This window comes from Tuber melanosporum, assembly GCF_000151645.1.
Source record: "Tuber melanosporum whole genome shotgun sequence assembly, scaffold_263, strain Mel28".
NCBI classification, from domain to species: Eukaryota; Fungi; Ascomycota; class Pezizomycetes; order Pezizales; family Tuberaceae; genus Tuber; species Tuber melanosporum.
This window is the reverse complement of record NW_003298934.1, coordinates 3,375-73,697: the sequence shown is the minus strand read 5'-3', so window position 1 is coordinate 73,697 and position 70,323 is coordinate 3,375. Positions and strand designations below refer to the sequence as shown.

Sequence of the window (70,323 nt, the reverse complement as noted above, 5' to 3'; positions counted from 1 at the left end):
AGTGGTATCCAGCTGCCGACAAAATACTGCCATTGAAATTAGGCTCACTATTGTCATCAAAGTCCATAAATTGAGGTAGTATTAGAAACCTTTCCCAAATACTCTTCCAGACTCCATTACCCTGTAATGAATGGTACCACATGTTGAAAAAATATCCAGCAAGAGTTAGAGTGTGACTATTTTGTCGAGGCTACAGTAGGCTCGAATAAGCAGGTGGATTTTCTTTAATCAATAATATACTTCGTGTGTATGTAATGAAGTATAATGGCTGCTGGCTTCTAATTGTCCAGATCTGAGCAAAGCAAAGTCTGCGCAGATCCCAGTATCTTCATTGTGAGATGAAGGCTATAACAGAACACAATGAACTTGATATAGAGAATCATTTACCCTCAATCCAAAGGGTAGAGTACTTACTCAAAGTTGTCCAGTTTAATTGTACATCCAGTGGGTCGGAGGTATACTGGTTGATCTTTATTGGGACCATTTCAGACTACGGAAACCTTGAATCTGACTAATAATATTGGCAGGCACACTCTTCCATATTCTGAACCTCACATATTCCAGGTATTGCATATGTACAATTTGATGCAGGAAAGAGAATGAGAGGTACGATGAATAATGCATTCATTGGAAAGTTTAACAGCATATTTCTGTGTCTCACTGTAGCCATATTATGTGATGTTCTACGGGATTGGCAAACTGGGAACTTCATTAATAATGTATTTTGAAGTGTTCCAGTTCACAAGATAGAGATAAAAAATATCTGGTAGAGTTTAACGATAGTCAGGCTAATAGAAGGTCAGTGCTACAGGAGCATTAGTTAGCAATATGAAACAACATGTCAGCATCATTGCAGACCAAAGTTATTCGGCAGATAACCAGTAGATTAAAGAATAGAATTGAGAAAGATTGCAGAACATTTATAGACAAAACCAAAGCAAATTCAGATAAACTCAATAACATAGGCTAGTAGTTTGGAATTTACCCTGCACAGGTGGGAGGGCAAGGAGGTAGTGTTGGCCCCAGGTAGTATAACCTGTGAGGCTATAGGCAGAGATAGCCAAAACCAGTAGAAATGCAAAGACAGCCCATGAGTTCAACTAACCAAGGTCTGTTTGGAGCAGCTGAAGATCTCCAGTACTATTAAAATAAAGTCAGGTCAGAGAATAAGAAGGAAAATGAAGTTATTGGTTTATAATTTGTAGGTATTTGCACCTTTGAAGGATACGAAACCTTGCAAGTTAGAACCAGAAAGGTACAGAATTTGTATAAGAGATAGATGTAGTCGGTGAATACTCAGATACGGAATATAAATATTGAAGTGCCTCCCCAGCTTTAGACATAATCAAGCAACAGAGAAGGGACCTCAACCATATAATATTGTTTTTACAATCATATTCTACTTTACCTTCCTCTTTGTATTTATAAATGAAACAATTACCCCTTTGAGTATTCTTTGATAAATCTCTATCTACAAAATAAATTTCAATTGGCCTAGACTTTTATAAGTTTATACAGATAGTCTCCATCTAAATGGTTATCAGTAATGGTCTCTAGTTACTATCTGATACACCTGGGCCCACAAGGGCCAGATCCAGACGCATAATATTCCACTGAATTTATCCAGATTTTGAGCTTATATTTAGCGCTTCCTGATTATCAGATGTACAGGAAGTACAGGATGTAAGTTAAATGTTTTGCTGATAAGAACCACAAGTAATCTGAGAAAGCTCAAAGGTAATGGGATACAATCATGAAGAAAAGCCCCGATCTGAGGCAGGTTTAAGAAGTATAAGGAAGAGAGACTTTGGTGGTCGTATGAAGATCAATTTTAAAGGCAAAATCCATCACCTTCTATAGACTTTCCCATACTCTACTTACAAATCCAACTATCATATGAATTAAAGCTATATCCCATATGGCTACATGATACTTTATCCTTATTACCTCTTTCTAGATCATGCACATAGTTTCTATAACCACTAAACAGATTACATTAGCAAAATCTAAGTAAGTCTTATGAGGCTTACTCCTATTCAACTTAAAATCCCAAACTAATGTAATGATCTTGATTTAAAATCTAAGTCTTATGTAAAACCAACATGACCCCTAAACAGGTCATATGTATTACTTATAATTTTAACATCATGCAACTTAAATCGGTCATTAATCAGAACCTGAACTTGAAGTGCTATGAAAGCTACAGCCTGTTTGTAACTAAAAGTATGAATCTCATAACTTATTTTACATATAGCAAGATTTAAAAACTCCGAAAACTTTGAATTGTAAATGTTTATAAATACTTGATTCTGTCTAATCTAACTCTTGATTGCGATTATAGGAATATAAGCAGATATTTTAAAGCAAAACCTACAGGTTATTTGAATTGTATCTTACCTGTAAGTGACTTTTCAAAAGGATTAAAATCAAGATTATAGGAAGGCAAAAACTCTAACAGTATTCACCTATCAAGACAGATGTCACACAGCACAAGATGATGATAGATCACAGCATTGTGCAGTACAATTAATAATAGTAGACTGAGAAATAGTAAGTATTATAACGGAAGCTGCTGTAGGGAAGATGGATCCTGTGGTTCCAAGTACATTAAGATGAATTCTTCAGCGAATGGGAATAAATATAATCAATGTCAAAGTCTCAACAGTAGTATTTGAAGAAACAAAATTGTAAAACTTCATATCATTAAGCTACAGGTTTACTCAATTAAGTCCTGATCTCAAGAGGTAATTGATTGCTAGAGTAAAGCATAACTCTCATATACTTAAGTAGATTTCAAATACTACCAGTTGCTTCCTATCACTACTCTGCATTCATGAGCATCTAATTTCATTGGGCTGTCTAGCAAACTTCTACAGGTCAGACTAATAATCTTCTGTCATGTATTAGAATACTCTGTGGTTTGCTAACATCTACCTGACCGAAGTGTTTTAGCTGCTGCTTCTACAATCACACTACAGGAGTAAAAGCGCTTCTTATCTCAGCCATGTCAGTGGAGAGCTGTTATGTCCAAGCAAATGCAATATCAACTATGAAACTCTGTACGCATATACTCTTAGTCATCCATGAGTATCCGGAGCCCCTGAATCGATCCAGTTCGACTCTCATCTATATAATTCTAGATGATAGCCCTGTAGCTTCTGCAATTGACCTCTTCAGAGGTTGACTACCAATGGACACTACTCCTGGTCAATGCTCCTAGAAGAAAGTCTCATTGGAACCTCAGACGAGTGTCTCAGAGTCTTTAATGATACTCTAATACTATTACACTTTTGGGGCAACAGACTTCAGTTAACTCAGTTATAGGCTTCCTGTAACCTCATATACTACTGCATACTTCAAAAGGGTATTACACAGTTAGTTCTGATCTGTTTTGCATGAAGCCACCTGTAGACAAATCTCCAAGTTCACCTCTATCGCCTCATATATCCTGTAGACAGTTTCTAGTTGGAAGGACGGCATGAGCGTATACAGTATTACTGATGTGTCTCTATTTATAGACTTTTACTATGCTTACAGCAACTCACTAGACTGTAGACTAGGATACTAGGAACATATAATGGAATTGAGGGGGATGATGTTAGCAACCACACCTCCAAGTTACAGCTTGATCAGAGCTCAACTAGTGGTGTAGAAATGATCTGCACAACCTGAGATTTGAACATCCCATGTATTCTCATGTAATAAACAATCTAGTAACTTTTTGTGAAGTTCTGCATAATAAGTTACATTCAAGGTAGGGTAGCTTGGCTGTATAGCAGGATATCCCATAGCCTAAAGAAGAGTTACTCTGCCGTGAAGCTAGGATAACTCTACCCAGACCCCTCATTCAGCAATTGAGAGTAACTTCCAAATTGTCTACTTGGATTACCCTATCCAATAGGGTAACCACCGCTTCTTACTAGTACTTATGTACTTCATAGTATGGCATAGCATGTTCAACTGAAGTACCTACCTGGCAGGACCTCTACTTGGTAGACTCTGGTCTACCACTGTTCCTACTGTAGTAGTCTCTTGATACCAGTATAGTCATAGGTTTTTGTTAACTGTAATCGTACTCTGTGGAGTATCCTTACATCACTCTTTTCTTCCATAAGGCTTAACCTGAGCTGGTCTAATGATATCTCTTATTCCTGCTACTCAGTACATCTACAACCCTATGGTCCCTAGGTTTAGATATGTACCTTTTGTAAAAATCACTTAAGGCCTACATGCTAGTTCATGCTAACATCTCAAACGGTTTCCACGAGTGCTCTTCAGGTCTATAGTCTTCACAAGATAGGTAGTACTGGACAAACTTATGTGGAAACCTCTGCTTAGCTCCACCATACCACCGGCTATCCAACACTTCTGAGATAACATAGCTGACCTCATCTTCCACTATGTCAGGAATGGGGACATCTTTTGCCCTTCTCCCAGTCTGATCCTCATAGTATTGTTCCTACAGTCCAACATTCAATACAGGATGGATTGACCAACAGGCAGGAGACTGGAGTTGATATGCTCTAGTGCCCACACATCTCTTGACTACAAATAGGCCAACTATTCTGTAGTCTAGTTTCTCTATCGGCCTCTTGGTACAGATATTGTTGTGATTCTGCATTACTCAATCTGCCTTAATAGCTCTCCCTTATTCAATATCTTCTAAGATGGTATACTCCGGAGATGGCAGTCTTTTCTTGTCATGCCATTTCCATTGCCTTTCATGTGCTTTCTCTAATGTTTCTCGTATGTCTTGCCATATACCTTCCCAATACACGACTAACTGTTCCATACTCAGATAAATCTATTAGTGATCAGGAACAATTCCCAACCACTTCATCCTCTGATTGAATCCACAGTTTATCTTAAAAGCTGATATCCTAGTAGATTCTGAGGTAGATATTTTATAAGCATACTGTGCTAAGGGTTGTAACAACATCCTGTCATCTAGCTGGTATGTACAATAACCTCTCAGATATCGCTCTAATGTCTGATTGACCCTTTCAGTCTAATCATCAGTTTCTGGATAGAACATACATGCAGTTGAGATGTTGAGCGTTACATCAGGTAGTCTCATTAAGCTAACCCAAAACTTTGATGTGAACCAACTATCTCAGTCTGAGATAATTGATTCTGGGAGTTCATACAGTCTTCAGATCTACTTGTGAACAATAAGAGCAAGTTCCTTGATTGGTCCCTTTGTAGTAAGTAGGATACAACATGCCATTTTTGAAAACGTATCAACAATGACCTAGATCTTTGTAAAGCCATCAGATTCTGGTAACACCACAATGAAGTCTATTGATATTGCATTCCATTGCCTCTTAGGAATATCTATTGGTTCTAAGAGCCCAAACCCCTTATATCTGACTGTTTTTACAGTTTGGCAGATATTACAAAACTGAACATAGTCTTCGATATAGGTCCCCATCTTTGGCTAGTAGAAATTGAATTTAACCATGCTGGTAGTCTTATAAGTGGCAAAGTGTCCAACGAGGAGGCAGTTATGTTCTACCAGTATGATCTATTCTTTAAGCCCTTGATTCTCTGGTATGTACTACGACTTCTTATACAAGAGGAGGTCCTTCTCTATTGAGTAATTATGGTCTACATTTTTGTTTCCTGGAGCGACAGATTTGTAAATACTTAGATAAGTATTGTCTTTAGCAATAGCGAGCCTCTTGTCATCCAGTATTTCTGATTTCAAGGGGAAGACTAGGCTCAGTTGTAACAACTATGGTTGTAAGTTGTCTCGCTCTTCACTATCCAAATACTGTCTAGGATGGAAAAACATCTGTTCCTAACCCAATTTCGCAGAATCACTCTGTACTTCAGGGTGGTACTCAGAACACCTCTATAATGCATCAGCATTCTCACTATGGCATCCCTCATGATAGACAACCTTAAAATTAAATGGTTAATAGAATTATATCTATTGATGCTGCCTCCTATTCAGTATCTTAGTACTATTCAAGTACTCCAAATTCTTATAATCTGTCACGAATATGGCTTAGCGAGGAAAGGGTTTTCACGTGACGCATAGTTATGAGTCACAGGTATGTTATTGTTTCACACATATGACTCATTAGGGTCATATGATTTGTTATGTGTGGGATTTATGATGCTTTCGCACATGGCTCAAGTATGAGTCATGGGACGTGCACCTGACAAGTATGCCTTGCGAGTATGCCTTGCGGGTAAGCCTTGCGCATATAATTTATGATTTCCACATGACCTCATTATGAGGTCATGGGTTTCGAGCATATGACTCAGTCGAGTCATATGACTTGTTTAGTTTGTTATGATTTGGTTTCGCACATGTGACCACTTTAGGTCACATGACTACGGGTGGGAAGAATACTATATAAGGAGGCCGATGCGGCCGAGGAAGATTGGTTCTTCATGCTTTGTTCTAAGTACTTTTCCTCGTCCTTGCCGTCGCTTCGCCCCGAGCGTTTCTTTCGCCATCATGGCGGGCCTTGATGCCTTTCATTCTGGTGGAGATATCTGAGTTCGCTCAGTAGTTCCTGGGGTCTTTGGTGTTGAGGTCTGTTAGGTGTTGCGTGGAAGATAACTTGTTTGCGTCTTGTTTCGTTGGACTGGTTATCTCACGATACTAGCACTTCGAGCACTCATCACGGTCGCAGACGAGCCCCTTTCGGTAAAATGTCTACGGCTTGCTGTCTATCTTTTACTCGCAGGTTTCGCGTTCGATTGGGGGGATTGAACATTGTGTTTGGGGGGATCACCCGTGTCGTTCTTTGGGCCAGCTCATGTCTTTTGTTGGGTTTTAACGGAGTCCTTAGTGAACGCGATACAAAACGCCCTTGGGTTAGACTGATGACCTTCCCAAGTATCAACTCGTCGTACCGGCCACATCATTTCCTCAAGGGAGGGGGCCTCACCGGCCCCTCCCTGCCTCGTTACTTGATGTTTCTATGGTCGGAATCCTACAATGTTGTTTATCACCGTTCCCTTGGAAGTTTTGTCCTTGCGGCATATCCGGTGGTTCAGTCAGGTGTCACCTCCTAGCTACGGTGGGGATGGCTTTGACCCTGAAAAACCTTACCCCCTGGAGTGGTTTTTCTTTGCTGCCTGGGGTGGTATGGGACGATTGGCTGCCAGGCACTCGCGTTGTCTGTGCGTCTGGGTGGTTCAGTCGTAGTGTGTGGTTGGTGGCTTGCACCCATTGCAAGTGGGGCCTACCTTCCATTTGTCTGCTTCTGTTCGTTCGCCCTTCCCTTTCTGGTCGTGTCAGTTGGGGATGCCTCTTGCCCGTTGTTCGGTCCGTGCCTGTTGCCGGACCTGTGGGGCTGGCTTTGGCTGGCTCTGCTTACTCTTTCCCGACTCGGTTGGATTTCGGTTCAGCTGGGTTGGATGGTATGGCTGGTGCCTGTGCCTTTGGGTGTTGGTACTGCCTCCTTTGTGGCTCCCGGCTGTGGCTGGTGGGCTCCCCTCGGCTATATGGTGCTGGGGGTTGGGGCTCTGTTCGTGTGGCCAAGATCAATAGCTGCCTGGCAGGGCTGGGTATAAGCTGTCCTATGGCCGTTGGATGGTTCATCTGTCTGAGGGGCTGGAGGGGCTGGATGGGCTCTGTGGCGTCTGGTGTGTGGGGCTTGGGGGGGGCTGATTGGGGGAGGAGAGGCACCTGCGAGCACCGGTCGGGCATGCGTCAGGTTGGGCGATGTCTAATTAAGAGCTTCCGGACCGGTTTGGGCTGCTGGGCGAAGCTACTGAGTGCTGTAAAGCTCCCCGGTGGACCGCTGGACCGATAGCCACCTGTGCGGATAGTGGGTTGCGACCACCTGGTTGGACTTGTTTGGGTTCTGCGTGCTGGGTGTTGTGGAAGTTTGTTTGGCTTCTTTGGTTTGGCAATGGGCATGGCTGGCAGGGGTAAGGCACCACGGGTGGGAGATAGGCCCCACTGACTATTTCGGTCTGTCACCACCTCTATGTATTTCTTTTGTTTATGAGTTTGTTTTTGGGGGACAGGCAGCGGGTACAGGTCCTCCTCACCATTATGCTCCTCGGAGGCACTTGGCAAAGAGGGTTTATAGGGTCGACGGCCTGGCATGCGGATGCGAGAGGTGGACATGTTGGTCACCTCCTCTCTGCCATTGTGTCGCCTGTAGTTTATATTTATTTTGGTTTGTTGTTGGTTTTCTACTGTAGTGGAGGTGTTGCGGGACGGTATTTAGACCGGGTGGTAGTGGTCTTAATTTTGTTGGACGAAGAACCTGGTTGGGTCGGTCTCTTGCTTGGCTTCGACTACGCTTGGTGCTGGTTGGCTTCATACCAGAGGGGCTACGGACTTGGACCGGGGAGGGCGCTGGGTTGTTTGATTGTTTTGTAATTAGTTTTCGTGCGGGCATGACTCGGAGATGGCAGGTGCGGGACCGTAGACTTAGTTAGCCTAGGATTAGTGGTATACCGGTTAGCGGTATCCCTATGCCGGCGGGGACTCGTCATATGCCAGTGTTGGCGGTACGAGTTTAAATAAAATTAGATTGACTTCTAAGTACTTTTCCTACTTATTACTTTAACGAATATAAAACACCTTTACGATCTTTATCGTTATTGCAATGTTATCATTACGCCGAGAAGTGCTCATCACGAACACGAGTTAGACAAAGCTTACGATAGGTGTTTCTGATAGAAAACAAAGGTCTTGTACTATCGATATCATAGGCAGAGGCCTAGAGCTATCGTAAGACAAACAAAGAAGGAGACAGAAGAGATAAGTATCGTTCCCCGTCGCCAAGAACTAACTAAATAAAAGGGGATCGTTACATAATCACTATAAATAGTAATCTGATCAGATACTGAATGGAAGAGATAATTCCATTCTTTGAATGTGGTAACAATTGCAGACATCCCTTTATTATACATATTATAATTTATCTCTCTTAGCAAAAACTTCTGACTATCATAGACTACCCCATGCCATCTATTATCTGCACATAATTGTGATAGTATGGCTCCTAATGCAAAATCACTATAATTGGTTTCCCATTTGGTTAACTGTTCAGGATCAAAATAGGCTAGAATGTGGCTTGCTATAAATCTTGCTTTAAGGCACCTAAAGGCTTCATCCTGCCTTAGACCCTATTTCTATTTGGCAATCTTCTTTGTTAAGTCTGTCAATGGCTTTATTATCTTGCTAAAGCCTTAAAGAAACTGACAATAGCAGTTTGCCAAACCCAGAAAGCTTTATATATCAACAACTGTTTTTGGTGGAGTGAAAATCTTAATTTACTTTACCTTCCCCTGGGTCATCATGATACCACAGTCGGATATATAGTATCCTAGAAATTTCACCTCTCTTTAATAGAATGTAGATTTCTGAATGCTCATACAAAGCCTAGCTGTATGTGGACTTTCGATAACTTGTCAATCAAGAGAGATATGTTCTTCTATAGTCCCTGAGTATAGTAGGATATCATCCATATAGGCAATAACTCCTTCATCTATCAAGTCTCGGAACGCATTATTTATCATACTCTGAAATGTAGACAGAGCAGTACACAACCCAAAAGGAATTGCTGTATAGTTATACAATCTATATTGACAGCGAGATGCTGTCTTCCATTCTTCTCCTTCTGCCATTTAATGGAGATAGTAGTCATTCTTCAAATCAAACTTAGTAAATACAGTGGCCTTTCCAAGTCTATCCAGCAGCTCTTTCATCAAACATAAAGAATCTTTACTCATTACTGTAATCTTCTTCAGCCTTGTATAATTAATACATAATTTCCATGAACTATGAAGTTTGATTACAAAGAGGATTAGGGCTGTAGCAGAGCAATTAGATCTTCTTATCTTTTCCGTTACCAGTATCTCATTGAGATACTATCTTAAAGCCTTGAGCTTATTATCAGACAATGTATATATAGGACCAAAAGAAGGAGATGTCTCCAGCATTAATTCAATCTTATGATCGTTCTCTGCATGCTACAGTAATACATTTATTCTTTGCTGGCTAAATATATCACCATAGTCCTGATACTCAGGAAGAAGGCTAAAAGCAATATCTTTACTGTCTTCTCTGGTAAACTGGATATGTTCAAGAAGATATACTTAATCTTAGAACTCTGTCAATAACTCTTTTTCAGTTCTGAAAACTAACCATCACTGTCCTACTAGGCCCTTGGCGTGACACAGAATTGATCTACAAGTGCAACTCCTAGACTCTGAGTCTCTATCGGGATTATGTTTATAGAGCCATGCCATAGGAAGATAATCTTTAATATTCTTATCAGACATATCCGCTAGTTCAATCACATACTATTGACATGTAAATTCATATGCATCTTCAGGGTCTTAGTATAGTGATGTCCTGAGTTGGGAATATCATTCCTGCCTGTATCCTTAATAGGAGCCGCAACCTTACTCCTGACACAAGAGCCTTATATCTCCTTTACCTACTAAGTGCTTAGCAATACCCCCTCAGCACCACTCTCTAATAACAACACAGCCACAGCTGCACTATCCATTGCACAATAGCTTCATTCTAGTCTAATACAAACTTGAATAGACTTAATAGGTTTTGGGAGACCCGAATGCCTCAGCTTCTTCTTGGAGTTTTCTTTTGTAAACATTGTAAGTCTCTTGCCATTCGATATAAGAGTAGCCACAATGGGTCAAAGATGTAAGGATTTAAAATCACTTGGTATCAATAGCTAGAGTGTTTACTATTACGCCAGCATGATTTTGGGTACTTAACCCTCCTCAAGTAAACTTGATATCAAAATTCCATTACTATAATCAAGACCGGCCTGATGTGAAAATGAACTAAAATCAATTAAATAAAAGAAAACAATCTGCTTCCAATACTGAGGAAATTTTCCATTGAAGTAAGGAAACAACATATTAGCATCAATAAACTAGAATACAAAAGAGAAATAAATCAAGACAATGCCAAAGAGAATCTCATGCCTTTCTTAAAATCCTCTACTTCTCTGGTTCCTGCGCAGACCACTACAGCCCAGAACATCGAGGAGGCCTTATTAGTCTATATTGACTGTAGAATTTCTTGGATAATGCTTACTCTAGAATTCCTCCACATCACTTGCTAAAGCTCTATTAATGTCTTGTTATTTTGTCAGCAGGAAAGGGACTTACATATTTTGCAGCATCCGTATCGACTTCCATGATCTTAGAAGATAATCTTCGGACTTCTAACAGCTTCTTTGAAGGTGGTGTTTCGATACGACAAAACTTTATTGTTAGATGCTTTGTTGACTTCAGCATTTTAGCGATTCACTATATAGTTATTGACTTAAACCCTTTATCTGAACTAACAACTGGATTGGCAGAGAAACATTTGTGGTAAAAATATTATAGACTTTGGTATCATGTGGACTGCAACTCTATTTTTCACTTATCAATAAGCGTAGACAGGATATCCCTATACAGGTTAGCATGCTCATAATTCTCCTGCTTCTGTGATATACAAGTAGAAAATAAGGAGCGCTTAAGGCTGGTCTTCCTCATATGCTTTTCCTTCCTTTTTGGTTGTTTCCTTGAGGTTGACAACCTCTCCTCTGTCATGCCCTGTGGTTCACTTCGGCTCTTGGTAACTGTTACGACAAAAGTAATCTTGTCTTGAAAGGCATTACCCCTCTTCCATAAAAGGTCTATCTATTCAGACACATCAGTAGAATAGTGTCTTCTATGCCGGAATGTTCTGCAATTGAGATGTCATTGTTATCTAGATCTTGTCCTTGATTATCATAGACTCTATATAACACAGTTGCGTAATAAGATCTATTGCTGTGTCTAAGTAGTGGTCAACTTGCTCAGCCTTCATTGGCAGTTTCGTCCACTTACTGTGAGTGCCATCCTGCTCAACATGGGTAATAAAACTTGCCACTAATGGTTTCCTCAATTCTTCCCATGTATGAAACACATGGTTGGAATCAAATGGCATACCTACCTGGTGAGTACCATCTACACTGATATACCAGTGTAGCCCCATGTACCAAGTTTTCATAAAGCCTTAAAAAGAGGGATAACTAAGCTGATTTTGTCCATATCTTCCGTAACCAATTCTCGGATGTACTTGAACTTGATTTCTATATCACTAATGAACAATAAGTGTCAGTATTATCTCTCTTGAAAGGGGATACAATACCTAATTACTCCAGCTGTTTAGCCTTATTATTGGGAGAGCTTGTATTACGACTCTACCTAACAGCTACTTGTGTCCCACTCAGTGCTAACAAACCCCGTAATAACCTACAGGCTCTTCGGTCATAGCTTCTCTTCTTCTTCTCAGACCAAGTTAGCTTTCCCTATCCCAGAAATTCTAAGAAATCAGGTATCAACTCAGTATATCCATTATCTCTGCTACTAGAAAAACTGTAATCATTATAGTCGCCACCAGCGCCAAGGCCTCTGCCAGGTGGGAGTTGATTTCTGCCACCACTGGTGTTTCTACCAAGGCCTCCAAAAGGTCTATCATAACTATCAAAGGAGATCTCCCTATCCTCTCGTCTGTCCCCTTAGGGAACCATCCCCAGATGAGACAAAGGTATTAGTGGTAGATCAGGTAAAGGAGCACCTGCCGAAGAACTTGGCAACACTCCATACTGCCCTTCAACTAACTGCTGGAGTTCCAAACAGCTTTGCGGCAGTCCCAGAGGTCCTAAATGCAATGTTGAAGCACAATCACAACATTTAGGCTTTTTGTCTTCGAACCTTACACCTCAATCTTCTGGTACACCTGACTCAAACCACTATTAGGACAGTTGAGTGCATGTGTAGTACTTGCAAAGTAAGGCTTTCCCATGACCGTACAATAAGTGTAATAGAAGGCCCTCTCCCCTAGGGACGAAGGCCTTCAGACCAGTTCTTCCCCCAGCGTATTGCTTTCTCTTGCCTACTATCCTTGTCTAAAGTGTAATGGAGATGGCAGGGACAAGGAGTAGCTAAAGGGTATCTGTGTGACAGGGTAAGAGCTGGAGAGAGAGGTGAGGTTGAGGTAGAAGTAGAGGAAGGGGCAGAGATGAGAGTAGAGGAAGGGGCAGAGACAGGATCAGAGGTAGGAGTAGAGACAGGAGTAGGAGCAGGGGTAGAGTCAGGAGCAAGAATGGAGAGGAGATATCTTTGTATTGCTAGAATACAAAAGATATAGACTAAGGAGAGAAAAGGGAAAATACAAGGAGAGGTGCCTCAGCACCCTTTTAAGTAAAAACAGAACTTCCCAAGAGCACAAATGTGGTGACAAAGAAAAACATGTCACAACTTCTGAAACCCTATTTTTTAGCTCATCACTATTTTGTCCTAACCTAATCCCAATATTTTTCAATCTACTAAGAACGCCACAAAACCTAAGACCTCTCTATTTATCTCAGGCTATATAGATGCTAAACCGTAACATAAAGCCCCTTATAGAAAGTCTTTATATTTGTAGATTTCCTGGGGGTACCAGGAATGGTAGGCATCAGAGGGAGAGGGGCAGGTTCAACATTAACAGGATAATGCTCAGGCCTTATCAGGGACGTACTCCTGGCTGGTTGGTAAGGGCAATCGGGCACAGGAAGATTCACCAACAGAGTTGTAGTATCTATAATATCGTTCAGCTCTACACAATCATTTGCCAGTTGCATACGTGGAGGTAGAACTGTAGACCTGTCCACTCTGTGACTACTATCTAGGAAACAAGTCCCTGTAGCTTCCATTATGAGTTTGTAGATTTCTCCATTAAGATATTGGAGTAAGTGGTACTTAGAGTAGGGTGTGAAAGGAGAAACAGCAAGGAGAGACTAATGCTGGTAGTTGTTGATCTGTAATCTGAACACCTAATTCAGTCAAGTATGCCTGATATTGAAAATTAATCAACATAGCAGTTAAGGGCTTCACAAAGTTGACCTAGTGGTTCTTCTCCATTGGAGGTGATACAGCCATTATCGTATCATTGTCTTGATTGATCTGGTACCAGGTAAAGGTAGCCTATGCCAATAGTAATAACCTTTTTATACGGGCTCCGGTATTACTGATCTGCTGTATAAACATCTCATATTGTATAAGCATCCACTCCACAGCCACTATAGCTATCCCCATTCTAAACCTTATCTGCACTTGCTCATTTCAATACTACATCTCGTTTTGAGCTTTCTTTATCCATTTCGTAACTTCGAAATGCATATGGGGTTCCTTGACTTTCAGAGCAAAATACGCATAATGAAAACCTTCACCTTACGATCCTGGTGCTACAAGCATCTCTTACTTCTGTGAGGTAATTGATTCGAATAAGACAGCAAGATCTTGCACACTAATATTCTTGCTGTCATCGGAAAGATCAATATTAGTATCTTCTAGACCAAGGTCTATGGGTTCCCAACCAAGGTCATGGGCATCTACAAATACTTCATGTGGTAAGCAGTATTGGTGGGTGTCAGCCGTGGCATGATTGAAGTGACCGGCTTGGTTTAACATAGTAATTTTGATAACATGCTTCTGGTACAAGACCAGTGACTTGGATTCAAACTGTGTCAATTGATGGAAGTCAAGAAGAATAATTCTCAAAAGTAGGAAGAGTTAAGTGAGGTCTTAGCTTAATAATATACTTTAACGTGAGCTCCTTCAGAGAAGATGGATCCTGAGATTCCGACCACATGGTGATAAATTCTTCAGTGAATAGGAACAAATTAAATAATTGTTAAATTGTTAACAGTAGAGTTTGTAGAAACAAGACGGTAAAAAACTTAATATCGTTAAGTCAAAGCTTTACTCAATTCAGTCCTGATCTTGAGAGATAGTTGATTTCCAGAGTAGAAGAGAATTGGCATATACTTAAGTAAATTTCATATACTGCCAGTTGCTTCCCATCACTACTCTGCGTTCAGAAGCACTCAATTCGCTTGTGCTGTCTAGCAAACCTCTCCAGGTTGAACCCAAGATTCTCCATAGTGAAATAGACTACTCTGTAGTTTGCTAACATCTACCTGACAGAAGTCTTTTATCCATGCATCTACAATGCCACTGCAGAAGTAAAAATTCTTCTTGTTGTGAACATGTCAGTGGTGAGCTGACATGCTCGAGTAGATGCAATACCAACTATGAAACTCTCTACCTATATACACTTAATCTTCTACAAGCACTAGCAGACCCTAAACATCGATCTAGTTCAACTCTGTTCCATATCATTCCAGATGATCCCCACCAAGCTCCCCCAATTGACCACATTAGAGGTTGACAATCAACAGGTGCTACTCACAGTCAACCCTCCTAATAGCAGGTCTCATGGTGATCTCATAGTAGTGTCTCAGAGTCCTTAATGATTCTCTAATACTATTACACTTTGGGGATAATGGACTTCTGTTACCTGGCCTAAAGGCTTCCGGTAACCTCACATAGTTTTTCCTACTTCAAAGTGGTATTACTCCATTACTTCAGGTCCATTTTACACAAAGCTATCATGAGACCATTCTCTAGGATCATGTCTAGGCTGTCATATATCGCACAGCAAATCTCCAGTTGGACAGATAACATAAGCATCTACTGTGTTATAGGAGCATCTTTAATTGTTGACATTTACTAGGTTTTCAGCAGCTCTTGTGGCAGTAGCCCATGATACTAGGAACTTATAATGGGGCCAGAGGGCAGTATTATCTACCTACCTCCAAGTTACAACTTATTCCATGCTCAACTGATGGTGGTGGAGTGATCCGCACAACCTGAGATTTGAACAACCCATGAAGTCTTGTATAACAAGCAATCTCACAACTTCTCCTGAAGACCTGCATAACAAGTTACTTCAAGGTAGGATAGCTTAGCTCCATAGCAGGGTAATCCATGGCACAAGGCAGGGTAACTCTTGTCTGAACATAGGATAATAGTATCCTGGGTAACTCTATCTAGACCCACCATCATGCAATTCAAGGTAACTCCCAGATTGACTACTTGTGTTATCCTACCCAGTAGGATAACCACCTCTTCTTACTAGTACTTATCAACTTCTTAATATAGAATACCATGTCCAACTGAGGTACCTAACTAATAGTACCTCTACTTGGTAGATTCTGGTCTACAATCATTCCTACCGTGGCAGTCTCTTGACACCGGCATTGGCACAGGGTTGGCTAACTGTAATAGTACTCTGTAGAATCTCGTTATAAGTATGGAGGAAGCAGTATTTCTGATCCAACTTATTGAAAGTTCATTTTATATACAGTGCCTTGTCAGAAGTGGTCGTGATCTGAGACATGTTTAATTGCAGTTACGCCATGAGACCGTGGGGTGGGATTGTCAATAGTGCTTGCGCGACATGAGTGTATGATCAACCCTCAACTACCACCTCTCAATGATCAACGGTTAATGATCAATTATCTGCTATATATATTTTAGAGTAAAATAATAATAAATACGGCTAGCTAATACTTTGTATAACCTCCTCTTGCTTCTAATACTGCAGCTACTCTACCAGGCATTGATTTCCACAACTTTTCAAAAAACTCCTCAGGAATTATCTCCCAAACCAAAGGTAATACTTGTGCAAGCCTCTTCTTAACAGCTTCTTTTCCTCCTGGGGTATCTCCAATTCTTGGATATTGCTGATGTAATCGCTTTTTAAGCTCAACCTATACATGCTTAATAGGATTCAAATCAGGGGAATATGGAGGGTGCTCCTCAACCTGAATACAATTTCTCTCAAGCCAATCCATGACACTATATGCCTTATAAACAGGAGCATTATCCTGCTGAAAAAGAATATCTTCAAGTTACATACTCAAGGAAATCATTTGATGAATTACAGGAAAAATATGTTTTCTTAAGAGTCTAACATACCTGGTCTTGTTGATATTTTGGGTAATAGGAACCAAAGGACCTTTTCTCTTACTCCAAAAGCACCCCCATACCATAAGCGAAATACCCTTATTCTTTTCCTTTGGGTAAATACAGTCTACAAGCCACTGCTCCCCAGGTTCTCTGAAAACCCATTGCTGCCTTCGATCCCTGGATTTCTCCACACTGCACTCATCACTCCAGATGGCTCTCTCAAAATCCTCAGCTGTCCAATTCCTATGAGCAGTAGCCCATCTTAGTCTCTTAGCTATATGGACAGCTTTGAGCTTGGGTCTTGACTTGGCTAGCCATTTCTTAATATTGGCATCTCGGAGTACTCTATCCACTATAAATTTGTTAGAGAATCATGTTCTATCACTCAGGCTCAGATGGGTACCAACCAGTAGGAAGAGAAACACCCAGTGCGTATTTATCCCTAAAATCTTATCTGGTCATTTTCCTGTTGAATTTGGCAGCCCGGATGATTGTACAATGCTGTTGCTGGCTGAGAACAGGTGTGCAACCAGGATGAGGAATATTATCCAAGGACAAACACTCACATGCCCGAGTGAGAAAGCTTTTAATAGTTAACCATGGCTGGCCAATAATTTGAGCAACCAGAGCAATATTCCAGAGGCAGTAGAAAAATCCAAGGATTATGCCTTTTTCCACATTGGTCATTTCAGTTCGAGTGATCTTTGGATTTTGCTTTTTTGGTTTTGATTTATATCTGGATTGGTTAACCATTGGAAATTCAGAGGAAATTAAAATTAAAGAATTATTCGAATAGAGGATCACCGTATCGTGGTGTGTAATATTGTATGGGGCAGGTATTATACGGTCGCATAATCAGCGAGCTGGCATTTGGCGAGGTGGCATTTGGCAAGGTAGCATTTTTGATGAGGTTGCTTAGTAAGACGATCAGGAACACTTCTGATGAAGTACTGTAGAAATAGTAAACTATCTGCAATAAAATATATCCCTCACAATTATATGCAGATATGATTTACCATAATTCACACCTTTTAACAGGAAGATACTCTATCTGGTTTGTTTCAATTAGTCCAGATCCCTACTTTCTGTATATATTTCTTTTGTTTATTAGAGACTTAGCAATGAAAACTTATTAGCTTGATTTCCACTTTAACCACTTGAGATGCTAGAAGTCTCCAAGCAATTGATCTTTCTCCTTTGCTCAACCTTGAATACCTTTCTTGGAGTAGTTTTCTTCAGGTAATTACAGCTAAATAGTCCTCTTACTCATCATATGATCAAACTCGTCAAGCTGAAACCAAATCATTTCATCCATGAACATACTTCGTCTTCTAAGTAGTATTTATTTCAATACTTTGCCATTACTGTATTGGTATTCCTAGCCTGTCCGTGCATTACTATTTTTAGATATTAAGGCGTGTTTCATGATTAGTGATTTTTTTATACTTTATAGACAAGAGAATGACTAACAGGTATTCAATCAAGAAGGCCAATTAGTTTGGCTGAATGTTACGCAGAGACAACCTGTAAAGACTCAAAGTTATCTAGGCCAACCAAGATTTCTTTTTGTAGATGGAGACTGTCTAGGTAGGCTTGAAATGTATACATATTGTGTTTATGACTCCTAAGAGTATGTTGAAGTCAGTAAAGTAGAATAGAATCATAAGAACTACCTTAAATTATTAAGGTCTTATCTCTATTACTTGATCATGTCTAAAAGCTGGGGAGTCACTTCAATATTTATATTCCCCATCTGAATATTTGCAGACTGCATCTACATATTGTATAAACTATGTACCTGTCTGCTTCTAACTCCTAACATTCGGTATTCTTCAAAGATGTGAACATCTGAAGACTCAGAAAATCACCACACCCTGCTCGGTAATTACAATATTATTAACTAGAGACTATACCATTCCTAATAGTAATTATCCAAACTTGTTAGGAATACCGAGATCCGATACCTAGGAACCACCCTAGGTAGGGTAACCTCTCCCGAAATCGAAATCTCAGGTCTCCAACACCCCCCTCCGGCCCCCTTACGGGGCCCGCGCGTCATCATACATATCAATCTAAGTTGCGTCCTGTGAGTATTATACCACAGAATCGAAGGTGTTAAAGTAACACTGTATACATCGCCGCCGTCTGTCCGACCGGATTCTATTCACAGGATATATAAGAGGGGACCTTCGGCTAGGTCTGAGAAGTATAACAGAGTGAATCTGTCAACTACCCAGAAAGTTACTAGGCTTCAAGAACGAGATATCTTTGGCATATGCCGCAAGTAACGGGACGTTTTCGCGCAAAGAGATGATGATGAATAGTAAAGGATCTTAATGAAAGACCAATACATTCACATCCACCCTACGATAACCAGAAGAGTCTGGAACTCCTGAGAATACTACCATCGAACCCAATGGAGTTCGAGGAGTGCTACAACTAGGTTCCGGTACATACTGCAACCGAGGGGGTGACTCCCAAACCGGTGACAGTAGCCAGAATCCTATTACCCACGGTAACCAAGGGTTACCGACCGAGCGATTATCTACCAACTCTATGGAAAGGCTTCCTGCAGGTAAGTAGGAAGTCCTCCGGAAAAGATCTATCGGTTGGGTATGGAGTTATGAAGAGTTGAAGTTAGACGACCTAGAAAGTCGGTAATAACAACTATCTTCGCAGATGCAACCCGCAGACGAAACTGATCATTTCATCGACAAGGGAGACGATTGGAGCCAACACAGTTCGACTTGAGAATTGGGCCAATTGTCTAAAAAGACTCTCACCATCGGATAATTACTATTGGAAACAGCATGACTTCCAAATAAGTTATATTATAATTATCAAAGAGGGTGTGATGATTTTCAGGTTCTCCAGGTGTTCGCACCTTGGAAGAAAACGCGACGTTGCGAGTTATATTGGAAAAAGGTACATGGTTGTATGTTAGTTAGATGTAGCCAGCGAACACTCAGACGCGGAATATAAATATCGAACTGCCTCCCAAACTTTAAACATCATCAAGCAACGGAGAAGAGACCTTAACAATATAATATTGTTCTTACGATTTTACTTTACTTTACTTTACCCTACTTTACTTCGCTCTTAGTAGTCATAAACGAAACGAGTGAAGTCAGAGCCTTCCTAGACAATCTCCGTCTATAAAAACGAATCTCGATCGGCCTAGACAACTCTGAAGTCTATCGGGTTGTCTCTGCCTCACAAAACTCCAGAGACATTAGACTTATAGTCTAGTTCTCAAGTTAAACTAAGTTAGCCCCAATTGTCTTGCTTATCAATAAAAAGATAAGTTTCATCGGTGGGTGGTATCTGGAAAGGTAGTCACAATTTCAACCATCCTTGGTCACAGGACATTTAATCTCCTTAACACTGGATTTAACAGACTAATATCTTCAGGATAACTTCCAACAAATATAGAGGAAGCCATTCTACCAGATTGGCAGATAATCCAGCAGTTGGTAATATTGGGTTGATCTGAGTAACAGGGTTTCAGTTGTTGTTCTCATGTTGGGAATTATTCCCTCAACTATAATATACTACTAGGCCCATTTGTAATATTCCATGAAGTCCATTAGCTTCTGTGGTAGTGTTTCTTAGAGCTCTAGACTCTTCTAGTTATTATAGGATAGATGCAAATGTATTGGTCTCTTCTAGAGATTCTTTAACATTCAATATGATCTCTTTGTCCAAAGGCATCCCGTTACATACGGCCATTGCCAAAGATGTCACCTCTTTGAAGCCCAGTGACTCTATTAGTGGTTGACAGATTCACGGTGTTCTACTTCGCAGACTTAGCTGCAGGTCCCCTTCTATACATCATATAGACAGAATTCAGTCAGACAGACAGCAGTGACATATACAATATTAACCTTACAAATAAAATCCTATGGCCTTATAGTCACAGAACTTAAAAGATATAAGTATGGACAAAGATGTGCAGGTCCTGTAAGGGGGCCAGCAGGGGGTATTGGAGACCAGAGATTCCAATTCTGAGTGGTGTTACCCTACCTAGGATAGTTCCTAGGTATCGGATCCCAGTATTCCTACCCTGAACTCCGCCCCCTCTTAAGTCTTCTCCTTGAATGCCTTTCAGAGTACTTATCAAACAAATTAAAAATTCAATTAAAACAAATAATTATTAAATCTTAAATATTAACTGCCTTAGAATCTGATGGAGACAGAGTGAGAAATTTTCTGCATTTGCTTGTATACGGTAGGAAAATGATTTACTTCTCGTCCCTTCTTGGCCCCCATGGCATTTCCGAATCATCACCGTGGAATTCTGCTACCATTTCCCTTTTATTATCCATGACTGTTACCGGTTCTCAGGTATTCCCCTCTTTAGAACAACCCTAACATTTGACAAACTGGCATAGTTTGTGTAGCTCTTGATAGCGACCACATACTCTCTATCTGTAAGTGGATATCTAACTTCTTACAATCTTCTCAATTTCCTCTTGTAAATCACCTACAATATCATTGGGCTCCCTGGAAGGTTGTTAACAGTTGGTATATATCGAGTCACTGTAGGTACTAACAGCGATAAGTGTAATACTGAGAGTCTGTTCCATTGATCTGAAATGTTAGGTTTAGAGGCGTGATTTTCTCGTTTCTCTAAAATCACCAATGTTCTACTTAATTTTGGATTAAGTTCCTTTGACTTCCGGCATGTACGAATATTTTTACATTTAACATTACTTTATTGCCAATTTTGAAATCTGATTGTTGCTTGCCCTATTTATCATAGTAGTAGGCCATAGCTTCTCGTGTCAGTGCATGTAATTGTCTTGCTTACTCATTGCTCGTTTCTATCCAATTTGCATAAAGTGTGGCTCTAGGATTTTGAGCCTCTTGTTTTTTCATCTATTTAGTCTGCGGATGAATTCTATGGTTTGTTAATAAAGGGCCATTCCATGTACATTGATGGCTGATTATTGCAAGCATGCTCCGCTAGCAGTACCAATTGGTACCAGTTATCAAGATCATAGTTGACAAAACTACACAGGTAATCTTCCTGCACTTGGTTGGTTTACTTTATTTTTCCATCTGTCTGTTAGTAGTATGCTATAGATATTCTCCTTTTTATTTCCAATGTTTTACATAGTGATTTCTTATACTCCCCAGCAAACTTGAAATCTATGTCTGTGACAATCTCTGATAGCCAGCAAAGTAGCTTCAATTTCTGTTTAAAATGTTGTAGCCACATCATTCGCAGTGGCTGTTCCTTCTAATCCAAAGAAGTAGGTCATTTTGGTAAACCACTTAACCACTATCATAATCTAAGTACATCCTTGATTTTGTAGTAGTTATATAATAAAATCCACAGATATTGATACCCATGCTACATAGGATATTGAGAGTGGTTGAAGCAGACCATATTTTGCATGGTATCGAGATTTGTTGTGCTGACAATCCTCACATGACACTACATAAATGTTCACCCAGTATGCCAAGCCTTGCCAATACAAGTCCTTCATGATTATCTCCAGGGTTTTTTCTTGTCCAAAGTAACCAGCTATTTTCATATCATAACATCTTTCAGCTATAGTAGTATATTGTTACTTGTTTTTTCGTACAATTAACCTTTACCTGTAGTAGAACAACTCATCAGACATAGTATAGTCTTTTTATAAAGGTTTGCCATTGTCTCACAGTTTTTCCACTTGGTTTTTCCTTTTATGCTATTCTCTGTCCCCTGAAATGGCTTCTAGGATTTGCTCAAAGAATTGAGGATTATATTTCTTTAATTACTTGATGGCTAGTATAGTACTAGTCATGATAGTTCACTCAGGTACTTCAGTTATATTATACTACTGTGTATTCTGATCAATTGATACATGTAGTAGGCTAACTACCAGTTTTAATTCTCAGATAGTTATAGCTCTTATTATAATATCTGTGCTGCCGAATCCCACTGCACCACTTTCAATATCCTGAAACTTATCTATTGCTATCATATCGGCAGTAATAACCTTTTCTATCACCAGCTGGATGACTTTATCACCAGCTTTGATGTCATAGTCTGCATCCTCACAGTTGAATAGTATCACTTTGAGTTCTCCAGGATTATCTGCATCAATTACTGCAGCACCAACAGAGATTGCGCTTTTAACCACTATCCCAGTTCTTGGAGTAATGTTTCTATAAGATCCAACTGGTAACTGGATTGTAATTCTAATTACAACAATTAACAGTCCTTGTACAGGGAGATTATCTTCCTGCATAGCTTAGAGATCGTAGCCTGCTGTAATCCTTGAACCTTTAGTTAGTAACCTTGCTCTTATGTCTAATCATTTTACCCGAATCACAAAGTCTGTGGTATTCTAATTTGCTATTTCTTGTATATCACCTGTGCTTATATTATCTGCTGTGCTGCCTGCTCTTAGTTATACTAGAATTTTCCTTCTTCATTTCTCATTACTGAAATGATTTGGAAATGTCCTGACTTCAATATCGCTTGCTCGTGATATACAACTCTCTCCTCAGAATGTTACTCCGGCTATTGAGTGATTGTATTAAGTTTGCCTCCTCTTGTACCTTGGTAGTAAATAATCTTGAGGTTGTAATTCACTAACTTGCACGTCAACCAATTTGGCGCCCACTCCAAACCTATGAGGTGAGGAAATATTAATGATTACAGGGATCAGGATATACACTTATCAGTTTTTCGGTTCTAACTATGTATTGGCATTATTTGTTGAATACTTCTAATATCACTAATAGTTCTTTATCTGGAATCCTGTAATTTCGCTTAGTGGAATATAGTTTGTAGAAGTAGAAAGCTACAAGTTGTAGTCTTTTTTCCACAAATTGAGAGAGGATGCAATCCAAAGCAACATTGCTAGCATCTATATCCACAACTGTCTGACTTTTTGAAAAGAAGGAGTATCAGATTAAGGCTGATATAAAACTTTACTTAAGCTCCAATAAGGCTGTTTCCTGTTCCAGGCACGATTTAAACTTATTTGAATCACCTTTAAATGTTTGGATAATTGGAGCTAAAATGGTTTTATAAAACATCTGTAGAAGTTCGCAAACCAATAGAATATCTGAACTTCTTTCACTAACATAGTGTCACGAATGTGGCTTGGCACAGAAAAGGATTTCACATAACTCATGATTATGAGTCATAGGTATATTATTGTTTTACACATATGACTCGTTTAGGTCATATGATTTGTTATGTTATGATTTGTTATGTTTCTCACATGGCTCAAATATGAGTCATGGGACGTGCACTTGGCAAGTTTGCCATGCAAGTGTGCCTTGCAGGTATGCCTTACGCATATGATTTATGTTTTGCACATAACCTCGTTATGAGGTCATGGGTTTTGCACATATGACTCAGTCGAGTCATATGACTTGTTTCTTACGTTATGATTGGTTTATGAGTTTTCACACATGACCTTGCTATGGGGTCATAGGTTTTGAGCGTGTGACTACTGTGGTCATATGACGCGTCTGTTATGATTTGGTTTCACACATGTGACCAGTTTGAGTCACATGACTATGGGTGGGAAGAACACAATATAAGGAGGCAGATGCGCCTAAGGAGGTTAGGTTCTTCACGCTTTGTTCTAAGTACTTTTCCTCGTCCTTGCTATCGCTTCACCCCGAGCATTTCTTTTGAACCCCTGATGGGCCTTGATGCCTTGGATTCTGGGGGAGATATCTGAGTTCGCTCAGTAGTTCCTGGGGTCTTTGGTGTTGAGGTCTGTTAGGCATTGCGTGGTGGATTACTTGTTTGCTTCTCATTTCGTTGTCTGATGATTTCTCACGATGCTCTCACTTCAAGCTCTTCATCTTGGTCGCTTACGAGCCCCTTTCGGTAAAATGTCTTCGGCTTCCTGTCTATTGTCTACTCGCAGGATTCGCGTTCGGTTGGGGGAGATGGAACATTGTGTTTGGAGGGATCACCCGTGTCATTCTTTGAGCCAGCTCATGTTTGTATTGGGTTTTAATAGAGTCCTTAGTTCTCACGATACAAAACACCCGTGAGATAGACTGACGACCTTCCCGCACTTCAACTCATCGTACTGGCTGTATCATTGCTCAAGTGGCAGGGCGGTACCTGCCCAGCTCCTCCTTGTTACATTATGTTTCTATGGTTGGAATCCTACGATATTGTTTATCACCGTTCCCTTGCAGCTTTTAGTCCTTGTTTCATTTACGGTGATTCAGTAAGGTATCTCCTCCTCACCTCGACGGGGATGGCTTTGACCCTGAAAAACCTAGCCCCCTGGTGTGGTCCTTTGTTGCTACCTGGGGTGGTGTGGGACAATTGGCTGCCAGACACTCATGCTGTCTATGCGTTTGGGTGGTTCTGTTGTGGATCGTGGTTGGCGGCTTCACCTATTGCAAGAGGGGCCTACCTTCTGTTTGTCTGCTTCTGTTCGTTTGCCCTCCCCAGTCTTGTCGCGTCAGTAGGAGATGCCTCTTGCACATTGTTCGATCTGTGCCTGTTGCCGGACCTGTGGGGCTGGCTTTGACTGGCTCTGCTTACTCTTTCCCGACCCGGGTGGACTTCCATTCGGCTGGGTTGGATGGTATGGCTGGTGCCGGTACCTTCGGGTGCTAGTATTGCCTCCTTTGTAGCTCCCAGCTGTGGCTGGTGGGCCCCGTCGGCTATGCGATGTTGATGGTTGGGGCTCTATTACTGTGGTCAAGACCAGTGGCTGCCTGATGGGACTGGGTACAGGCTATCATGTGGCTGTCGGATGGTTGATCTGTTCAAGGGGCTGGGGAGGCTGGATTGGTTCTGTGGCGTCTAGTGTGTAGGACTTGGGGAGGGCTGACTGGGGGGAGAGGCACCTGCGAGCACCAGTCGGGCCTGCGTCAGGTTGGGCAAGGTCTAATTAAGTGTTTCAAGTCTGGCTGGAGCTGTTAAGTGAAGCTACTGAGCGCTGCAAAGCTCCCAAGTAGCCTGGCTGGCTGATGGCCACCTGTGCGGATAGTCGGTTGCGACCACCTGGTTGGACTTGTTTGGGTCTTGTGTGCTGGACTTTGTGGAGTTTGTTTGGTTTCTTTGGTTGGACTACAGGTTTGGCAGGAGGAGACAAGGCACCATGAGTGTGAGATAGGCCCAACTGACCTTTACGGTCTGTCACCACCACTGTGTATTTTCTTTGTTTATAGTATTTGTTTGCGGGACAGGTAGTAGGTACAGGTCCTCCTCACCAGTATGATCTTCGGAGGCAACCGGCAAAGTGGATTCATAGGGTCGACAGCCTGGCATGCAGGTGCGTGAGGTGGACATGTTGGTTACCTCCTCCCTACCATTGTGCCGCCTGTAGGTTTAGTTTGTATGTTTTGTTTGATTTTCTACTATGGTGGAGGTATTGCGGGACGGTATTTAGACCGGGTGGTAGTAATATTTTGATTGTTGGATGAGGAACCTGGTTGGGTTGGTCTTTTGCTCGGCTTCGGCTACGCTTAGTGCTGGTTGGCTTCAAACCAGAGGGGCTACCGACTTGGACTGGGGTGGGCACTGGGTTGTTTGATGGTCTTGTAATTAGTTCTCATATGGGCGAGGCTCAGGGATGGCAGGTATGGGGCCGTAGACTTAGTTAGCTTAAAATTAGTGGTATACCAGTTAGGGGTATCCCTGTGCCGGCGGGGACTTGTCGTATGCCAGTGTTGGCGGTACAAGTTTAAATAAAATTAGATTGAATTCTAAGTACTTTTCCTCCTTCTTTCACTGCATGTCAGTAGTGAAGGTTCGGTGTCAATCCAATCAGAGCCCTTGATTTCTATCTCAAGATAGGCTTCAAGTCTTTAACTTCGAATACCTTTTAAGGACTTCGTTGTTATACCTCCTCCTATGTTTGCTGGAAGTCCTTTCTTCCTTTTACTTATCTTTTCACTTATTCACTGCAGTCGTCTCCTCACGGTCACAATGGCAAAGTGAGCCTCTGCCCCTTCCGCCATGTCAGTTCTACATTCTTCAGTGGTTCTGTCTCATGCCGTTGAGAAGAACTTCGACCTGGAGGCGCAAGTTTCTCACCTTCGGCATTACATTTCCATTCTTTCTCAGCAATTTCATCACACTGGGAAAGAGATATCTGCCTTGTTGGCTGCCCTTGAGAATGAATGTGCTAATAATCACGGTCATCTCATGATGTTGGTGGTCAAAGCTCCTGCAGTTATCCCCTTTTCACTTGTCTCTTTGGTAGCTTGGGTTACTACAGTGGTCTCGGTTGGAGGGGTGGGCTAGACCCTGAGAATTCTCAGCGACAAATGGAGAAGCTCTCTCAGGGGAATATTGCATCGCAAGTTATCCTGGCCCCTACTGCAGCTTCGGTTGTAGGGAGTGGTGTGGGCGGACCGGTCCCTCATTCGTCCGGGTCAGTTGAGGCGCTTGCTCATGGTATTGGTGGGGTGGGTCCTGGTGTGGTAACACCAGCCAGGATGATATCACTCCCTTCAGCGGGGCAAGTGCCTGAGTCCTCTGTGGCTGAGCCCATAGCTGATTGGGGTAACGTCTCTGGTGCCGTCCCCCCTGTGGTAGTGGGTGGTGGTGAGGGTGGCCCTTTCACTCCTATTACTAGACCTGCACCTGGAAGTAGGAAGAGAAAAAAAAAGCAAGAAGTGCCTATCAAACAAACAAGACCAGATCTCACTTGTGCCACTTGTCCCCGATTCAGAAGGATCATCGCCTTCGCCAGTTTGCTATCGTGAACCAGCAACTACAGTACTCGGAGTGGGTTCGCCGCCTGCAGAACAAGCTGAGGAGTTAGAGGAGGAGCTGAATACCTGGGCATATTTGGTTAAGTGCTAGTGGCTTGGGGACTATCTTGTTCTGGCTGCTTCCATCGAGGGCTTTGGGCTGCGCTGCCAGTGTGGTGCCCCCTTGATCCTCTACGACGGTTCATATGCCCTTGGCTAGGGAGCCTTCGCCCTGTAAGTCGGGTTTCCCTCGAGTTTATACGCTTCGGTGCTGGGTGTTTCTTTTGTTTGGGAATGGCGACAGGTGCCAGGGTGGTCGGTGAGATGTCCTGGTATCATTGAGTAGCGGTACTCAGTTGGGTTTCTATTGTAGAGGAGGTTTTTGCAAGGTTATGTTCAGGTGGTGATAGTGGAACTTTTGTATTTTGTACAGGTAACTTGGCTGGCAGCTAGGCTGGGCTGAAGGAGGACGTTTCTTTACCGTTGATGGCTTTGTATTTATTGTTCGTGTTGGGGCATGGTGTGGGCATGTTTGAAGTATAGGATTGGAGGTTTAGTTAGTTCATAGTTCGTAGTATCCAGGATGTGACAACCTGGGAGCCCGGCCCCACGACTCATTGTATACCAGTGTTGGCGGTACGAGTTTAAATATAATCAGATTGAATTCTAAGTACTTTTCCTACTTATTACTTTAATAAATATAAAACACCTTTACGATTTTTATCTTAATTGCAATATTTATCGTTATGCAGAGGAAAGTTCTTCATGGAGAAGAGTTAGAGAAAGCTTACAATAGGCATTCCCGATAGAAGACAGAGGTCTGGTACTGTCGCTAAGGTAGGCAGAGGCCTAATGCTATCGTAAGACGAAAAAAGAAGAAGAAGGAGAAGAGAAGTATCGTTCCCCGTGGCCAAGAACTAACTATTCGAGGAGGGATCATTATACGTAGTTGACTCCCAGTTTAAGATTGAATCCACTATTTGGGTACTCATTAATATGCTATTGATGGCTATTATAGGATTCAAAAATTCCTTCTCTTTAACATGCAAGAAAAGTTTCTTTATTGAAATGACATAGAGAAAGTTTGTTAAACTCGGTAACACTTTTATTACTAGCTTGATATGTTCTTTCTCACTTTTAGAATAGATGAGAATGTTGTCTAAATAATACACAACTCCTTAGTCTAGAAATTCCCAAAAGACCTCATTCATCATGTCCTGAAACATTGCTAGAGTATTGGCTAATCCAAAAGCCCTCACTTGTCATGGATATAGCTTGGCACAGAAAAGCTTTTTCACATGACTCATGATTTTAAGTCATAGGTATGTTATTGATTTACGCATATGACTCGTTTAGGTCATATGATTTATTATATTATCATTTGTTATGTTTCGTACATGGCTCAAATATGAGTCATGGAATGTGTCCCTGGCCAGTTTGCCTTGCAAGTGTGCCTTGTAGGTATGCCTCGTGCATATGAATTATAATTAATACATGACCTCATTATGAGGTCATGGGTTTCCTGCATGTGACTCATTCAAGTCATATGACTTGTTTATTACATTATGATTGGTTTATGAGTTTTCACACATGACTTTGCTATGAGGTTATGGGTTTTGAGCATGTAACCACTTTGGTCACATGATTAGTTTGTTATGATTTGATTTCACGCATGTGACCACTTTGGATCACATGACTACGGGTGGGAAGGATACTATATAAGGAGGCCAATGCAGCCAAGGAGGATAAGTTCTTCACGCTTTATTCTAACTACTTTTCCTCATCCTTGCGGTCACTTCACCCAGAGCGTTTCTTTCGCCATCATGATGTGCCTTGATGCCTTAGATTCTAGAGGAGATATCTGAGTTCACTCAGTAGTTTCTGGGGTCTTTAGTGTTGAGGCCTGTTAGGTGTTGCATGGCGGATAACTTGTTTGCGTCTCGTTTCGTTGGATTGGTTATTTCACGATACTAGCACTTCGAGTACTTCATCAAGGTCGTATAAGAGCCCCTTTCGGTAAAATGTCTTCGGCTTCCTGTCTATCGTCTACTCGCAGGTTTCGCATTCTATTGGGGGGATTGAACATTGTATTTGGGGGGATCACCTGTGTCATTCTTTGGGCCAGCTCATGTCTTTTGTTGGGTTATAACGGAGTCCTTAGTTCTCTCGATACAAAACGCCCTTGGGTTAGACTGATGACCTTCCCAAGTATCAATACGTCGTACTGGCCACATCATTCCTCAGGTAGCAGGGCGGTACCCACCCAGCCCCTCTTCGTTACGTTTTCATTTCTACGGTCAGAATCCTACGATATTGTTTATCGCCATTCCCTTGGAGTTTTTGTCCTTGCGGCGTTTACAGTAATTCAGTCAGGCATCTCCTCCTCACATCTGTGGGGATGGCTTTGACCCTGAAAACTCTTACCCCCTGGTGTGGTTATTGTTGCCGCCTAGAGTGGGGTGGGATGATTGGCTGCCAGGTACTCGCGTTGTCTGTGCATTTGGGTGGTTCGGTTGTGGTCTGTGGTTGGCAGCTTCACCCATTGCAAGTGGGGCCTACCATCTGTTTGTCTGCTTCTGTTCGCTCACCCTCTCCCTTCTTGTCGTGTCAGTTGGGGTTGCCTCTTGCCCGTCATTCGGTCCGTGCCTGTTGCAGGTCCTGTGGGGCTGGCTTCCGCTGGTTCTGCTTACCTTTTCCCGACTCGGTTGGACTTCGGTTCAGTTAAGTTGGATGGTGTAGCTGGTGCTGGTACCTCCGGGTATTGGTGCTGCCTCCTCTGTGGCTCCCGGCTTTGGCTGGTGGGCTCCCCTCGGCTGTATGGAGTCGAGGACTGTGGCTCTGTTGGCATGGCCAAGACTAGTGGCTGCCTGATGGGGTTAGGTATGACTGTCCTGTGACTGTCGGATGGATGATCTGTCTGAGAGGCTGAGGGAGCTAGATGGGCTTTGTGGCGCTTCGTGTGTGGGGCTTGGGGGGGGCTGATTGGGAGGGGAAAGGCACCTGCGAGCACTAGTCAGGCATGCATCAGGTTGGGCAATGTCTAATTAAGTGTTTCCGGCCTGATGGGGCTGTTGAGTCAAGCTGCTGAGTGCTGCAAGGCTCCCCGATGACCTGGATGGTTGATGGCCACCTGTGCGGATAGTAGGTTACGACCATCTGGTTGGACTTATTTGGGTCTTGCGTGCCGGGTTTTGTGGGGTTTGTTTGGTTTCTTTGGTTTGGCAATGGGCATGGCTGGTGGGGGCAAGGCACTATGGGTGGGAGATAGGCCCCACTGGCCATTTATGTCTGTCACGGCCTCTATGTATTTCTTTTGTTTATATGTTTGTTTTGGGGGACAGGCTGCAGGTACAGGTGCTCCTCACCACTACACTCTTTGGAGGCACTTGGCAAAGTGGGTTCATAGGGTCGACGGCCGGGCATGCGGATACGACAGGTGGACATGTTGGTCACCTCCTCTCTGCCATTGTGTCGCCTGTAGTATTGGTTTGCGTGTGCTTTGTTTGGTTTTCTACTGTGGAGGGGGTTTTGCAGGACGGTATTCAGGCCGGGTAGTAGTGATTTTATATGTTGTTGGACGAGGAATCTGGTTGGGTTAGTCACTTGCTCAGCTTCGGCTATGCTTGGTACTGGTTGCCTTCATACCAGAGGGGCTACGAACTTGGACCGGAGAGGGTGCTAGGTTGTTTGATGGTCTTGTAATTAGTTCTCAAGCGGGCATGACTCAAGGATGGCAGGTGTGGGGCCGTAGATTTGATTAGCTTAGGATTAGTGGTATACCGGTTAGTGGTATCCCTATGCCGGCGGGGGCTCATCGTATGCCAGTGTTGGCGGTACAAGTTTAAATAAAATTAGATTGACTTCTAAGTACTTTTCCTACTTATTACTTTAACAAATATACAACACCTTTACAATCTTTATCTCTACGACAATAGTTATTGTTACGCAGAGAAAAAGCTCTTCACGGAGAAGAGTTAGAGAAAGCTCACGATAGGTGTTCCCAATAGAAGACAAAGGTCTTGTACTATCGGTAATGTCGGCAGAAGCCTAGTGCTATCGTAAGACAACGAACGAAGAAGAAGAAGAAGAGAAGTATCGTTCCCTGTCGCCAAGAACTAACCATCTGAGGAGGGATCGTTACATGACTGTATATTTATAATGTCCATATCATACTCAGAAAGCTGTTTTCCACCTATCCCCTGCTTTGATTCAGAAGAGCTTGTAATCTTCTTTCAAATCGATTTTGAGAAAGATACTTGCTCTACCTACATGATCATGCAACTTTAATATTAATTGTAGTTGATACATATTCCAAATAGTTATCTTGTTTAGATTTCAGTAATCAACCACCAATCATAGTCTACCATCCCCTTTTGGTGTAAAGCTGATTGAAGTATTAAAAGGTAATAGGATTCATGTAATCTTCCCTTGTTAGAACAATTCCTCGAGGTATTCCAGTAGTCACTTAAGTTTTTAATTGGTGAGAGAATAACTGGATTCCGCAAAAGGTTTTACTTATTCGACTAATTTAATTTCAGAGTTGCAGGTTCTTCTTAGTACTGATTTCACCACTATTAGGAGGAGAAATAGCCCTTCCAATTTATATTTGTATCTTGGTAGGAAATCAATATTGATCTAATTAGGATGTTCTTTAATTCCAATTAGTCTATTCTGAATTGTATTTGCATTACAGGCAACTGTCTTGTCACATTCGAACATATCTACAATTTCTATATCTTCCTCTTCCACACAAGTCTTGTATTTCGGATCTTTGAATTCCCACTTTGTATGTTCTCCAATGTTGGATGCGGGGTGTTCTGAATGTTACCATCTGAAAGTGATTATCATCCTATAGTTACCTACCGCTGTGATTTTGCATGCAACGTCGGACATGTCTTTGTTCTGTCCAGTCTCCTACTATATAGTACATGTGTATCCCTTTCCTCTCAATAGAGATGATACTCCATCAAAGCCTTGAATACTCACCAGATTTGATCTCTCTGTAAGTGGAATTTTTAGTTATTTTACATGTTCCATGTTGACGAGGAAGACCCTAAACCCCGAACCCAACAGTAGCTCTATTCTGCAAAATTGACATTTGCAGTTTATAATGTGAATGTAAGCATGTCCCTCAGGACAACAAGATTTTGTAGGCTTGGGTGTACTAAACCCACTTCTTTTTAAGTATCGGGTTGAATTATCATTCTGTCACTCTGACCTGTTTGAGATTTGGTAACTACAGGAATGTTTGTTACTGCACCCAACTAGTTTCAACCATTAAGGTCCCCTTAGACAAACTTATTTTCTTAGTATATCGGGTAGCTCACTACTAGTGGTCTTTACTTCCTGCCAAGTAATTCCTAAAGCTTCTACTTTTACTATCTTTCAAACCAATCTATAGGGTCTCTGCCATCATCCAGATATCATGGAAGCACAAGCAAGATGTGGAGAACAGCTCAGATCTCTCTTTAATAACCTTCGCATGCTTATTCTCCACTATCGCTTAACTATAAACAATGTCCTCATTTTATCGCAGGCATATTTGATACCAGTGTAGTTCCTAAGTAGTAGCTAAATGTAATGTCTAGATCCTGTATACTAATTTCTCACAAAGATCAAAGATATGCTTCACTTATTCCTCCAGCTCCTTCATCTTAGCCCTAGCGATACTGACTATCCAGTAGCCTCAATGCTGTCTATTTCTGGTCTAGGTTTTGGTCCTTATCACAGACCTTTCACTTTCCAGATCATGTGCCTGACTACTCTAACAAACATGCATCAGGTCATTAGGGCAAAACTTGCAACCCTCTTTTAAAGAGTATAGAGGAGCTAATGAATGCATTGCTCTTTATTAACTCCCTTGATATTTGCAGCAAGAGGGATGTATGTAGCCACACTCAGGTGATAAATGCAAGGTTGATTTCTTTGGTTTGACATCCCATTTTTGTCATTGATTTCAATTGCTAGAAAGTATATCTCTTCTAGACTACCTGAACACTGTTATTATCAGTACTAATGAAATCACCTAAGCCATTTCCGCATCTTCACATAGCTGACAAAGCTTTTTACTTCTTAGAACTTGAACATTTGAAATCTTTCTGTAATGGTAAACTACCATCACCATTCTGGGCCTTGGTATCTTTACTGGGCGGTTCTCTACTCTTGTCATAAATACCTGAATTTATTCATAGCAGGTATTGTACTCGTGATTTTCCTTTCCACAATGAGTTCATTTGCCTCTCCACTTCTTTTTGTCCATTATTGACTCAGCAATCCCTTCAAAAGCCTTTTTGAAGTTCATAATTGTTAACTTTATGGTTCTAGTAAATCTCTTTACCAGTTTGTCAGGCTCTGGTTCCAGTTTTACTTTTTTTAAGATACCACATCTCTTAATGAAATGTTTCTCCCTTCTTACCATTGGTTGATTGTTTTCTGCAGGTTTTTTGTATAAGAATCGCTTTGCCAGTTTTGGTTTATCCTGCAATAGGTGGTCTCATTCTTGTTGTTCTTTCTCATCCCTTCCTGCTTCTCAGACTACCTTTTCCTACTCCATGTCGGTATTGTACTTATTCTGGGAAAGTCATCATCTAATTTTGGAGGTCGTTTCCTGTTTACCGCCATACAACAAGCTAGTCCTATTAGTTGAGCATAGAGATTCAGGTTATGAATAGTTATCATCAATGTCTGAATATCATTTCTATGCTCAACTGATTTCACTTCTTGTATGTCTTTACACTCTTCCTTAAGTAGAGCATACCAACTGGTTAATATGTATTCAAAGCGATGATATAGGTTTAGTTCCTAGTTTTGTCATGCCGCTCAGAGGCCTTCCATAGCATATTGGTACCATATTGCTATCAAGCGGATCTGATCCCCTTTTGTTCTCCCCAGGGCATATAGAATACGTTTTCAAACATCATCTCAAATGCTATAGTTATGTTCATGGTATTCCACATGTTATATTAACCAAGTATGAACATGTTGACTTGACATTTCTTGGAAAAATAGGAGTATATCTGACTGTTGCTTAACGATTTGAGCAAATGCTTCTGTAAACACATTGGCTACTCTGAGTCATGCAAGTGTTAACCCCTGCCATAATCTGGATAGTCCTACTCCACAATTTCCTTCATTTCCTTCTTTATTCCTATTATTACTACCATCCTCTGAGTTGCTACCCAGTATTCTTGAAGTTGGAAGATCTTCTTCTATGTACATTCTGTTAATTCATAGTGGTGTCTCCTTACATTCCTCTTCTTCTGCTGCATTATCTCACTGGTATTCTTCTAGGACTAAGTCCAACCTATCTTGCGGACCACTCTTGTTTGTACTGTTGTTAGGCCGAGACAACCTGTATAGACTCAGAGTAGTCTAGGCCAACTAAGATTTGTTTCTGTAGATGGGTATTGTCTAGAAAGGCTCAGGATGTATACTATTTTTATTTGTAACTACTAAGAGTCAAGTAAAGTAGGTAAAGTAGAATATAATCGTAAAACACAATTATATTATTCAGGTCTCTTCTCTGTTTCTTGAATATGTCTAAAAGCTTGAAACGTACTTCAATATTTATATTCCGCATCTTAGTATTCGCAGACTATATCTATCTAGTATACAAACTATGAACCTCTCTTGTTGTAACTCTCAATATCGGGTATTGTTCCAAGATATGAATACCCAGAGACCCTCAAAATCTCCACAACCTCTTCAGTAATTATAATATTACTAACTAGAAACTATACTATTCCCAATACTAATTATCCAATCTTCTGAGTTATCATACCTATGGCCTAATTCTCAAGTTGAACTGAGTTGGCCCCAATTATCTCCTTTATTGATGAAATGGTCAGTTTGATTAGTGGGTTGTATCTGCGGAGGTAGTCCTAATTTCAACCTTCCTAAATCGCCTGATTTTAAATCTCTATAAGTCTGAATCCAACCCACAGATATCTTCTGGATGACCTGCTACTTGTTCGCAAGAAGCTATTGTACTGGATTGACAGATAGCCTCCTGGTCGGCAACCTTTAGTTACTCTGAGTAACTGGATTTCAATCATCTTTTATCTTAACAACTATTCTCACAATTACACCGCATTGTCAGGCCCAATTATCACATTCAGTGAAGACTATTAGCTTCTGTAGTAGTGCTTATTGGGGTTCAAAACTCTTCTTGTTATGGTAGGATGGGTGCAAATGTTTTTATTTCTCCTTGAGATCCTTTAACATTTAATACTATATCTTTATATGAAAGCATACCATTACCTATGGCTCTTGCAAAGGTTATCACCACTTTGAAACCTAGTAACTCTCAAAGGAATTGATGGACTTACTCCATTTCACTTCTCAGACTTAGCTGACAGTCCCCTCCTATATATCCTGCTGGCAGGGTTCTGTCAAATGGACGGCCACAACCTATATTAAGTTATTCTTACACCTTCAGTTCTGTAATGTTTTAGTCACAGGACGCTACTAATATGAATATAAATGATGATATGCAGGCCCGTAAGGAAGTCAGAAGGAGATGTTGGACATCAGAGATTCTGATTCCGAGTTGGGTTACCCTTCTTAGGGTGGCTGCTATGGTATCAGAATACAGTACTCCTAACAGCCTTCTCATGGTTTAATCTTTTCAAGCGTGGCCAAGGTATCTGATACCCCATTTTAATCTCTTTCAATAGCACTGGTGAAGTCATAGTAGATTTCAGGGTCCAGTTTCTGTCAAGAGGCCCGATTAGATATCAATATTTGTAATGTACAATTTTGTTAGATTTATTTTTCTCTGAACTCATGAAATGTTAGTTCCCGGGTGAGGTCTCTTTTGAGAGCTTTACGCTGTAGTTGAGTTGTTACCACCTTGTAATACTACTGCTAAGCATCTTGTACTACAAATTTATTAGCTATCTCCCTATTAATCCTTCCTTGGATTTCTCAGATGTTTGCTTCCACCACAGTACACTGATATAACTTAATGGCTATGTCACTGTCATGTCTTTCTTGTCCTTTCAGCTATCATTGCTGGACTTCTATCAGCCCTTATGCATTGGCCTGCCAGTCAGCTGAAAGGGTGTCAAAAGCACTGTTAGCAGTATCAAGGCTAGTTGAAATGTCTGCTGTATTTAGCCTATGAATATTCTTAGCCTAGTAGCGAGTCTTGGCAGGTCTGCTATATGGGTATTCTGAGATGGTGTGAATGATTTAAAATAGAAGAGATGGCTCTTAAGGATAGAGGAATACAGGGACCCTTGCCTACTGGCACTGTGTAAGGTTTTGAGAGAGCGAGAGGAGAAAAGATAAATTTCTGAAAGTTGTCGTGTAATCATCTCCCCAGGTATCCATTAGTTCCCCTGGGGTTATCTACTTAGGAGATTGTACCATCTTCTTTACTCCTTTGCGAGCTTCCCCCCTTTCTCTTTACCAGGCTATGAAGTCCACGTTTTTGGATATTTCCATTTGTGTGGAATATGTGGTAGGAGAAGCTAGTTAGATAGATAGAGAACTTTTGTAATAAGGAGATCTAATAATATACCGTTATGGGGAGACAACCTGTAAAGACTCAGAGTTGTTCAGGCCAACCAGGATTCCTTCCTGTAGATAGAAATTGTCTAGTAAGGCTTGAAATATATAGTGGTTTCATTTATGACTACTAAGAGCAATGTGAGGTAGGTAATGTAGAATCGAATTATAAGAACAATATTATATTGTTAAGGTCGCTTCTTTGTTGCTTGAAGATGTCTAAAATCTTGGAAGGTAATTCAATATTTATATTTTACCTCTGAGTGTTCACGGACTACATCAATGAATTATACAAACTATGTACCTCACTCGTTGTAACTCACAATGTCGGGTATTCTTCATTGGTGTAAATACCCAGAGACAGTGAAAATCACCACATCCTCTTTAGTAGTTACAATATTGCTAACTAGGAACTATCCTGTACCCAATAGTAATTATCAAATCTTCCAAGTCATTAGACCCATAACCTAGCTCTTAGGTTGAAATGAAATGGCTCCAATTATCTCCTTTATCGATAAAATTATCAGTTTCATCTGAGGGTTGTATTTGTAGAAGTAGTCACTATTTCAACCTTGCTAGGTCACCGGACTTTTAACCTCCAATACTTTGAATGCAATTTACAGATATCTTATGGATTCCTTCCAACTAATTGGCAAGAAGCTATTCTACCAGATTGGCAGATAATCCCTCAGTCACCAACCCTTCATTGCACTTGGTAACCAGGTTTAAGTTGTTATTCTAGTAATGTGAATTATTCCTGCAACTACAAGTATGTCTGAGCCCAGTTGTAACACTCTGTAAAGTTTATTAGCTTCTGTCATAGTATTTTTCAGAGTTCAAGACTCTTCTAGTTATCATAGTGTGGGTGTGAATATATTGGTCTCTCATAGAGATCCTTTTACATTAGATATCAAATCTTTCTGCAAAGGCCTCCTGTTACCCATGGCCCTTGCCAATGATATCACATCTTTGAAGCCTAGTAGCTCTTTGAGTAGTTGAAAGCTTCACAGCATTCCACTTCCCAGACTTTACCAAAGGTCCCTTCTCCTGTATCCCAAGAACATGATCGATGTGAATAGACAGCAGCAACATACACAGTATTCATCTTACAGCTTAGATTCTGTGGCCTTATATTTACAGGACACAACTGAGATAAGTATGTATGATGACATACGGGGCCTATTAGGTGGCTGTAGCACAGTGTTGGAGAGCAGAGATTCCAATTTCCAGTGGGGTTACCCTACTTAGGGTGGTTCCTAGATATCGGATCCCAGTATTCCTAACTGGAGTTTTCACTTCCACCATTATCTCAATTTCAGTATATTGAAATTGAGTGCAAAGAGGACCCATTTGGCCAATATTTTACTTTGTTTGATTATTCATGATTTTCTCCATGTATACACTTTTTCATATTATACCTCAGATGGTTATTATTCTTGCAACACATAGGCTTTTGGCCACCCACAATACTCAATAATCCTTTACACATATTAGTGAGTATTCTATTCTACTTAACTTATCCCTCTCATAATCTTCTACTATACTGGTAGCCTATACCAAAAAAATCACAAACTCTCTTCTTTTATAAGTATAGTTTCAGACAGTAAAAATCAATCCTGTGTGTATTGAGAATCGCTAACTAATCCTCCATATATTACTCATGTTTTTATTTATTTAACCTTTTTCTATTTGTAATTTATAAATTCTTTAAAAATTATAAAAAATATTTCTCTATATTATAATATCATAAATAATATAAAGAAGATATAAAAAGTTCTACATTCATTTAACTTATCAATAAAATAAACTCTTCTGTATGACTGGTACTTTGTGATTTAAGTAGAAAGTTCTGTATCTTTATATATATAATCTCTTCTCTATTATAATACATTTTGATAGGTTTTCTTGAAATATATATAGAAATCTTCTGATAATATATATGTTAGAACTATGTCTTTGGCTACAAATAACTTAAATGCCTCTTATAATATATCAGAAAATTGCCCAAAACCTTACATACTCATCAACAATAACTCATATGCATATTTTAGCATTATTTTTGCATGTGTATTGAACTTAGTACTAGGTAAAAATGTTCCCAGTTTTAAAATAATTTTTTCAAGGCTTAAATATTAATTGATGTCTTTATAGCTCTGTAAATCTCTTTAGATTGACTAAATGAACAAATATACAACTTAAAAAATCATTACACAATAGTTGTGGTTAATAATTCTATTTTTCATGGAGTGTTCATCTGGAAAAAATAAGCATTGATTTTACTGCCCAGAACCATACAATAATATCCGACTCTGGCTTGCCCCATGGCCTCTTAACCTTCACTTTCCTTTAGGTAAGTGTATTTCCTGCACAGTCATGTCACAGAAGTCTTTGCACTGCCTGGCCAAGTAACTAAACAAGAATAACAGTTGATTTACCATTTCATCTGTCCTCCTTCAACCTGAATTACAACCTGAATACGCTGCAGCATTCTTCTAACTAACTCATCAAACTTATCTTGCCTAATAGCATTCCATTCCTCAACACCTGCAGCTTAAAGTTTATTCTTCCTATATGTCCTACCCAAAGTCCTTTCCATGCCCAAGCTCCCATCCACACCCAAAGTCTTATCCGGAATCCCTACTCTTGCAAACTGTTTCCTAAGCCTTATCTTCCATATATTCCATACAGTCTCAATCACATTTCAATCTGGTGACTGTGGGGGGTAAGAAACAATCTGATATCCTGCTTCCTTCTCAAGTGCCTGATTTTCGGCATCTTTATCCTAGCCAGCACTATTGCCAGCCACTTTCACATGCCATATTGATATCCCATTAAGTTGGACAACTGTCTTGCAAAATTGAATAAGATTGGAACTATGAATCTTTTCTGCAAATTGGTAGGCATCTAGACCAAGGCAGTCTTTTGGTCAGTGTTACTCCTTCTCAGTTCTTCACCGAACATGAACTAGTTGAGACTTGAATCAATAGGCAACAGCTACCCATACCGGAATGGGAGTACGCACTGATTGAAAAGAAGGACAAGGTTGCTTTGTTGAAAGGATTGGTTGATTTAACATGCTTTGCCGGATTGAAACATAATCTCTAGCCAGGTGCGGGTCATAGACACAGGTTGTTTTATTATCAAAAACTACCTGTTCCCATCATTCTCTCTTTTTCTGAAAATTCAAGTGTGCAAAGTCAAGCTGTTTTGTAAGAGAGGTAGAATGGAGCCAAGGTTTATTTCTTGTTTGAAGAAGAATGAATGGGTCATCAGACTTATCTGCATCTCATCACCTGTCACATAGCTGACAGGAAATTGGGTAGCTAGCTCCCACAGTAGCATTTGGGGATTTTCTTCAATGAGCTGCTCTATCTGAAACCAAGCATTCTGTGCCATGGATGGGCATCCAGAGCAATGAGCATTGCCAACATTCAAGTATCCTCTCTTCTTTGCTTGTTTAACAATATTGTGGACTTGTGATTTTGCGCAACAGGTCACATCCGCTAGTCACTGGTACCCCCAGTGTCAATGATGATGATCAAGAATCGAAATCACTAAGTTCTGCTTCTCGCAATCGCATTTCTGCTTTGAACACAGCCTATGTGGTGGGGCCATTAGTGGTGGTTAAGGTAAAGTGAGAGCACGATAAAACTTTACCCGGGTGCCAAGACTTCTGTAACACCACTGTACCTTCTGTCGCTATTCTTTAAACAAATATTCTTATAGTCTACATGACTTGCTTGCTCTTCATGCTCTGTCCACCTTTGTAAGTCTAATTGCTTCAATTAATACCATGTACGATAAATGGCCTTGCCACTAACCACTTTGTATTGCTGTTTTCTACTTTCCACCTCTTTTTTTATTTTTCTGAGATACTTTACCAGGCGTCTCTATTGCTTTCCTCTTATTAATTGGTTTTCTCTTCATATTTGCTTGGTTGCATTTCGTCTTGTCTGATATCTTTTACTATTATTAAGCATGCCTTAAATACCGAAAGGGATGGCGATAGGGTAGAATACATTAGGTAGTGAGACAATGATCATGTGCGTTAGTCACGTAGACAGGAAGAACAGATGAAAGGAAGAATGTCAGGACACGTATGATATTATCTTGTCAATGTGGATGATACAATACTTGTAAGTTAGGATTTTGCCGTTGCTCATCACTTTTGTCGCCAGTCTCGTACGGCTAATTTTGTCAACGATCTATACTAGGGGGTGCCGGAGCTGGCGATTTTTCAATAGTACTTCATTGCAACCCCAGGGCTATTTAGAGAACCCGCTTTTTACTTCCCTCTCCGAGTACAGTACATCAGGAGGGGCACCCTGTATCGCCCATAATCCGAGCAGAATTAATTAGTGCATAATCACTACCGTTGTGTCGTTATCATTGATTGCCTTAATTCAGCTGGAACAACGTCCTACGATAAGTCATTTGGACACTTCCATCATGTCTCACCATCAAAGCAGCAAAAATGAAGTTTGGCTGCTGCCGACTCAGAAAGTTCGTTAAACTAGCCCGACAGGAGGAAGCGCAGCTTCAGAATTGATTTAAAACACCAACTGAGAACGAGATCTAAGACAGTGTCTGAATTATATTTTTGCGTGTTTCGCGTGTTTCCGAGCAAAGAGAGGGTGAGCTGCATTTCCGAGAGCCTGAGGAGTAGAAAATATTACACCAAACCCGAGCTAGACCCGCCGAGCAATGAACGAAAAGGGAAAAGGAAATCAGAAATCCGCATATCGAAAACACCGTAAAAAACTTTGAGGATGCCCTCCCCCCTATTTGGAGTGGAATCAATGGCTAACTGCTTATCATTCACGGTATCAACCACCCATGATGCCCGGAGCTGCCCTATGGTCTAGAAATGTGTAATCGAGGACGTACTCTTTCTGTTGGACATCAAAATATTAAAAGATCTGGTCAATTTGATCGTGATCGCGTTGTGAAAGGGAACATACCCTTACTCTCTCCCACGCATTAGGATCGAAGAAAACATAAATCCCCTTCTCGGCATTTTCGGATATCTGCCTAATGTCGCTGGCGTTGTCCTTGGTTAACCATAGTTTGAGCGCTGTATGGTATCTCCAATTTCTCGAAGACCTTTGCTTAAAAGGGAAGAGGTTAAAAGCAAAAAAAGTATTAGCGGACAAATAATAGGATTCGAGGGGGATGGGTAATTATTACAGCTCTGCTGCGACCACTTCTTGCATTATATCCCTTGGCATTGTGTAGAAAATATAGAACAACGTTTCATCAGAGAAGCTCGAAACCTTGGCGCCAAGCGATTGCACGTTTTGAACTGTGTAACAAGTGGGGAGATGATATTCAGGTTCAACGGGTTTGGAATCAACATCAGCCCAAGGAGACGCAAAAGAGGGATACAAAGGCGCTTCAGGTTGATTCAGATCGAGTCCCAGTTGTGTCAGATCCTGTCCTAATGCCAACATTGAATAATCACCGCTTTCTCCTCGTATCAGGCTCAGAAGCCCGCCCAGACCAAAGCGATCGGTTTCCCCCATCCTCGAGGTTTGCATGGAATTTGACTGATTGCTCCCGAAGTCAACACTACTTAGACTAGAAGGTAGTTTAGATTGTTGAACCTGTTGCTGCGCTCCTAAGGAATGACCGATAGGATTCTGCATGCCAGGCGCTGGCGAAGAGTGTTGAGCCTGCTGTGATATAGGTCGTGAGATATTTGATAAGGAGATATTAGTTGGTGGACCTGGGGTTCCATTCGTTACCATTGATGAAAGATTTGTCTTCACCAGATTCTGGGGGGGTTGTTAGTACGTATCCCTTCCGATGAAATAGCACTTAGGTTTCGCTACCTTCTTCTCGAGATCGGAGATCTGTACATTCCCGGTTTGTTGAATAACGGAGTCTAAGAGTCTGCTGGGCTGAGAACCACTGCCCATTACAAGCCCAGATCTTCCGGCACTGAGACTTCCTTGTCGCACGCCAAATTGTGTAGCACCTCCCAGACCGGTTAACGGTATAAACCCTCGATCTTCAATGCCATCACCGTTTCCTTGAGTCCTAGGCAGTGCAGGAAAATCGTCTAAGCTATTCGGTTGCATTGCTTGCCTTGCCTGTGCTTGCGTTCCAACACCACCAACGCCACCAACACCACTCATTCTGTATCCATCCATATTGGCAAAAATGTCTTCCGGCTGAGGTGGTCGGTTTTGCGCTGAAGGGGACTGGGTGCTTAATCTATTCCATGGTTGAACGTTCGGGTTCTGGGGTTGGCCCCCTAGGGCAGGAAAATCGCTGCAAAACCAAACCAAAGCCTGTTAACTCTATGTTTGTGACCGGAGACGGATAGAGGTGGGGGCGGTGAGCCAATTGAGACTAACTTCATATCCAGAGGGCTCGAGAGCCCACTTTGCGAAAATGTTAAGCCTGAGCCTGGCCTACTTCCTGGAGGGTTGGGTACTCCGGGCGGTCCACCTTGCCATCCGCTGCCACCTGTGGCTCTCACCAGACTAGGGTTAGCTATCCGCACCTAGCTCGGAAGAGAGCGCTGTGAATAGTTTCCGTAGATATCGACGCGCACGAACCTAATTTACCGTTTGGCATCCCACCGATAGACCTTGAAGCAGCAGAGGAAGCTTGGGGAAAGCCCGCCAATCTCATTTGAGGTCCGGGGCCTGATATCGTATGAGTTGCCGAAGCAAATCAAAGCAAATCATTAGCCTATCGCTCGATCGCTGGTAGTATTAACAGTGAAATAGAGAAGAGAAGTGAATGGAGAACCTTGTCGATTCATGGCGAGATTAGCTGTGGTACTAGAAGCGTTTTAAGTTGTGAGATGCGGGATGAGGGAGGATGTGAGCGCGCGAGAGAAGCGAACGGAGGGGATCGAGGGCGTAAGGGTAGATAAGGGGTAGCGTGTGTTGTCAGGGAGGAGAGGAAGACGCAGTACGATGTGGGTAGTGTAAAGTGTGGACGAGAAAATGCAGTTGAGACTAGAGTCTGGGGCGAGACTGATGGAAAAACCCGCCACAGCTGTGCTGAACTGTACGCAGAGGCGTATTGTACCGATATGCGTTTCTGAGGAGCCAATTGTTGTCGAGGGCCTGAGGCGAAGCCTATGGTACCGGTATTGGGCGGCGAACGGAGGCTTAGGTCTTTGCTCCCTGCTCCTAAACACTACAAGTACCCGAGCACGGTAGAAGTGAACTTGGCGTCCGGGGAACTGCGGCGAAGGTAGGAAAGGAGCTTTACAAGTGCTATACCAGTAGGAAGGTTTGGCTTGACTAGAAGCGCGCCAAGACGTGCTGACCACTGCCATGCACTGTGCCAGAATTGCATCTTTATTAAATCGCTGTCTGTCAATATTATCTAGTTGGGTGGCAATGATTTGGGTCTGTCAAATAAACAGCGGTTGGGCCGGAAGCTGCTATCTTGGTACTAGGAGTATTAGATTATTTAAATAAAATATATCCAGGCAATCCATCACAAAGGGCATTGGCATGAAGCTGTTGCGCTGGAGGACTGGTACTTGTAGAGGTACCGTATACAAATTGCGGTATCACATCTACAATTGGAGGAGTTTCGAGAGTTCTGGATTTGCACAACGAGGTGTAGGAGGAACAACAGGGTTTGTCAGAATCCCCTCTTCGTAGCTGAGTATCCTGCGCCTATCTGATGATTACGAGTAAACCTTTATCCTGTCATCACTAACCCATGAGTTTCCGCATCGTTGCTCGCAGTGCTTAGCCTGGCGCAGAGGCCTAACAGTACCACCGTCTCTGTAGCAGCGTAGTAATTTAGGGCGTCCAGCAATATCTTGAGATGCCTAGAAAAGTTCTCCTCGTATTTGGACAAGTTGTCGCTAAGCTTGTCTAACCTGACTTGGTCAAACGCAGCATGTTCGTCACCCAGATACTTGGCAGATGGGGAAGCAAGGTCTGGATCGGCAGTAATGAGCGCCTTTGACAGGTGAGAGGTATAAGAGGCAAACATCGTGCATGTCATCATTATTTTTGCGTGTATCTGGATAATAGAGTTAGACTCATGTGAGTTGTATTGGATGGGGAGTGGGTGTAGGTGTAGATGAAAATGTCCCGTACCTTGAGCAGTTTGGAGTTCGTCAACATACACTCTTTCAAACATGTATCAAGAAAATCCACGTGATCTTGCATGAGCTCATCAACGGTCCGGACCTCTCCCAGACGCTTCATGAGTCCATTCCAATTTGGTTCAACAACCTCGCTTGTGCAAAAGTAGAGTAATTGTTGGACAAATACTAGCATCCTAGCCCTGAGTGTCCAAGCCCTGCGTTTCCACAGCTCTACTTGGGGATACTTGGACTTATGCTTCCAGGTGTACGATGTGTTATGATCCTGCCAAGCCTGGACCAAGAGGGTCTCAAGGTGACGAAGAGAGAGTAGATAGCGAAATAAGAGTTGATAGCGAAGGACAGTCTTGCGGGATATGACAAGAGACAAGGGGAAAGGTACACTATAATCGAGTTCTAGGGCATTGAAGCCGATAACCGATTTATCATCATCGATGGAAGAAATTGCTGGGGTCCGATGTGACTCCTCAAAGGTCGTTGCGCCCTCATCGATCCCACTCACGGAAACCACCCGCATGAGCCATTTAGTGAGCCCAACTTCATTCATCTGAACCTTTACATCCTCTTTGAAGGGATCACTGGCAGCAATAGAACCCGGTTGGCGAAGAGCGAGATCTAACAGTGACTGGAGTTTTCCAACATTAACTTTTTTTGCCTGTTTCTGGAGTTCGGTAGCACCAAGTTCCAAAAAATACGAAAAAAAGTCCGATCGATCCAGGAAAAAGTAGTGTTTTAAGGAGCGCAGCCGGGCAGGCAAAGCGTGTGTTGTCAGCAGCAAGTTGAGCAAAGATTCGTTGGCGTGAGCGTATGCCGAGTTCACATTGTCTAGAAATCTAAGGTGCGCAAGAGGTTGTTAATTGGAAGTTCTGAATACAATAGGAGTGGCACACAAACCGGATGTCTTCGAAACTTTTGGGTACATCCCCAACGTCTTTACTTACGTCTACCCCCCCGCATTCTCTGACCACATTGAGATATTTACCAGCCAGTAAGACCTTCTCTTTGACACCTTCAAGCTGTGGGGGAACATCGCCATCCCTGATTGTATACCTCTTCTCCCAGTATTCATCTGTATAGTCTTCTTCGAGTCTCTCGCGTCGTATGCTTTTTTGCTCCTTGATTAGGAACTCAGCATGCGGGTCTCTGATCATTCCATGATGAAGCCATTCATTAAGCATGTTCATATACGGCCCGGAAGCCTCGCGGAGAAGTAAACTTAGCAGCGACCTTGCGGCGGGATCCCCAGCCATAGAGGCCAACCGGAGTGTTAAAAGTCCCAACACAGAGCCGCCTTTACAAATCCTGGAACCAGGAACTCCTCCACTGCCTGCAATGTCGCCACCTTCTCGTAGTGATTCGAGTATATTCTCCATATCATCAAGATCGTCGACTGAATCTTCGAGATCGTCTTCCAACATTGAATTGCGTCGAAGCATTTCGCGTGCAAGGGAGTATAATTGAAACATCATGTGGCTTGTCGGCAATGTACGCAGGTGTAAAACATGTAATGTGAATGAAGGACTGGTGAGGAACTGATGTTCAAGCTGGGCAATTAAGACAAGATATTCCTTTAGGAGCTTGCGGATGGAGGCACAGAGAGCATGGTTTACGGCACCGAACTCTTCCCGTGAGTGAACTTCCGCGAAGGCTTCCACAGCGCCATAATGAGTGGCCATTTTTAACATTGTGTTGGCGAGGTCTCGTAAAGAGGGATCCAATCCAGGCAGAATCTTGAATTGCGGCCCCGCGAGCCGGTCGCTTTCGGAGGCTGGATTATAGTCACTACGGAACCTGATATATTGACCTTCGTAGCCCTACGGTGGACGTCAGTAGGGGGTCTGGTGGTATGATCGGGTTGCGCTTACCATGAAGACAAACAACAGGTCCTCGAGAATCGAAGCCTCCTGGAGGCTAAGGGGCATATCATCTAAAGCCGGGGGACAACAGGAGGAAGGTAGTTGGGATGCTAAAGGGGCGACAGAGATGCGAGATGCGAGCGGCGCGGTAGTGGGGGGGATTAGTGTAGCCTCTGGGTTCCACGTAGCTGAAGTGGTTAATGCCTACCGTAAGCTTTCATCAATCATCTGAGAAACAATATTGGATTTAAGGGCATTCAATTGCGTACTGGGAGAATTAATACGGATGAGAGGTGCCCCCGCTCCTGTGGAAAACGAGGCAGGTTTCGAGCCGGCCTTGTCATCACGACTTGGAGACTTCATGCGAACGCCCCGAGTGGTAGTCTCGGTCACATGAGATCTCTCGGTGATCCGTTTATCACCTATAACGGTGGAGGAGAAGCTCCCTCGGGTTACTGGCCTTCGTGCGCTTGTAGAGGGTGGCGGAGAGTTAGTTTCTGCTGCCCTCTCCCTTGCACGAGCCCTGGAGCTGCCATCACTTCGATGGCCCCGCTTTGCTGACTCAGTAGAGGAATGATAGGCACGCGAGGAGGAGGATGCCATTGTGGGATCAAGCAGGCAGCAGGGGAAAGCTGGAATGAGGTAGCGAAGTCACAGAAGAGAATATCAGGTGAGTCGATGATTAGGGATAATGAAGGAGAGAGAGGTGCAGTTGAGATGGGTTGCACAGACGAGGTGATACCGGTAAGTGATGAATTAGTCGAGAAAGTGGCGGCCGAGTGTGGCTAGCACAGTCCCGGAGTGCCGGTAGTGTCGGTGCTGGTGAATAGACTACCGTACAAGGGAGCAGGATGGCGATGTCTCAGTCATGGTTTGGTATGCCCAGGGCTGAGTGAACCTTTTCAATTCCATACTCTTGGCGAAAAAGAAAAAAAAAACCTTCCGGATACCATTGACCGAGAAATATAATAGGGTATAGCACGAATTCATGGTACGGAGCAGGGGTAGTGCCAGGGGATTTTTTGGTGGGGCTTTGGAACACTACAACCCAAGCAACAATTCAACAGAAAAACATGTGTTATGGTGCAGAACCTCTTAAACTAAACTATTTACCAAGATCTCCTCTCATCTCATGTTGATGGTGTTTTTGGCTACAACACCCCTAGACAAGAAATAAAATATTAAAAGGTAGACCAATATATTCTCTAGATATGGGTAACAAAATTGCAAGGAATTGTACAAATTCCTTAACAGAGTTTGATATTAATTAATAATTCTTAGAGTGTATAAAATGCAATTAGGATTTAAGGAATAACTTACCACACTACAACTAGCCATAGGAGTGTTTGGTTGTATAAGCTTATAAATTTATCAATATTCCTTATCATGGTTTTATTTGATTGATTGGCTGGTTCAAAGAGAAATTATTATTCTCATAATATCTTATTTGAAGAGCTTGATAACATCTATAAAGCTTAACAATATATTAAGTTCTACAACAAATCTTTATTACTTCATCTTTATAGTCCTTCCTAGAAAATTCTTAGTTGTTATAAACAAAATAATGTTATCCATCCTTCCTAGACATATCTCTGCCTACTCTAAAAATTCTAGCCTAAGTCTTCTTAATATATATTATAATTGGCTACTACCTAACTACTGAGGAGGAGCCAATGTGAGTTCATAATACTATTATCCATTCTGCTGGTGGTTAGTGAAACACTGAAGTTATTACCCAACTCTACACAATCTTATGCTTTCTAAATTGTATTATAATGAACATTCTTGATCCTGGCATAACAACTAAGCTTCCGTGTTACACTCAAAAGCTATTTCTAATCATGGCTCTTGGTAAGTTTACAGTATATTACCTTACTGTATGTATTGTATCCTTTGATAAGCATACCGTACCTTATCATTCAAACTCTACTTCTCTAAGATATCATACTCATTTTAAGGAACATCATCTATCACTGAGAGCAGCCAAACATGTTTTAGTTTTTCAGCGGATTCTGTAGTCCATAAACTCTTGATTCATTTTTCCTTGCCGAAAGCATCTCTTGACCTATTGCCAATTTTTTATCTTGCCCAAAGCTGAACCCCCGAATTCCCTATGGGTGAGACTTTAGTTAGTATCATAGTATGATAGAGAGAGCTCGACTTTTGCTTGAAATGACAACTGGGTGGAGTTTCTTATCCCAGTGCTCTACCGTTTCCGTTTCCTTCTCTGTATGATACCCCCTGCCCTCCTTCCCCCTCCCCTCCTCTGTTTTTTTTACACCCCTTGTGTCAATTTGCTTCAGCATATACTCGTACACCCCTGGCCAGCTTCCAATATCTAACACCTCAACCTGCCTCACACAACCGACCGACCATCCCAGCACGGAAAGCCTCTCCCCAAGTCTCTGGAGCAATTATCGCTTCCCGGGTAGTATCATGAACAGTCCATATCCATCAAGTTACCAGAGTGACCAAAAAGTTTATTTATTTATTCTCACTCACCTCTTCTGCCCACGGGAGAGTAGTTATATCCCCTTCCTTCGCCATATGCAGCTCCAACATGTTTCGTCCGCCGTAGCTATGTATATTACTCCAGCATGGGAGTAATACCTCATTCTTTCAACTTAACTTACATGCCCCACGATCCTATCATACTTCGGTCTGGACCCCTAGACTATTCAACACTAGGACTTCCTACTAAGCTTGCTGGGAGTGCACAATTGTGCCTCCCACCTTTTACTATACTTTTATAGCACAGAAATGTTCCTTAGAATGGCTTACATCGCGCATCATATTTTCTCACTCGCTCTACCTTCCTTCCTACGTATTCTATCGCAATATTGGAACTATGAAGGATAGAAGCATAACGTAAACATATCTCAATTGTGACCCTCTCTCCAGGCGGGATAATCGGGTCTCTGAAACATATAAAAAACTCTCTCAGAGATGTCATACTACCACATAATGACATTGCTGTGGCACACAACAGGTGGTAGCCTGGATGGCGATATCCAACACATTCCTCAATATGCTATAGCACGATATCTGCTTCGCTGGCCCGGGCTCACCGACGTGCGATCCGACCCAACACATCCTGATTTGCTTCAGGTTTCAAGCCTTCCCGAACCCACAACTACGTTCGAGTATCAGTCTAGCGCAATTAATCCTCTGTATACGAAGCCGCCGAACTACTAACCGATTCACCCAACCGCACATTGTGAAGCTGCTAGAGGTCTACGAGTAAGGGGCCAAGCATCGTTTTACTTCTCTTGGAGACTACTCGATATTCAATCATTGATCGATCAACCGACTAAACCATCTACGGGGACTCTACTCGAGTACTTCTATCCTACAATACTTTCCTACTCTCCCACTCTTCCTAAAGCAGTCGCCCCCACTTACCGCCGCCCAGCCAATCCTCATGCACATAGCCTCATACCAATATTTCCCACCCTCATCATCCCGGTTCCAGAAAAGCTGGCTCTAATGGTGTAGGTCAATAGAACCTTTGGACATCTGGCTCGGACTGTGCCCCCAAAGGTGCTCGGGAACTGCATCACAATTGCGCTCAGACTAAATGTTCAAATAAAAGAACGAAAGGCCACCGGACCCCCTGCCCAGCCCACCGAAGGCTAGATGCGCATTCCCCGGAGGAAATGTGCCACAGGAGCATCTAATAGCAGGCTACCCGGGTATGCCCCAACCTACGCTCGAAAGGCAAATCTCTTAAATGTGCACGAAACTTTGCCAGTGTCGCGGCAGGCGCCTATTCCGTAAACCAGACAACTGCCACTCCTTATGGCTCATTTTTTGAGGACCCTATCAGGCTTGCTACCAGTCATTCAGTAGCTCTCGAGCATAGCAGAGAAAATTCACAAACAACAGACATTTACACATTTCTAACTTATGCCTCAGCTCTAAGTTGATCTAATTTCGTGCGCACCGAACTTATTGCGAGCCCTAGCCCTAGATTCCCGAATACAGAACAAAAAATCCAGAGAAAACGCAACGCCGTAAATGTGATACTAGACATCTTGACACCTTCAACAAATGAAATATAACAGGGATGCAAGGGTAGAAAGAAAGATTTTTGTGTGTCGGTGAGTCTAAGCTAGAACCCGATCTAGGATGCGGTCCAAGTCTGCATCTATGGCTTCTGGCCAAGATAGTTTGACGCCTGTGTTGTTGTGGGCTATCGTCAGTCACCCCAGATCACCCATAAAAGTGGGGGGATTGCGTGACGAACGGATGAAATCACCTTTCCTAGACCCAAAAGCACGAGCATCCCTTCTCCTATATTTCCATCCTGTAGGCTTTTTAAACCTTCGGAAATACTCTGCTTCCGCCTTCTCTGCTGCGCAATCGATCGCCGCCGCTTCGTCTTCTTGCACATATAGATCGCAGCGGTCGCATTCATCACACGGTGTCCCTGGAACTTGCCGGAAATGCTGGCAGAAGTGTTTGTAGCTCTCGCTGCCTATCTCCGCTCGGCAAACATAGCTGTACTTGTGGATTAGCATGATCTTGTAGTTCGAGCGGAGGGTTCTATAGAAACGTAAAGACTTGGGGAGACAAACATACCACATGACATAGCCACATGGACAAGTGAGCTTATTACAGCCATCGGATTTTACAAATGAGATATGGCAAACTGGGCACTATACATCGTTAGCACTTAACTCAGGACAGGCTCATACACATTTAATGCATCTCTCACGAGAATCAAAGCCGGATTAAAGATATCAATACCGTTCGCTTGATCGCATCTGCCATTGCCTTTTCTACATATATCCTCACACTATCCTCCTCTTTTTCGTAGCACTTGTGGAATGGGGCCCATTCTCTCCCGCACTCCAGACAACTATCTCTACCGCATCGAGCATTTCCGCACCTAAAAAAGTTACCTCGCCGTTTCCGCTGGATTCTACCTATCGATTTTTCAACATGTTCCCGGCAGGCGGTCAATGAGAGGATCCACTGGATGGAGTTTGATGTTTCTCTGGGTAGGAAAGGTGAGCGCAGCGTGAACATCATTGTAAGGATGAGGATGAGAAAAGCCATCAAGGCCAGTGGGACAATGGAGAACAATACTAGAACGGAAGCAAGCAAAGCTACTTTGGCACTGCGTTTTATTCGGTACTCTTCCAAAGCAACTACTTCTGCATATGCGCAGAATGGACACCTTGCCAAATCCAATCCAGACCTCTCCAAACTTTCCGCCGCTGTCTTGTCCTCGAGTGAGTGTAGAACGTCGGGTGGTAGGATAGCCAATAATAATTCATGAGGCACGAAGGCCGCACATGGCGGAGAAGCGGAGGAAGACAAACACCGCACAGAGCATACCTCTCCTAATATATTTCTTCCCTGTCCGTATAAACCTTCTTGGACACTGCGGAGAAGACACTGGTGGCAGAAAAAATGGCCATCTGAGCACGATGCGATCTCGGTCCACGGATAGTCTCCAAAACAGCACTCACACTCCATCATCTCTGATGAAACAGCATGTTCGGCCTCGTTTAAGAGCTTTGCCACCTTCAAATCCTCATCTATTTGCCTGTCCCGGGTAGGCTTGCCCAAAGAAAAAAGCTCATCGTCTAGCTCCTTACATCCCGTAGCGGTCAGGGTTGGCTCGGGAGGTATTCCAGATCGTGCTCCACGAAAGAAATTAGCGACGGAGAAGCGCCAGGATTTACCGGCAATGTCCATAAGAGTCAGCCGGGAGCGGGCGTAGTCGAAGTTGTTTTCAGCCATTACAGCCTTGATTGTTGAGTGAGCTAAGCCTTTGAACTCTTTGTAACTACTCGGGGCAATAGTTAGCAAACTCTTGTGGTAAAGGCGTTGGTAAAAAATAAAATAAAAAACCATAGGAAGAAATTATTAAACAGAACAGGAAGCAGATAACTCACAGCACATTCTTCGCAGCAACTATATATGCCTCTGACCTGAACTTCTCCCACGGTTCCACAACTCGTCTTTGAACCCTTCCATCCTTAGACTTTTTTAACAGCTCCTCCGTGATAACATGTAATCGCGACTCCTCAGAAAATGTAGAGAGCATATGGCGGAACTCATCAACGTCAACGTTCGGAAACAACTCATTCAAAATTTCGATAGCTCGATTGAGAGAGGCCACCCTAGCTTGGTCGGCAGCTTCTTCAGGATCCAAAGAAGTAGATAAGGTCTCCCGACCGCCGCGTGGACCCTTGCCCTTTGGAGAAGAGAGTAAAGAAAGCATGATACATATCGTGTGTAGAGCAGCAGAGGGGAGGGGGTAGAAGAGCAAGAGCCTAAAGAGAGAGGAATATCAGGACGGTCGCCACCAGAGGAGGCTCCGCGGTTTTGGCTTGGGATGACGCGGCGGCAAGTAGTAATCTAACCGAATCAGCTATAGAGGGGAAAAGGGCCCAGGTTTGACTTGCGTGGGCGGCTGAGGGAGGTTGGGTCTTTATGATATTTGGCCCAGGATCGCCGTGGGATGCAGCTTATTCGGGCTGTTGCCGGAGTTCGTTTATTTCTTTGGAGACCCAAGGCCTGGTGGCTTGTTGGTAGCAGAAAGCCGGGTAATCAGTGTGGAGCTTTCCTCGGGTCAGGGTGAGGCCCTCGTCCTCTACTAGTACTCTACAGCGAAGGAAATTTGCACGTATCATAGATAGACCGTCAGGCCATACCGATACGAGCGAAGAAAATACCAACCAATATTACTTCAGTGACCTACTGGTACCGTTCATATTGCCCTCCAGCATATAATTAGAAGGTGCAACATGGCGTGAAGCTTTACAATGATTCGAGAATCGTGCTGCAGCAATTCAAGGAAACGTCGCAACCGAGTGATCTACCGCATACCAATACTGTATGGAGGTGAGGCCACAGGGGAAGCGACCGAGTAACCCCACAAGCCCTTGTGTCATATGCCCCATCCTTATTGCTTCCACTTCATCGCCCTTCAGCTCCTTCCTAAACCCCACCCAACCAACTCTCATATACCCGTGCCTTCCCCAGTCCTCAATATGCGGAAAGGCGTCGGGCTCGGAGCCCTTACAAGAAACACTCAGACCTCACAACAATACGCTTCTCACGGTCAACTGCTTCAAAAATCTCACATCGATGAGCTCACGACACAGCTTTCCGTTTTTCAGGCATCCCTCGCTCAGTTCTCCCGAACCCACGCAAAAGACATCCGCTCAAACCCCGCCTTTCGTGCAGAGTTTGCAAGAATGTGCACGGCAATCGGCGTTGACCCCCTCGCTAGCTCATCAAACAGAGGGGGTAGCTTCTGGGCTGAGATGCTAGGAACTTCGGTCAACGACTTTTATTTCGAGCTGGCTGTGAGAGTTGTGGAAGTTTGCAGAAGAACAAGGCAGGAAAATGGAGGACTAATTGCTATCGCGGAGGTACGGGAACGGATCATGAGGCAGGACGAGAGTATTGGCGGGAGCAACGATGTCAGTGAAGATGATATCCTCCGGGCCGTTGATGCTCTGAGACCGCTTAGCTCAGGCTTTGCTGTAATCGACCTTGGCCGGCGGCAGATGATCAGATCAGTACCCAAAGAGTTGAACACGGATCAATCTACGGTACTCGAAGCCATTCAGGTACTCGGGTTCATAACCCACTCGATGTTGAGAGTTAACCTCGGTTGGGATGGAGCCCGTGTACAAACTGTTATAGATGATCTGTTATCAGATTCTTTGGTCTGGCTCGATGACCAGGCGGACGAAAAGGAGTATTGGGCGCCTAGCTTTTTCAAAAAGTCAGGTTAAACAAGTTGCGTTGGCAGCCCGGCAGTTGGGGATGACTAATTCACACTCATCCTACGAAATGGGCCCAGCGCCAACAACAGATCCCCTAGTGTACTATAGCGAAAATATTGATATATCAGATCCAAGTATAACTCTGCGGGTAGTACCCGGAGGTGCCTTTCCTATCCTCGTGGTGATTTTTGTAAAACAGTGCAGTCAAATACGGGAGTTCAAGATCGAAGCCTGAAAGGCAGAGTGAATATCGAGGTCGGCGGGAAGTATAAGTGCACACTTGGTGGATTCAATGAACTCTAAATTCTAGCCCTTTTATACACATCGCGCGCTATCCGTCGGTCCTCGCTTTTATCCACGAATGCGAGGGTACCCTGTGCCCGCCGCCCGCTGAAGGAAGAAAACAGGCACAATCGATCGATAAAAATCGTTTAGAACGGCTACCAAACCAAATAGAAAGTTAGTCGATCTAAGCCCATGCATACATGAGGGATGCTGAAGGGGCCTTACGTTGTCCGATGCGGGCTTCTCTCGCCCAGTCCAGTAGCTTCCGATCAAGGGCAGCTTCTGTTTATCGACCAGTAAGCGCCGCCTGGCCACCAAAAACAGCAAAGGGGGAATCCTAAACCTGCAAGATGTCTTTCTGAACGCGGGGAACTCCTTCAAGGATGAAGATGACAGTTCCTCCAGCAACGGCTGCGAAGCTTGCAGCACTAATGCCACTGTTCGATAGAATGCGTCAGCAGTGGACAGGGCGAAATAAATCTGGACGGGGGCGCACGGACATGGGCCGGAGGCTCTTGATTGGGTATCCCATGATGTTGAAGGAGGAAGGCCTCAATCTAGAGGCGCGAGACCAATACCAGTCAATCACCTTTCCCAGCTGGAGGGGTTCTCAAATAGAAGACTACTCACTTTGGGCCATAAGGAGAAACGTAACGAACCTGCGGGGCAGTCATCAGTGAGCTGATTCCTCAAAGTGAATGAGTATAAAGGGATAGAGCTGTACGTACCATTGTGATATTCCTGAAGGCACCGAGGCTGTGATGGCGGGTGTGGAAGTGGGTTGTTGCCGAAGTTGGAGGTGAAAGGGGGGGGTGGGTGTATGATAAAGTGATACCGGTGATTGGATCGGTGTTTAGATGTTGAAAACCGAGCAACGATTCTCTTGAAAAGGGCTCAAGGCGCTAGGCAGAAAGAGGAAGAAGACAAGGGGGTCTATTGTAAAAATGAAGTGTCAAAGTGAACGTCTGATCAACCCAAATATAGAGAAAATCTCCAAGTTTCAGGAATTGACTTCTGTGCGGTTAAGGCACATACCGGTACTACTCGTACTCACTGGTTTTTTTAGCAATAGCTTCACTCCAGATTTTCACCGGTTCCCGGGAGAGGACCGGGGTTGCCAAGTAGATTTAGATATGAGACCTTTATCTAGACCAGGAGCAATATCAGTTGGAGCCGTGAACCAATCAAATAGGCGTTGGTTTAATTTTGTCAAATTTTCAGTACCTGTACTTGTAGCCCCACGATTCTCCCGACTGCTGACGCCTGCGTCTCACAAGGCGTGCAAAACCATAGTACTTGTACAGTACCAGCTCCTTCACCGCCATATCATACCTATTTTGCCTGCCTATTCAACACATCACCTATCCACCCCACACATGGAAGCGAAATTTCTCTAACTTTACTGTAAACTTTTGTTTCTTGTTACTTCATTCCACCCCCCCTCCCTCCCCAGTCGAACTCTCGGGGCTTGTTTTGCTATCTACTCATACCCGCGTACCCTTCAAGGCCGAGAAAAGAAAAGAATTCAAGGATAATTCATCCCTGCTCTAGGCTTTGTTTAGGCTCCATAACCGTGCTATCGGCATCCCCTGAGACAAGGGAAAAAGAAAAAGAAAGAAGAGAAGAGACCTTTCTCACTCCCTCCATCCAGTACCGGCACTTTTTCTAGTCTGCCGTATTCTACGCTATCTACCCTATCCTATTTTCTTGGAAGTCGATATCGGATTCCTCCAGTGTTCGTCGGCTCCACGTTGCAACTGTGACATCTCTCCCCACTGGCCCAGTGCCACCGCAACCAAATCTTCCGATATCCCGTTTTCCCCCGATCTTCGTCTCGACAACCGCCGCGCTAGACTACCTACTCCGCTCCTCCGCCTGCCTTTCTCTCGCTGCTGCAACCCCTCCACCAGACCCACCCTACCTTCGCAACTCGGCGCCTTTCATTTACTGCACTCACTCCCGGACTTGATACCACTGTGCCACTCTCTCTGAGCTCAACCGGGAACGACATCGAGTACAGGGTGTATTTCCGGACACTTGAGAAAAAAATTTTAAAAAAAATAATTAAAAAAAAAAAAATACTGTGGGAGCTAGGAAGGGAGGAAGGAAAGCACGGAAGGAAGGATAGAAGGAAGTCAGACAGTCGAGTCAAGGAGTCATGCCCACCAACAGACCTTTTCTAGCGAATCTGTTGGTAGCGTTCCGAGCTCATAGCGCTACGGCCAAGGGTTCTTCCAACAATCCATCATCGTCCTCGCCATCATCAAAACCCTCTGCGGGACCAAAGACCCAATCGGCCCCAGCAAGCAGTTCAACGACCGCCCCCTCGTCAACTGCTGCCATGGCTACCGCCGCTGTCCACACGAATAGTAGTCAACAGCAACAACCCACTAACTTCACCTCTTCAAGACAACGAAGGAGTTCATCAAGCTCAACGGAGGGTTTTGTGGAGCCTCCTTCGGGCGAGAAGTGGTGGATAGGTGGCAGGAATTCGGATGGCCAGGAACGGTTTTACCGATTACAGCCAGTGTATGTTAGCCTCCTTTTCTGGTAAGATATTTAGGACTCACGACTTTGTTTGATAGGAGGAGGCAGAGATCTTGTGACCGATTATCGCTGGATCGTCTGTCGATTTAGATATTCTCTTCTGCATCTATTATCCAACGATAGCTACATATCGCCCAGGTTCTGTCTTAGCATTCTCCGATTCCTCTAAGGTTCGTCGGCTATAAAATGGGTTGGCACGGGATCCAAGGCAAGCTTAGTTATGCAAGGGATCGTATTGCTTTTGAGTTGCTCGTTACGTTTTTCCTCCCAATTTCATCACTATCGAACTCCTTCTCCTGACCCTTTGATCTTTGTCTATAACTCTTGGTATTCTGCTGTACTTTGGTTTTATTATTTTTCTTCTTCCTGTTTGAGCGCTTTCATTTCTGGCATATCGGGAATTGGGTTGGGTGCACGGAAGAGATTTGGGTTGGGATATACTTGAACTTCATCTGATAAGGTCTTGAGAGTGTTATGGTGAGTCAGATAAACTCACAAAGCAATATATTTTGCACGGCCTGATTTTTGGGCCTGCAGAACATCGATAGAGAATAGCAGTCACTTATTCCAGTATGCTACACACATCAAGCGCCTGAAAAATTTCCCAACTTTCCTAGCCTCTTTTTAGTTTTTATTCTTAACACTACTCATGAATAATTAAGAATAAAATAAGAATAAAAACGAAAATAAAAAAGAATTGAAGGCCAAGCTCAAAAGGTGTCTATGGAGGCTGTGATGGTCGTACTTGTATTATAGCACGGTGGAAGGCTTGGGGCGGGGGAAGGCTCTAAATTAACAATACAGTAATGACGATGGTATGAGGTGTTGCCCCACTTTTGAGAGTGAGCGTACAATAGGCTGCGGTCCGTTTTTTGTGAGCTAGCAGCAGAGATTCTGATGATTCCTTTCTAGGAAGAACCCGCTTGGGAAGTCGTGAGTTATTCGGTATGCGATATGAATGGGGGAAAAAGATGTAGATATCGGAAGGTTGGAAATTGAAATTCTGAGTAATGGAGATCGACAGGAGTTGCTTGGAGATAAATCGACCTATGGCAGATTCTTCACCCACGGCAGCCCGGTGGATAGAAGAGTGACTGCGCGACCCATTGACGCGTTGTCCCTGGCTATTGTCTTGCATAATATTATTATAATAGTATGCTACCGCTATTTGCAGCATCGGGATTGTTGTGCAGTACATTGCCGTATAAGCTATGGTAGGGGGGGGGAGATGAGGGTGCAGTATCATACAAGCTATGGAGCTTCTGGTCGGTGGGTTTTAGGGTAGAGAAAAGATATGTTAGTTGGGGAACGTTGCTGCTCTATTATATACCTTGGGTGATTTGATTGATTGATGGACCAAGAAAATACTGATATTGGCACAATACGGCATCAGATTGTATCCAGAGGGAAAAAATGGTGGAGCTCGAGCAAAGAGTTAGACGTTAGGCATGCCCGGGCATGCACTGTAATCCGAGTTTTTTCTTCTGTGTCCATTCCTGATGGGCGAAACTTGCAGACGTGGAAAAATTGTCATTTACCAGCGACTAACTACTTGTAAAGAAAACAGCGGGAATTCTTCATAACACAAAATATTGCTTCAAACTTAAAATGAGATTCACTCTGGATATCTGATCATGCACTACTCAAAGATATTATAGTCCTTCTGAGATTGACCTTCCCCTGCAGAGCTTTTATTATCTAGTTAGTAAGAGTGATTGAAGCCCTCTGCACCACCTCGGAGTTCTTGATTTTTGAATAACACGGGCGTGGAGATTATCGCCCGTTTTACGCGCTTTTGTTCATACTATATTGTTTTCGTTCGCTTTTCTCTTAATTTTTTTTTTTTGCCCCGACCAATCATCAGCCCTCTCAACGTTTCTTCCGCTTAATATTGAGGGGATCTTGACCTGACCTGTTCTTGTCTAGTTTCCGCTGTTGTTGCTGACCGCTGGTGAACCTTTCCTTCATCATCATCATCATCATCATCTTCCCCTTCCCCTTCCCCTTCTTCCAACTGAACTGCCTCCATCTCTCCACCACCCGTTCGTTCACCCTCTCTCCAAGAGGTGGCTCATACATCTTCAGGCCTTACTGTTGCCCTCTAACGTACCTTCTCTCTCTCTCTTTTTTATTCTTTTGATTACTACCGTACTTCTCTCCATTTTATCATCCTCCCCTTCCTTCACGACTTTTCCCTCTTTTCTTGACTTCCTTCTCGCTTCCCCTACCCCCCCCCGTTGTTCTGCCAACCTCTGACAAGCACCATCGACTCACAACGAGCGGGCCCATCATCTGGCCCCTTCTTTCTATTTCCCCCTCCACAGCACTAACCACCGTCAGCCCCGATAACCTCGCTTCTTTTCTTCTCCCCCTTGCCCCACCACTTGACACTATTCTCCTGCTTCTTCTCTTACTGCCCCTCTATTCTATTGCCGCCTGACGCCTCCTCTGTGGTTTTGCTCACATTGAAATCTCGTTGTCTTCGGCTTAGCTTGAGAACCCTGCGCCATCACCTCAACCACCCACCACAACGCACTCCTTGGTATGTGATCGACTTTGTTTTTCTTTATTTCTTATTTTGCTCTTTAACTTGTTTCTATCCCCTCACCTTTGTTTTACGTGACATTTGTCCAAATTTTGACAACTGTTTACTCGTCTGTTCTCCTGCTAACACTATTAAAATGCAGCCACCCTCCCCTAATCCCAGCATCACATTTGGACCACTAGTGTCTTTATCTGGAGAACCGATCAGCGAGGAGCCCAGTCTTAACAGGGAGCCCTCTTCGCTTGACTTCGTGTTTTCTGAGCCAGCAAACACTCTGCATTCTCATCAGATGGGCCAGGGTGCTTCAACGCCCCAAGATGGCAGGGAGACGTCGGCTACTAGGAGGACTGGAGCACAACAACAACAGCCGCAGCACAACGAAGGAGTTGAGGCGAACCAAAGCCTGGCTGCTCAGAATGTGACTAGGAACAGCATAAATTCTGGGGTATCAGATGAGGCAGCTACGGCGGTCCTCAGGAGGAGTAGAAGATTACGGAATCATATTGAACACATATCAAGAATAGGAAACAGGATAATGTCGCCAGGTTCGTCTTCGTCGACATCAGTGGGGAACAGGATGCAAAATATCCGTTTTCGTTCACGCAGTTCACGTTTCTCAAATTCCCGCTCGCCGTCACCCACATCTCTCGGTGGGTCGTCGCGTACTCGACCTTCATCGCCGCGCACCCGGCTACGTAATATTCCTCGATCCACACATATTCCCGGATCAGATTTTAGTGACATGATGGATATATCTCCTGTCACCACTGCTACCCCACAACCACAGACCCCATCCTTTGCACCGCCTACCGAACCTACGGCTTCTGCCGAATCTCGCCCTTCGCGTATGTCCAGAGTCAGATCCTCAATCAGTTCGTGGCCCAATATCCTTCCAGATATTCGTACAACCGGCTCTTCTCGCCCATCTTCAGGAAGACTATCGCAACCAAGGTCTCGTAGGGCAAGTATGTTTGGTTCAGCATTCGGTGATCACAGCCATGCTGGGGACATGGATACAGATATGCCTTCGGCGCCAGATCTCAACTCAACATCCCAATCTGGAGTTTCATACTCTGGCACATCTCAGCCTAGACAAGATCGCCCCGCCAGTGGCACCGGAAGTTTGATGGATGAACTCGATAATAATCCTGCTCGGGTAAGGCCAGGAGAAGATCAGGCTGCGATGCTTTCAAGGTTACTTTCAGTCGCTGCAGCAGCTACGGCAGCGTCGCTTGTTGGAGGGACTGAGCAAGCAATTAGAGAGGCTGAAGATGTAGCTGGGGATAACGGGGGGGACGGAAGCTTTGAATCCTTCTTAAGAGCTCTCCAAAATGGGCGTCTGGCTGCAGCTCTTAGAAATGGTGGCAATGAATTGGGTGGAGGGACTCCGGCGGATGGTGAACGTGCGGAGTCAGTCATGCCTCCACTTAATTTCTTCAGGATGTTCCGCTTTGGGAGTAATGGAAATTCGAACACAGATCACGGTAGGGAGGAGGGCCCTGACGGCTCTCGCTCCCGAATGGTCCCGGTTATTATTGTAGGGATTCGCTCTGTCACCCCAAGAGACACGACAGAGGCAGAAGGCAATAGGCCAGCTCCGTTCTTTGATGCTCTTGCCAATCTTCCTGTCAATATTCCTAGTATCCACCGCAGGCCAAGGCTCAGCAATAGTCATAGAAGGGCTTCGGTGGGTGGTGCGCCTGGCAGCTCACTTGGATTTGATAACCAAAGACATATTCGTGGAGCTTCTGTTGGGTCGTTGAGGCCAACATCCGAACTTGATAGTTTGCCAATTCCACCATCTCTCTCTGACTCTTCCTCCGGAGCACTACCTCCTCCTTCCACTCCAGCTGATCCCAGCATGTCAATCTTCCGCCAGGAGCCGCTTGCCCCCGAATCTAGAGTTCCAGTCGAGTCGGTAGAAGCTAATACACTCTCTGATGACAACGGAGTGGGTTATGGAAGCGGGAGGGAACCGTCACGCCGTCGTTTGTCGCGGCGTTTGAGTAGCCCGGAAGCTTTGCCAGCACTTGGTAGGTCTGGGGGAAGCAGTAATTCTGGTAGCGCTGGTTCCACAAATGGAAATGGTGGGTCTAGTGGTAGTAGGCGCCCTTCGGGTAGTCCAGAAGGTACCAGGAGCTGGATTATCTATGTACTTGGCGGTTCATACCCGGAGGATCATCCAATCCTTACGACTCCGAGCTTGTTCACTGATGTAAGCACCAATTCTCGTCTTGCGGTCTTTGGAAACGGACTGCCCCAAGGGCGTTCATATTTATTCAGTTCGCTAATATTGTCCTTGTAGGCTCCAACGTACGAAGATATGATGCTTCTCTCATCCTTGCTCGGGCCGGCTAAGCCCCCTGTGGCAACTAGAGATGATGTCAATTCTGCCGGCGGGATCTTCACCTTTGGCGATGGATGTGCCCTTGGCGCCGAAATTGCCGAGGGGGATAGGTGCCTGATCTGCTTGGGTGATTATGAGGATGGTGAGCAGTGTCGTCAGCTAACCAAATGTCAACATGTCTTCCACAAAGACTGTATTGATGAGGTAGGGGAATAATTGTGAAGTCCCTTGTAGAATCATACTGACTATTCGTAGTGGTTGACTACGGGGCGCAATTCGTGCCCCCTATGCCGAGGCCAAGGGGTCAACGAAAAGGAACAGTCAGACCCTGCCCCTCCTCCGGCTGCATCGGACCCCCTTACCCAGGATTCCCTGGGTGCTGTTGCTGCGTCATAATAGACATTTTGGTATCTTCTCGGTTTTCGGCCGGCCTGGACCAACCATCTCCATTCGCCAGTCGTGTGGCGACATTGGGCTGGATGGATCGCATTGATTGTTTTATCAACTACCCATTGTGGGCGCATATACCTTGCCCACTATTCTTTTTCTCCCTTCTACCCTTTTACGTCTTTTAGCCTTTGTGCCGTTTGGAGTATCTTTTACGTTGTTTTTCCATCTTTTTTTCGGGAACGGTGAGGGGACGGTTCTTGGGTTTGTTGCATAGTTAGGTTGTTCTCACCTCTTTCTCCTTTTCCCTTTCCTTTCCCCTTTCTCCTTTAAGCTTCATTCGCTGGGAGACCTCATGATGGCCAGGATTCACAAACTGTAGTCATTCACATCTTTCGGTGGTAAGGCGTCGTGTGTTGATTTTTCTTCTGTGGGTTGAAGCATCTATGTTGTCCTTTGGGTGCTCTTATTCATCCTCCATTGTACCCTAGTATCCCAGTATTGTTGCGCATTGGGGACCAGTATTGGTTTCTTGGCTTACGCATTGCCTCTCCTCAACTCCTCGATATGGTTTTTCAAATTTCTTCCTTTCATTACAATGAACTGTTTTTCGGGAGGGGCTGGGTTAGCATTTGGGTTCGGGCTAGGTTTCCATATGTTTCTTCTGTTGTTAAATGTGTTGGTGGTCCATCTTTATTCCGTGAATTTTCCCTGGTATTCCCCTTTGCTATTTGTCTCACTACCCAAGTTATGTTTGTCTCCTACTCTGGGTTGTCATCACCCCGATAGCGGTACATGTTCTTAGAGCACTTAATTTCGAGACATTGGTTGGTTAATCCGTTGATTCAGCGCACTTTTATGAGATCGGGTATGATGAATAGGTATATAGGTATGTGCCGGTATGGTACAGTGCGGTGCAACTCTATAATACCGTTCCATATCAGACCATATCAGACTATTGAATGCACCCTCACCTATCCGTGCATGGACCGATCCTTCGTTCGTTCATTGCAATTTACGGCAGCGCCCACTTCCCAGAAAACGGGATTTGGGGAAGTTCTACCGGCTTCTCCAGTAGTGTTAACGGTGAACACCCCCTAGCCCGTCCACTTGTCCAAAGTGCTCTGACGCGTAGGCCCTCCCCTTTCACCCTGCCTCTTTCTAGTCATACATTTACTGTGATACTGTAGGGCTATCTAGCTATCATATCGGTCAGTACGCGCGTACGCACCCGAAGTTGAGTTGGCGAATTGGCGGGGACAAATGGGAATCAGATCGAGTCACTCTCTTGTATCTACCTACCCCATCGGCACCCGGTCCCCGGAACCCCCCCCCCTTGATCCGCCTCTTCTTTGCATCTCTACCGAATCAATGGATGGAATTTCGAAAGTGATATCAAGTTCCGCACCCAATAGCGCTGATAAACCAAGATATTTCCGTCGATTCCCTTTCTTACACAATCCCCCAGTGAAAGGCACAGGAGCCGTCGTGATCACTTCTCCCGGATGTATGGGTAGCGGAATAAACCCAGTTTTGGTCACAGGCCAATTAGCCACTTCGAAACTTGGGTTTTTTCTTTTGGGGTTGTTTGTTGTTCGCTCGCACAAAGATTGCCCTCTAGTGTACAATACTTAAAATCAAGCGATGGATTCTCGGGAACAGGGAAAGGACTTGCACATGATGAAGTTGGAGTCCTTGCTGGGGTGTGGCCGGTGGTGGCGTTGTGTTGTGTTATATCGGCTCGTAAGGGGGAATCGGGAGAAAGTGGTGGGCGTGATTTGGACCCCGAGGGCACCACGCTGGTTGAGGGGGGGCTGCCCGGTGCGGATACGGGTGTAGGTGGGCGGACGGGTGCGAGGGTGAGGCGGAGGATGTGGTATTGGAATGAGCCAGGAGTAACGGAGGCGCCTGCACTCGAATCCCCGGGGTTGGAGGGTGTCGTGCGCAATTTCAAATGGACGAGTGGAAATTTTACAATATGTAGAGGAATTCAGAATAGGGAGTTCGAGTGATATCTGGTGAAGTTGATTTGTTGTGAGAGGTGAACAGCGGTTTCATGGATCATGAATTCGTGGTGCGCAGCAGGGGTCCGGGATTAGAGGGCAATGGCACAACATTTGAGATGAGTGGAGGAGTGTAATTTTGTGCGCATAAGGGTTACTGAGTTTTATAAAGAACTAAAAAGCAAAATATATTATAATCATTACCGGTCACTTATTCCATACTTATGGGGGTCAAAACACGGGAGAGGAAAAAAGAGAATGGAAAGAAGAATGGAAAATGGAACAAGGGGATAGGGTATTATTTGAAAGAATATGAGGTTGAAGACAGTAAACTGACTGTAGAGAAATGATTTGAATAACAGAGTGGAGTGAAGAAATCCAGAAAAATTTAAAGTAAAGTACTGGGACAAATTGTTTTGCAGGTGGCCGCAACAATGGCACTGCAACCAATATAAAATTTCCACCAATACAATCACAACAATTCCAATAGTGATGAGACTTGAGATAGATAATAAATAAATATAACAGAATCTTGATATAAAATCATAGAACAAAAAAATCAATACCTTGTATACCATCGCTTTGTACTCAATACAGTAGCTAATCTTTTAGGCATAGACTCCTACAAGCTTTCCAAAAACTCTCCTTCAATATCCTGTGTACAAACCATATTGAGAGCTTCTGTTAAACATCTTCTAACAGCATTTGAACTTCCTTTCATCTTGTGAATATTAAGAAAGTGCCAATGTAGCTTTTCCTTTATCCTCTTTCAACAATACTTGATGGGATTAAGATCAGGTAAATTAGGTGGCCATTTCATTACCTGTAAGTTGTTTTCCTCAACCAAATCATGGTATCTTTTGCAGTATGATATGTATCTTTGCACTATCCTGCTGAAAGCTAAGATCCCTAATCATATCCTCCACTTCCGGCAAAGTATCAAGCAAAGCATTTTCTAAAACTCCAATACTGTAGTGGTCATACTACTTGGGACTATTAGCTATCAGCAAGCAGGGTCCAGTCCTGAAAAAATCATCTTTCTGTCTGTATCAGCAGGGTGATGTTCATTATGGTAATACCGCTCAGTATGTAGATCCCGCTCAGCCCGGATTGCGCAATTCTGCTTGGACCTTGTCTCAGCTTGGATTCCTTGGAACTTGCTTAGACCTTCGTACACAACTATTTACAACAGAATTTTGAGCCAGGTTCTCTTCAACCTCCAGAGAATCATTTTCTCCAACCTTCAATCGTCTTAGTTGACTTAAAATAGCACAAATCGCCTCCACATATTCACTTCCCTCACTCCTACTCTTATTGTCTACCCCTATCTCACTTCTAAGCTCTTCCTCCCAATTACTGTCACAGTCATGTTCTGCAGGTAGAGTAGAGGCTGCGATAATAAGAGAAGTAATTTGAATCTATTTTTCTTTTCTTAGAAGAAGGCTTGAGCATACCATAGCTTTGGCTAGTAGTGTCCATAGTAATATTAAAAACCTTCTCAAGCTTCTTAGCTTTCCTAGATGCCTTTACAGCATCTGACTTCTCATGCTGCTGGTGGAGGGTTATTACCATCTCTGCTGTGACTACAGTAGCCTCTGTAAGCTTTCTCCGGTTATTTGTTTTAATCTGCTTGCTTCCCCAACCAATTCTCAGTATTGCCTGTGTGCCTCCTCCACTAGCAGTTTCTCTGCGTAGGTTTCCTGAAAACCTTCATTAATTCCCGTAGTAGTGGTTTTAGCTTTTTAGAACTAGGGATATTTCGAGAAATAAGAGATATCACTGTGTGTGTGGTCCTGCTAACAGCTCTTGGGGTATTAGGAGCTAGTTGAATACCAATAGTACAGGGAAGAGGCGTCTGAGTTTTACTCTGAATTATACAGCATGGATTTAGAGCTATTATCCCTACTACTTCCCATGGCCGAACAATATTTTCTCAAGTGAATGCCTGCCCTCTTGCAGGAAGGAATACCCTATATATATAGATTAGATTTTTTCAACTTATTTAGTTATAGGAAGTGAATAAGTATTTCCGGGTCTGAGGATAAATACTAGTAGCCAAGAGTTACACTTATGGAAAAAATTCACCCTTGGTGAAGTTTTCTTGAATGCCTTTATACATCCAGTTATCCAGACCATTGCTATAATAGTGGTGCAACAGTCCGAAAATACCCACATCGAATGGTCAGAGGAGGTGAGTGGAATGGACAGCAAGGTAAAAGGGAATAATTTTGTTTTCCAAACAAAGGTCGAAGAACTTCCAATTGAAATGGGAATTATGGCCATCTAAAATCAGGAGCTAATACTCCCACTTAGCCCTATTTTTTATTTAGATATCTTAATTTTAGACTTAAAAATTTAATACATACCATGCTTTTATTTCCACATAAAAAACCTCTTGTAGCCATCGCCAGGCCATTATCTCATTACTCCATCCATTTTCAGACACACTAAAAAGTGCCCTATTACCTTCCTTCAGACTAGCATACTAGTCGGAATAGTGGACAATCCCTGTATTGATAATAAAGGGTGTTAAAACTTCATTGTCGCTAGATATAGTTTTAATAATAGTTACCCAAGCTGGAAACCGTCCATTTCTAGCCAGGATGAGTGGCGACTTTGTAAACAAATAACTTTACAAAGGAGAGGAACTCCCATGAGTAATCCTGTCTCATCCATTTTGTAATAATTGTTGATCATAATTTGATATAATTTAAGTAAACTTTGTAACTAAAGTAATTATAGGTGGGTATACAAACTACAAGGCTCAAGACGAGAGAGTGGGAAGGGGCGATTATCTTTTGATAAAGTCATGTAATATGACTAGATTACTAGCAAATGTAGGCTATCGATCTAACCGTGTGCTTAGCTTCAAAGCAAGTTCCTCATTTCGGCTTAGGAATCAGGAAAGCCAGTGTTTCTTAAGAACTCTGTCTTTTACCTGTTGTTGTACTATTGCCTGTGCCATTTCTTTTACAACACTCAAAGTAGCAGGATGTCCCTATTCATCAACCTTAGTACACCACAGAACTATTGCCTTCTCCTCATACTCTGTTAAGGCCTGCAACCTAAGGTGCTGCTTCACATAATCCTGTGCACCCCCAAGTCTCCCCCATGGAGTGGAGTATGCAAGTTCAAATTTCTCTCCTGTAGCCCAGATAGAATGCTCATCACTTGCATTTTAATAGTCAATAGTGTCTTGAATAATTCTTTCTTTCTTTTCTCTCTTTTAGTGGGTGTTCGAAGGCATGGTAAGTATATAGTGTTCAATTATCTGCTCTGATAACTAATATACGGGAGATTTACATTCGTGTAGGATAGTCTCTTAGGCGATTTTGGCAGTAATGTTAGGAATATTGGGATCTAATACCTAGGAGTCACTCTAGGTAGGGTAACCCCATCCGGAATCGGAATCTCTGGTCTCTTACACCCCTCTCCGGCCTCCTTGCAGGGCCTGCTTGTCATCATACAAATCAATCTCGGTTGCATCCTGTGAATATAATACCACAGAATTGAAGGTATCAGAATAACACTGTATACATTGCTGCCATCTATTTGATCAAATTTTGTTCTCAGAATATATGAGAGGAGACCTTCGGCTAGGTCTGAGAAGTAGAACGGAGTAAATCCATCAACTACTCAGAAGGTTACTAGGCTTCAAAGATGTAATACCTGTGGTATGTGCCGTAGTTAATGGAATATTTTCGCACAAAGAGATGGTATTGAATGGTAAATGATCTCAGCAAGAGACCAATACATTCACATCCACCCTACAATATCTCAAAGAGTCCAAAACTCTGAAGGACACTACTATGAAAGCCATCGGACTTCACGGAGTATTGCAACTAGGTTTCAGAATATGTTGTAGTTACGAGGATAATTTCCAATAAAACAACAGTGATTGAAACCTTGTTACCCAGAGCAACCAAGGATTGCTGACCGAGAGAATATTTGTCAATCCAGTAGAATAGCTTTCTGCGAATAAATGGGAAGTCCTTTGGAAGACATCTATCAGTTGTGTAAGGAGTTATAGAGCTTTAAAGTCAGATGACCTGAAAAAAGATTGTGATTACGACTACCTTCGTAGATGCAGGCAGCAGGTAAAACTAATTATTTCATGAATGACGGAGACAATTGGAGCCAACTCAGTTCGACTTGAAAACTAGGCTACAAGTCTAAAGACTCTAACGATCAAATAACCACTATTGGGAATAGTATGGTTCCAAGTTAATTATGTTGGAATTGCCAAAGAGAATGTAGTGATTTTCAGGGTTTCCAGGTGTTCGCAACTTTCAAGAATACCTGATGTTGTGAGTTATAATAAGAACGGTACATAGTTTTATTATAAATAGATGTAGTCTGCGAACACTCAGACTTGGAATATAAATATTGAAGTATCTTTCAAGCTTTAGACATCATCAAGCAATGGAGAAGAGATCTTAACAATATAATATTGTTCTACGATTCTATCTTACTTTACTAAATTTACTTCTCTCTTAGTTGTCATAAATGAAATGAGTGAACTCGAGCCTTCCTAGACAATCTCTATCTACAGAAATGAATCTTGATTGGCCTAGACAATTCTGAAGTCTATCAGGTTGTCTCCGCCTAATAGGTGAGCAGAATTCAGGTAATGAGCCGTATTCCTGGAATTTACTTTAGTGTTCCAAATATATTGTCCTGTTAGCTTTTCATGACTAGTTTTTTTCGTGAATTTCATATTAATTTCCCCCTCAATAAAGCAATACATTTTGAAATAAAATAAGAGATGAAGCTTGCTATTTATTTTCCTTATCTGCAACAAGTATGTTGATAATAAAGTATTAGTAGTCTTTACCTGAACGTACTCCATATTCATATCTTCAGTCTCAGTACCCTCCACCTCAGATACCAGAATAAGAATAGTACTGTGGCTTCTATATTCGGATTCATAGTTGGTATCCATTGTACTGATAGTTATGAAAACAGGATTAGGAATTAAAAAATAAAGAGAAAAAAATAGGAAATTTTTGTCCTAATACAATTTTGTGTCAGTAGGCTATGTCCTAAAGATCAATACCTAAAGTTTATTGTCAGCACCAAAGATCTGTTCTAAGTGGTATGACCGCTACCATATATACAAATCTATTCATATTTGTTACAAATCTGGTTTTAACAAGAGAGAGTGGAGGAAAGAAATAAGGCTTTCACATAACTTGCGCTTTCAAGTCATAGGTCTTTATTGTTATGCGATTTCTCACCGTTATGAGTTATATGATATTATGACTTTCATGCATGATATATACTTATGAGTCACGAGTCTCATGCAGGTGATGTACTTAGCACATATGACTAGTCACGATGATTATGATTGGATTTTAGAATATTACGCAGTTGACTCATATGGGTCAGCTGAAGGATCTTGAAGGACTCATACTTGCGAGTTATTGAATCTGGTGAGCGGAATTATGAGTTACATAGTATTAGGATTGGGTAAGGTGTCTGTATAAATAGGGAAATCTAGGAACCTCCAGTACACTCAATTTTCTCACCATAGTGGTAGGAGAT

General features: G+C 42.9%; 8 protein-coding genes; 4 read left to right on the top strand and 4 right to left on the bottom strand.

Annotated features, from left to right (window-relative positions):
- Window positions 1-41,434: 41,434 nt before the first annotated feature.
- GSTUM_00001235001 (uncharacterized protein) lies at window positions 41,435-44,353 on the bottom strand. XM_002838604.2 has 8 exons: window positions 43,732-44,353; window positions 43,536-43,625; window positions 43,332-43,443; window positions 42,804-43,245; window positions 42,717-42,746; window positions 42,160-42,644; window positions 41,934-42,075; window positions 41,435-41,864 (listed from the first exon to the last, which is right to left on the bottom strand). The coding sequence occupies exons 1-8, from the start codon at window positions 43,742-43,744 to the stop codon at window positions 41,799-41,801; spliced, it is 1,380 nt and encodes a 459-aa protein (XP_002838650.1). The 5' UTR covers window positions 43,745-44,353; the 3' UTR covers window positions 41,435-41,798.
- A 162-nt stretch (window positions 44,354-44,515) lies between these two features.
- Window positions 44,516-46,980, bottom strand: GSTUM_00001234001 (uncharacterized protein; the record flags this gene model as incomplete). The annotated part of the gene is made up of 5 exons (XM_002838603.1): window positions 44,516-44,618; window positions 44,663-44,973; window positions 45,051-45,891; window positions 45,953-46,872; window positions 46,924-46,980. 5 exons carry the CDS (start codon window positions 46,978-46,980, stop codon window positions 44,516-44,518), a joined length of 2,232 nt encoding a protein of 743 aa, XP_002838649.1.
- Window positions 46,981-50,769: 3,789 nt separating this feature from the next.
- GSTUM_00001233001 (uncharacterized protein) lies at window positions 50,770-53,758 on the bottom strand. XM_002838602.2 has 6 exons: window positions 52,821-53,758; window positions 52,392-52,711; window positions 51,664-52,340; window positions 51,496-51,572; window positions 51,173-51,414; window positions 50,770-51,091 (listed from the first exon to the last, which is right to left on the bottom strand). Exons 1-6 carry the CDS (start codon window positions 53,147-53,149, stop codon window positions 51,021-51,023), a joined length of 1,716 nt encoding a protein of 571 aa, XP_002838648.1. The 5' UTR covers window positions 53,150-53,758; the 3' UTR covers window positions 50,770-51,020.
- A 64-nt stretch (window positions 53,759-53,822) lies between these two features.
- On the top strand, window positions 53,823-54,674 carry GSTUM_00001232001 (uncharacterized protein; the record flags this gene model as incomplete). The annotated part of the gene is made up of 1 exon (XM_002838601.1): window positions 53,823-54,674. The coding sequence occupies one exon, from the start codon at window positions 53,823-53,825 to the stop codon at window positions 54,672-54,674; it is 852 nt and encodes a 283-aa protein (XP_002838647.1).
- Window positions 54,675-54,945: 271 nt separating this feature from the next.
- On the bottom strand, window positions 54,946-55,983 carry GSTUM_00001231001 (uncharacterized protein; the record flags this gene model as incomplete). XM_002838600.2 has 7 exons in its annotated part: window positions 54,946-55,105; window positions 55,176-55,232; window positions 55,294-55,387; window positions 55,451-55,507; window positions 55,581-55,609; window positions 55,679-55,852; window positions 55,963-55,983. 7 exons carry the CDS (start codon window positions 55,981-55,983, stop codon window positions 55,097-55,099), a joined length of 441 nt encoding a protein of 146 aa, XP_002838646.1. The 3' UTR covers window positions 54,946-55,096.
- A 335-nt stretch (window positions 55,984-56,318) lies between these two features.
- On the top strand, window positions 56,319-58,029 carry GSTUM_00001230001 (uncharacterized protein). XM_002838599.2 has 2 exons: window positions 56,319-57,479; window positions 57,536-58,029. The coding sequence occupies exons 1-2, from the start codon at window positions 57,109-57,111 to the stop codon at window positions 57,585-57,587; spliced, it is 423 nt and encodes a 140-aa protein (XP_002838645.1). The 5' UTR covers window positions 56,319-57,108; the 3' UTR covers window positions 57,588-58,029.
- Window positions 58,030-59,847: 1,818 nt separating this feature from the next.
- Window positions 59,848-63,391, top strand: GSTUM_00001229001 (uncharacterized protein). XM_002838598.2 has 4 exons: window positions 59,848-60,039; window positions 60,185-62,257; window positions 62,348-62,593; window positions 62,645-63,391. Exons 2-4 carry the CDS (start codon window positions 60,332-60,334, stop codon window positions 62,783-62,785), a joined length of 2,313 nt encoding a protein of 770 aa, XP_002838644.1. The 5' UTR covers window positions 59,848-60,039; window positions 60,185-60,331; the 3' UTR covers window positions 62,786-63,391.
- A 648-nt stretch (window positions 63,392-64,039) lies between these two features.
- GSTUM_00001228001 (uncharacterized protein) lies at window positions 64,040-64,799 on the top strand (the record flags this gene model as incomplete). XM_002838597.2 has 1 exon in its annotated part: window positions 64,040-64,799. One exon carries the CDS (start codon window positions 64,040-64,042, stop codon window positions 64,409-64,411), a length of 372 nt encoding a protein of 123 aa, XP_002838643.1. The 3' UTR covers window positions 64,412-64,799.
- Between the last annotated feature and the right edge of the window lie 5,524 nt (window positions 64,800-70,323).

What these genes read in the sequence shown, in the direction of transcription:
- GSTUM_00001233001 (XM_002838602.2), bottom strand. Translation starts at nt 53,149, where the DNA reads ATGCTTTCTTTACTCTCTTCTCCAAAGGGCAAGGGTCCACGCGGCGGT. An exon ending in CAGATGCGATCAAGCGAACG is followed by an intron (nt 51,573 to 51,663) that starts GTATTGATATCT and finishes AACGATGTATAG; the next exon opens with TGCCCAGTTTGCCATATCTC. An exon ending in CCATGTGGCTATGTCATGTG is followed by an intron (nt 51,415 to 51,495) that starts GTATGTTTGTCT and finishes CCACAAGTACAG; the next exon opens with CTATGTTTGCCGAGCGGAGA.
- GSTUM_00001230001 (XM_002838599.2), top strand. Translation starts at nt 57,109, where the DNA reads ATGCCCACCAACAGACCTTTTCTAGCGAATCTGTTGGTAGCGTTCCGA. An exon ending in TTTTACCGATTACAGCCAGT is followed by an intron (nt 57,480 to 57,535) that starts GTATGTTAGCCT and finishes TTTGTTTGATAG; the next exon opens with GAGGAGGCAGAGATCTTGTG.
- GSTUM_00001235001 (XM_002838604.2), bottom strand. An exon ending in GATGCCAAACGGTAAATTAG is followed by an intron (nt 43,444 to 43,535) that starts GTTCGTGCGCGT and finishes TGAGAGCCACAG; the next exon opens with GTGGCAGCGGATGGCAAGGT. An exon ending in GAAGTGGTCGCAGCAGAGCT is followed by an intron (nt 42,076 to 42,159) that starts GTAATAATTACC and finishes TTTTAAGCAAAG; the next exon opens with GTCTTCGAGAAATTGGAGAT.
- GSTUM_00001229001 (XM_002838598.2), top strand. Translation starts at nt 60,332, where the DNA reads ATGGGCCAGGGTGCTTCAACGCCCCAAGATGGCAGGGAGACGTCGGCT. An exon ending in CTCCGAGCTTGTTCACTGAT is followed by an intron (nt 62,258 to 62,347) that starts GTAAGCACCAAT and finishes TTGTCCTTGTAG; the next exon opens with GCTCCAACGTACGAAGATAT. An exon ending in ACAAAGACTGTATTGATGAG is followed by an intron (nt 62,594 to 62,644) that starts GTAGGGGAATAA and finishes GACTATTCGTAG; the next exon opens with TGGTTGACTACGGGGCGCAA.